General features: G+C 41.2%; 1 protein-coding gene and 1 long non-coding RNA gene across 7 annotated transcripts; both read left to right on the top strand.

Moving 5' to 3' along the window:
- The first annotated feature begins 11,609 nt into the window (after window positions 1–11,609).
- On the top strand, window positions 11,610–55,035 carry RIMKLB (ribosomal modification protein rimK like family member B). 6 transcript variants are annotated; one of them, XM_051779933.1, is made up of 7 exons: window positions 11,610–11,927; window positions 13,126–13,634; window positions 19,819–20,039; window positions 46,352–46,582; window positions 48,504–48,590; window positions 51,540–51,743; window positions 53,143–55,035. In XM_051779933.1, the coding sequence occupies exons 3-7, from the start codon at window positions 19,865–19,867 to the stop codon at window positions 53,604–53,606; spliced, it is 1,161 nt and encodes a 386-aa protein (XP_051635893.1). In that variant the 5' UTR covers window positions 11,610–11,927; window positions 13,126–13,634; window positions 19,819–19,864; the 3' UTR covers window positions 53,607–55,035. The 6 variants fall into 6 exon arrangements, with proteins under 6 accessions (XP_051635893.1, XP_051635896.1, XP_051635894.1 ...); XM_051779934.1 differs by lacking the exon at window positions 11,610–11,927 and adding an exon at window positions 11,998–12,135 and having other exon boundaries at window positions 19,822–20,039; XM_051779931.1 differs by lacking the exon at window positions 11,610–11,927 and adding an exon at window positions 11,998–12,135.
- A 3,194-nt stretch (window positions 55,036–58,229) lies between these two features.
- On the top strand, window positions 58,230–65,425 carry LOC127467707 (uncharacterized). The gene is made up of 3 exons (XR_007903259.1): window positions 58,230–60,073; window positions 64,904–64,969; window positions 65,222–65,425. It is a non-coding gene; the product is annotated as an uncharacterized LOC127467707 (long non-coding RNA).
- Window positions 65,426–66,459: the final 1,034 nt, after the last annotated feature.

The raw sequence follows: 66,459 nt of genomic DNA, 5'->3' as shown, positions 1-66,459 counted from the left end.
CAGTTCAATATTTTACAGGCCAGACAAGCCGCGGAGAAATAACTGGAGGTATCATGCTGCTCTTGCTCGCGGTGGACACCGGAGGGAGCCGCAGCACAATGGCATGAGAACGCCCCTTTTTCCTCTTGCAGTCCAGGCACACTCTTCAAGAGATGTGGCTCTGCGTCTGCAGGCCTCCATCTGGCATGAAGTATCTCCTCTTAGCTCTCCTAATTGTCTACTGGATTCACAACTGTTTAATCGGTTTGCTTTTGGAGACAGAACAGAATCTGATTTTTTTTCCCCCATCCTTGCCCCATGACATTGACAAAGGTAGTTGGACAGCCCTCACAGCTAGGAGATATGAAAAATTAACATCCTTCTGCACCTTCCCTTCTCATTCACCCCGTTGCTGTCTTGTGATTTGTGGGCTGCTGTCCTCCATCACAGGGTATCCTGGGGACATCTACAGCTGATGACTCAAGATGAAGCACTCTTCCTTCTAAAAATTCGGGTATCAAGGCCACAGTATGGTGTGACAAACTGTGCTGCAGTAAAAGGCATGGGTGACTCATAAAGGAAACACATACTCCCTAAGTGCTGACTCCAGTGCCTGTAGGTGTTTACCTAAGATCAGAAGCAGTGACAGTGATTCAGCAAAAACTTATTTTCCTTGCCAGTTGGTACTCATTCCATTATGTTACCAGGGATGCTATAGTGATAGTAGCATGGATAAGACACAAAGCTGGCCTTCCTAGAAATTAAAATCACCTGATGCATTTCACCCCAGAGACTTCTGTGTCTCAGCAGACGGGTGAGTGATCCTGAGGCATACTATTTGTATAGGTCTTAGACCAGCATTTAAACTCCTACTGATTTCTTTCCCTTTCCTTCTTTGTCTTCTTGGCCTTCACATATCCTCACGGTAACTGGGCATTAAGTTACATCTGACTGATAAGAAATTAATGAACTGATGTAAGATATGTGAATGTATCATGTCAATAATGCAGGACTACTAGTCATGTGAATTGGGGCTGAAATGAATTTTCTTGGGTCCCACACTGCTGATGGGCTCCACTAATACCTGAGGTCTGACATCATCCTGCAGTTGTTCTGCAGGTTTTGCTGAGGTCATCAGAGGGAAGGGACACGAGTTCAAGGCCTGATCCATCTATCCCCAATTTTTGGAGATTCACATCTGACTTTGTATCCAACCCACTGCAGAAGTGCAAACACTGCAAAGTGCAGCAGCCTGGACACAATTGGTCTCTTTTTGACTCATAGTCATGCTTTCTGTTGTCCCATCTACAGAAATAAGGAATTCTTCACCCCTCTATTTCCAAATCAACAAGGCAGTGCTTAGAGGGCATACAGTCTTGCAGTCACAAAATGCACTAAGATAGTCCATGAAACTCTGATTAATACCCACTCAGCTCCTTCAAATCAGTTCAGCACTGTGAAGAACTGACCACAAGAAGAGGAAATCAGTGAGCTCTTTGCTATTGGTTGGTGACAGCCACAAGCTTCAGGCCTTTCCTGGACAAGGTGGTTATGGTGAATTGCCAGAATTTTCCTTCTTCGTTTGCTGTGCTTTGGTGTTTCCTTTGCTGCTCTTTCTGTAGTTCTTACTATCATAAACATAGTTCCTTTCTGATCCTTTGTACTGTCTCAGGGCCAATTTCTCCTGGCTGTTTCACCTGTTCCTCCATATTCCCCTTTCTTCAAGCAGCTGAGCTCAAATATGGCTTCTCTCACAGAACATTTTCCAAGACTGCTCTCTCAGGGGGACAGGTAACACTTTAAGCTTAACAAATATATAAATCCCTCATGTAAGCCCAGTATATGTGTCCATACAGAGTCTGGAGTACATAGAACACCATATTTAATTTAACTGGCGCAACTTTTCCATACAGACAAGGCTGCAGCCACAAGTAAAATGCCAGTAAAGACATGATAGATTCCCCCTCCCCTTCTCCCATCTCTTCTGGACAGCACAAACCCTGGAGCGAAGCCAGCAGGATTAACCCTCTTGTTGCAGCACAGTGATCAAGCACTGGAGCAGTAACCAGAGCTGGCTACAGAAGTCACTGCTGGGAAGCAGAGCTGTGTCTTACTCCTACACAGAGAGGTTCACTAGAGCCGGTCCAGCAGAGATGAAATCACAGTTGAGCTTTCCAAACAGTACAGTATCTGTCTCATTTGAGGTCCAGTCTTTTGTACCATTTGTATTGTCTTTTAGTAGTCCTCTAAGGTGGAACAGATTTTAGTGGGTTTTTTTACCCTTACAATCTAAAACCAGGAGTGGTGCCCCTCTAGCCCTCCTCCCAAGAAAATCAGCTCCAAAAATCACACACTGAAAGGGCTACTCCAATATTGAGTGTTGCAGTGCTGACATGTACATCATTCTGAGATCCTCACACAGCTCCGTGAGTGCAGTAGTGGGGCTATGGGGAGTACTGGATTTTAAAATATGTGATGAAACTGGGGCAGCTCGCAGTGCCTGAATAGGACACACCCTTTCAATTAAAAGAGGCATCAGAGTGAGAGAGGTATACAGGTCCATGCTTACAGAGAGGTTTCATGTGCACACAGAGAGATTGGGAGAAGAAATAGCAATTAAAAAGAAAATAAAGCAAAAGTATAGATATCATATTATATTAATTATATTGAAAAATAGTAAATTTTTAAACACCATTGAGGAAGGGGCAAAATTGGCAATTTTAAAAGCCATTTGCTTTAAATTCTTTAACATTTAGAAAAGATCTGCTGTCAAAACCTTTTCTTAAATTGGCCACATCCAAAATACACAAACTGTTGAAGTCCTTCTCAGTGTCAGCATTCACAGCACTCACCTCGCTTCTAATAGGGCATAATAAAGAAGAACAACAGTTGCACTGAGTAGAAGAAATGCAAATGAAGCTACCTGTTAGCAGACAAACTGATAAAAGTTCATATTGTGGGGAAAATTAGGAGGCACCGTTTTCAGGTTTTTATGCCTCCATTTCCTATATCCCTCCATTTCACTGGGACTGTAAAGTCTGCCTTTTATCATCATTTATGTTTTGTTCTACAGTTGACATTAGAGAAATCTGAACAAAGATTTTGGGCATTACCGAAACTGCAGTGGTATAAATCACTGTCTCTCCTGTAGGTACTGCTGACTTCAACCAGATCACTTGAATTTTCTTCTGACCTTCCCCATGTATAGTGACTATTCTAACTCGACGGCAGACTGAAACTAAGGCAAGCAATGTTAACGAAAATCTGTCCTAATGTGATATGTATATGCATAAAGGGCCTGCACTGCTTTAGCTACCTCAGTTTGAAAGAGATGAAAACAGCAACCATTCTGTATCAACCTCAACAGCACCTTCACAAGACGCCTGTAAAAGAGCAACAATGTTGGTAGCTGAAAAACCTAATTGGATACTATTATAATAATTTCTTGCCTCTGTCCATCAATGCAGCTGCCCTGATATGTATCTTTTTATGAAAAAGGACTTCAACTGTTCAGCCATTATGCTCTCGATCTTAGAATAAAAAAAAAACACATTGGAATTTTATTTGCATGCAGCTGTAAAGAATATTTGCATTCAAAACAAAGCCCACTGGCTTTGCCTGTTAAACTATCTAAATGTTATTTCATATCAACCAAACCTCCTTAGCAAGGCTCCTCTGGCTATTTATTGTATCCTCCTTGAGTTTTCTTGCCATGCTTGCCTTCTCAGGTTTCTCACCAATTTAATTCTTGGGGTTTTTTTGCTACGTTTTCCTTTTCCTGCACCTAGTCTTTTTTCTTCCCCTATTTCTGCATTTATTCCTATATTTCTGTATATGCCTTTTTCTTTCTTGATTTTTTTTTCTATTCCTCCCCTTAGTGCTCTTTCTCCTGGTTTTTCTATCTGAACAAGCTTTTCTGACTCTGGCATTCTCTCTGTCTCCTTGGTTTCCTTTCAGTTGCCCAGTCGCCCTCACTGGAATGTTGGCAGAAACATATTTTTCTTTGAAAACAAAGAGACTAAATAAGTAAATGGATAAATAAAATAGCTGGGAGCAGATGGGAGGTTTCAATTCTGGAATGGTCTGTATTCTGTGAGCTTTTCTCACTTCTTAGCAAAGGAGGAGATAGTTGCACTCCCTGCCCACCCACCCCCGGCCTCACAGGGAGCCAGGCTTCCCCCTCCCCTGGCGTGAGGACCTTGCTGGGAGTGATGGATTGCACTGCAGTGAGGGCTTGAAGCACTGCAGGGAGAGAAGGGGGAGGGATGGGGAAGGACGGGAGGGAGGGAAGAAGGGAGGAGACACGCTGGCAGCGTCAGGCCAGGAAGGATGTAGCCGGGCTGATGAGAAGAGACGGGGGGGGGGCTGGAAAACGGGAATTGGGAGGGCATGGCGGGGGTGGGCGTACATTTCTGCAGGCAGCACGGCTCCGAGCAGATTGGTGAGCCCGGGAATGATGGAGACAAGGCAGTGTGGGCAAAGCTGTCACTGGGCAGCGGGGGAGACGGGCAGGGAAAAGGGAAAAGGGTTATGGAATGAGAAGAGGGATAAAAAGTCAGAGAAAGTAAGGCTTTGGCTGTACAGCAACGACAAAAGGACACAACTCTCGCAATCTAGATTTCCTTGGAGCTGTAACAGAGGAGGCAATGTTGATGTAGAACACTGAAAAGGTCAAACCAGACCATTCATTCAGCAAACGGTCATTCAGCAAATCGTACTGAAATGCGCTTTCATTGCATTCCAAAGGGTGGTAACAGCATGACCTTTGGGCAGTAGCGAGGTACATCTGTACCGCCGAAGCTACTGGCGATGGTGAGCTTGCAGCGTCTGGCTGCAGCAGCTTATTGCCCTGTGGATTTTGGCAAGGAGGACGCGCGTCCTTTAGCCTGGGCACTGTGAGGAATGCAGATGACCTCTCCACTGCACCAATTGCAAGTGCTGAAACATCACTTGTCATTGTTTGTTGACTTTCACGCTTCTCTTCTTCCTTATTTTAATATACATTTCTCCATCTGTTCCTTATTCATTGCCCAGATTTTTTTCTCCATTTCCATCCAGCCTCCTTTCTCCATTATTAACATCTTTTTTTTTTTTTTCCTCAATTCTCCTCCAGCATTACCTTCCTCCCTTCCTTCCTTTCTCTCTGCCCTTTCGCGGACGTCCCCCTGCCCACCCCGAGGCGCAGCGCTGGGAAGGGGCTCGGCGGGCGCCCGGCGGCGGATGCTGGGGGCTCGGGGCTGGGGGAGGATGGGGAGCGGGGCGGGTCTGCTAGCAGCCCTGCGACAGGCCTGCAGGAGGCTGCCCCGCCCCTGCAACTTCGCAGAAAGACCCCTCCGCCTTCCATCCACTCGCTCCCCTCTGGATATAACTGGCTCTCCGCCCCCCATCGCACTGCACCAGCTGCGCTTTCCAGCTACGCTGACCTAGTTCTGGCCTCCCTGAGAGGCACCTCTGTCCCCCTCCTCCCTTAGCACCTCCCTTAGCACCTGGCCTTAGCACAGGAGGAGAGGGGAGGAAAGGCTCCCTCACACCGCAGGGAGCCTCCTAAGCACAGTTCCCATCATGGCGTCGGACCTTGCGAGAGGAGACCAGAACTGGAGATGCAGGAGCCCGCCCCTCAGTCACCTCTATCGGCTCAAGGCGGGCAAGGGGCGATGGGTGTGTAGGCACACCGGCAAGGTGGCGAGAGGGGGTATCAGAGTTAGATGAAGAAAAGATGAAGAAACAACTCCCCACGAATGAGAGAAGTCTTGGAAAAAAACCCAGATTGCCTGCTCTCATCAGATCTGGGCACAGAACTGACGGACACAAGAGGATAACATCAACACGATGGGGATAAACTCCGAGACATTCAACCTGCTGCCTGAAGCTCTTTAGCTCGCGGGGCAGATGTTTATCAGACTTAATGCAGCAGAGTGCCTGCGAGGTATAGCCACCCTGTGGTTGCATCAGATCCTTCCCAACAGGCACTGAAATCTTAAGTCATCACTGCAACAGCATTCATCAAAAGACAATGGAGAAAGAGACAGAAAAGGGCAAAACAGGAGTCAAAAAGAGGTAAAGGAACAGGAAAGAAAACCAGACAGGCAGGAACTTTCTCAAGATGGTAAAGGAAAAGTGCAGACTGAGAAAAACAGCTGGAAAAGGGGCCAGGCAGATGACAAGGAGTGGCAGAAGGGAGATACAGAGAAAAGGAAGTATTTTCCTTTCAAATGACTGCTTCCATCGAAAGCACATTCATCCTTTTGTCCAGCTCCTCAGTACTGTTCCCTGTTTCCCTGCAGCAGAACAGCAACTTAGTTGGGGGAAATGCACTCCTGTCTTCTGGAACTGGGAGCTGCTGGTTATATACCAACCTTTGAAGCTTACCAGCTGCTATTCACCCATTCCTTTGTTTCTGCCTGTAACTCTGCCCGCCTGGGCTTCTTTGTGTCTCGCAGTTCTCAAACTGTTCCCAGAATAAGGATAACAGAAGCCTCTGACCTTCTCCAAAGTTACTTATTCAATTAGATGCATGCTCTCCTCCCTTATGTCCCCAAATGTTGTTGTCTGGCAGGAAAATTCTTGCAATGCTCCTCTGAGCCCCTTTCTTCTGTCAGGATTGTGCCGTGAGCCTGAGCCTCCTTTCAAATGCTGGGAACAAGGGGGTTCCCATTCCTTCTATTCCACCACCTGCACAGACCACTGTTATTTTGTCTCAGTATTTACAGCAAAATAATTATTTCCCCCGCAGCAGTCTGCTGGCTTCCTTCCCACCGCCTGGCATAGGAAACGGGCAGTCGCGCCCTCCCCCTCCCCGCGCGTTCGGCACTTGCCGCCTCTCCACTCCAGGACCAGCAGGGATGCCGGGCTCCCTGAACCGCCCTGCACGGGCAGCAGCACCCCCGCTTCCCCAGCCCTAGTGCCCCCCTCCCGGTCCCCCCGCCTCGGGGCACTCCAAAGCCCGTCCGGCGCTGCCGCCGGCGGGACGGCGGTGCTGTCAGCCGGCCTGGCGGCAGAGACCTCGCCGCCGGCGGTCGCAGCCGGGCTGCGGGCAGGGTTTATTCAGAGACAGCGGTGGGTCCGGTGGGATGAAGCACATGGAGCCAGGCACGTGTGACGGACTTACCTGCAAGCTGGGGTGTTGCATTCTGGAGGGCATGGTGCTGGGTCAAAATGTTTTTGGGACTCAGTCAGTGAAACCTGGAACCTTCTGCAGATACCCTTAGCAGGGTGTCCTTTGTATTAGCAGTACTGTCTCCATTTTCTGCTGTCTTACAGTAGTTTATTCAGAACAGCAATTAGTATAACAGGCAGAACCAATGAGAAACTGAGATTGTACGAAAATAAGGATTATTTTGCACCATTTGGCATAGTCCTCATTTTACATGGTATGAAACAAGAATGATACGGCCATTTCTTGTTGAAACACAGTCTAGAACTTGTTTCCCTCCATGGGACCATCTGTGTTCATATGTGAACCCAAGCATTCATGTGTGAACACAGGCATTTACCTTGCCTTATACATATTTTTTTATTATGCAGTCATCCAAGCAGGAAGCAAAAACATTGCTATGAGATTCAGCTGACCAAATGAGTAGCTACTGAAGACACAGGGAGCACACAGTCAGCACGCAGGGAAATGGGTATAAATAATTAGGCCTAGCAATATCTGCAGGTTGGATTTTCCACCATTTTTCCATCACAAGGTCACCAGAGACAGCATATGAAACTTTACAGTGTGAAAAACGGGATAATGTCCTGCGGACTTTGGCTTCAGGACTAAACAGCTGGTTTGCAGTTTTAGTGAACTCACTGACAAAAGATATTTCATGGAATCAACCGTGAAATCAGATTTTGCATACATTAAGGCTTTGGACCAGTCCTTACATTATGCAATATAGAGTGCATGGGAAAAATCTCAAAAGAAAGGTGCCAGGAATCTTTAGTGTTCAGAGGCGTCCATTCCTTGCTGCTACTACAATTATATTTCTTCCCTAAAGGGTGAAGCTTGGTATTCTGGATCACTGACACACTCCCCAGTATTGTCCTTGCACTATTAAATAGTAGGAATTCTGTCCTGAGAATGAGATTTATGGGTAACAGGAAAGGCCTCACCTTTACTGGATAGAAAATAATAGAAAAAAGAGGTCTTGCCTAATTCTAGGGAAGTATAACATCTACATCCAACTCAGCTGCAGTGACAACTCTTCAAAAAAAAGCAATTCAAAAGCTTCTGCAGCAGTGGGCACATCCTGAGTGGGCATGTCCTGAGTAGTAAATTGACCCTTTCTCCTGCTCTACCTTTCCAAGAAATAGTAAAGGATTTTCAGGACTCCTTCCAAACTCAGGTTTCTAGATGATGGGAAATTGTTCTAGAGATATAGGTTATCCAACCTGTGACAAAGTACGACACACTACAACTCCAGTAACTCAACGAACAGCAATAAAAAGGATACAAGGCGACATTTTGCATGTGAGAGAGCTATGAAGGTAAATGGCAGTTGGTGGAATAAATTGTTACTGATAATCATAAGACCCAGCTGAAACATCTCAAATGGTTTCAGATCAAATATCTTACTGTTACCATGACAAGTGTTTTTCCTGTACTTGTAGAATGACTTCCTCTCAGATGTCTTATAACCAAAAGTGCGTTTGTACGGCCAAAAATCTACATTCCTGAATTTTCCAGCTGTGCAATTCTCCTCTTTCCACAAACTGCTAACGATGTCTAGCAGGAGAGGCACCTGCCTTACAACTTGGCTGCTTATTGAAATATAAAAGAAAAAATTCTGCTCTTGTTATGTTACTGTAGTTTTAGTTATATAAATACTAATGCAGACATTTTTCTTTCCTCTTTGCTTTATGCTGTCTTAAAAACAGCATACATGAATCCAGAAGAAATCTTAGTCTGAAATACACATACATGCTAGGCAATGGGCAGTGATTGCACAATCTTCAGCAGAGCAGTGATACCAGTAGCTCTTTGTTAGCAAATTCCCTGTGTAAACAAGCCCCGTGCACCTCACAGCCTGAAAGTACAACTTTTGGAAGTGTGGACTTGGTGCACATTGGAACTCTATTCCAGAAGGCTTTAGCATGTAGTAATTCTGTTTAAAAAGATAATGTTTCATTATTGTCAAGATAACAGAAAAACTGTTTAGCATTTTGGTGTTATTTATTTATTTATTTACTTACTAGTTTACCCTGCTGGTACTTGCCTATGATTGCCTCCTGCTCTCAAGTTATACTTTGAGTTGGCATTTAGGCAAGTGGTAGTGTATTTTTCCTTTTACTGTTGTATAGTCAGACAGATGTCTTAGAGAGCAACCCAAGCAGACAGGCGAGCACTGAATGATGTCTCAGTAGCTGGGGATTTTGGCCTCTGACATCATCTGTGAGGTAGCTTTGCCTCTTAGGCATGAAGCAAATAGTTTTCAGAAGAGTACCTGAATCGCGCCTGAGGTTTGGGGAGTAGGACCCAGTTGTTTGCAGAACCAAATGAACAAACGTGTGTACCCTTAAGTGAGGTCAGTCCTAGAAATGCTCAATGATGTTTGTGTTATGAGTATTTTAACCGCCAGGTATAATTTTGCAGAAGATATACCAAAGGTGAAGCATATGACACTACAATACAGCATTGTGCAGTATGAATGAATAAACATCGCAGATGATTTTAGGGCATTCTCTCTTCCAATACATAGGTTACTCTTGCGGAAGTCAGTCCCATCGTGTCAGTTAAACATCATGGATACTGCATGAAAGGTTTGGATGGCTCAGCTTTATCCTGCAACTGCAGGTTGGAAAGCCTGTCTGGAATGGTCACACATAGATGAACTGTGCTGGGGAGGCAAAGACTATGTAAACTGTCTGTTGTTCAAGTGAGAGAATTAAGATGAGTAGGACAGAACCGCCACATGCTAAAGAGGCAGAAGAAAGCAGGTTGACAGGTAACCTTCATGGTATGACGGGTGTTCGGGGGTATCAGAATGACTAGGTGAGTATGTCCCATATTTGCAAAGCTGGGAGTGTAGCACAGGTTAGCAAGGAACACACATGTTGTTCCCCTGGTGTGCAGAGTGTATGTTTGCTGTTTCTAGAGGTTCTGAAGGTTGGTGAAGGAGAAACTCACACAGGACAATGTGGAATATACAGCTGATATGAGACAGTGAATGAAAAGGGTGTGGTACAAAGGAAACTGAGTAGGTGTGCCACAGAAACTGATAAACAAGGTGTGTTGGTTGATGCAGGGGATGTGTCATATTTGTCTGCTGCCAACAGTTATTATTTTAGAGAAATGACAGCAGCGAGGGATGATGCAGCCCTGGCTGCACACTGGGTACACATGATGGTGTATGGTGGGTGGTGTGTAGGACATGTCACACACGACACAGGACAACGGGACATAGTCTCAAGCTGCAACAGGGGAAGTTTATGCTGGACATTAAGAGAATTTTTTCACAGAAAGGGTGATTAGATATTGGAATGGGCTGCCCAGTGAGATGGTGGAGTCACCATCCCTGGAGATGTTTAAGGAAAGACTGGATGTGGCACTCCAGTGTAGTTGACATGGTGGTGTTTGGACACAGGTTGGACTCAGTGATCTCAGAGGTCTGATTATGTGATTCTGTCACACCTCTAACTGAACACGAAGGATGAGGGTTCTGGGTTTGCATGCCACATGCCAACAGCAGCAGTGACGAGCGTGACAGACATCGTACATTTTGCTGACAGTGTGGCTGCTTGTACTGTGCTGGGGCTGGTCACCCGTGGCAGTGGGATGGTGCCTGCACCCCTGAGTGGGCAGTTGGGGTGGAAGGTGGGGACTGCAGGAGAAGCTGGGTCGGCACAGCAGGGCCTGGGTTGGGGTCTGCCATGGCAGTGAGGGCTGGACTGAATCCCCAGCTAGGGCAGAGGGGGAACAGGCAGGAGGAAGAGCATTAGGAAAAGCATTGCCAGTATGTCCAGGGAGGTGATCCTGTCCCTCTACTCAGCCTTGGTGAGGCCGCATCTGTAGGGCTGTGTCCAGTCTGGGCTCCTCAGTAAGGAGACATGGAACTCCTGGAACAGGTCCAGCAGATGGCAACGAGGATGATTGGGGAACTGAAGCGTCTCTCTTACAAGGAAAGGCTGAGCGAGTTGGGCCTGTTCATCCTTGAGAAGAGATGACTCAGAGGGGACCTCATTAATGTGTGTAAGTGCCTGAAGGGAGGTGTGCCAAGAGGATGGATCCAGGCTCTTCTTGGTGGTGCCGAGCTATAGGACAAGAGGAAATGGGCAGAAACTGATGCACAGAAGTTCCACCTGAGTATGAGGAAGAACTTTACCATAAGGGTGACCAAGCACTGGAACAGGTTGCCTAGAGAGGCTGTGGAGTCTCCCTCACTGGAGATATTCCAGAACCGTCTGACACAGTCCCGTGCCATGTGCTCTAGGATGACCCTGCTTGAGCAGGGCGGTTGGACCAGATGACCCGCTGTGGTGCCTTCCAGCCCGGCCCGTTCCCGGACCCTGTGGGAGGCCTCGGCCGTTAGACAGGGGCGGCCTCACCGCGCGGGCGGTGCCGCCGCTCAGGGGCAGCGGTTCGGCCCGGCCCCGCGCGTGCCGAGCCCGGCCCGGCCGTTACGGCACCGCCGCCGCTCCGCTGTGAGGCGGCGAGAGCGGGCGCGGGCGGCGGCGGCGGCGGCGGCGGGCGGGGGGCTCGGTGCAGGGAACAGCCGCGGCCTCCTCGCCTCAGCCGCGGGGAGGAGGGACACCGAGAAGGGGGGAAGGCGGGGGGGTGAGGGAGGGGGGCGAGCGTCGCGTCGCGTCGCCCGCTTCCCTCTAGGACCGCGCCGCCGGCAGGGAGGAAGGGGCGCGTCTCCCCGGAGCCTTCTTCGCCCCGCGCCCTCTCTTCCCAGGCCCGGTGCCGGAGGGGGTGGGGGTGGGCGCCCCGCGGGTCCCCTCAGGCTCGGCGGTGCCCGGGGCGGGTGAGATGTCGGGCTGAGCGGGCGCGAGCCCGCGGGGGTGGGGTCCGCCGTGCCCGGGGAGGGGGCGGGCGGGCGGGGGGGTGGTTGGGACCGTCCCCTCACAGCCGTCCCGCCCCGCCGCCGCCGCGCTGCGCCCATGGTGATTGTGCTGCATCCCCCGCGCGCCGAGCGGGGCGAGCTGCCCGCGCCTCCCCGCCGGGGCGCCCAGGTGGGTGGCGGAGGTGGAGCGGCGGCGGCGGCCGCTCGTTGTGCGCGGGGAGAGGGGCGGGGGGTCTGTGCGGCGGGTCCGCGCCGCGGTCCGGGACCCGCCGTTCCGCGGGCGGGTCGCGCTGCCAGCGCGGGGTGGGGACCGCCGCCCCCCCGGGCTCGCACGGCGGCCGCGACCTCGCACGGGTCCGTGGGGATCGGCGGTGGCTGCGGGGGCAGATCTTCACGTGATGGAGGCAGGGGTGTGTGTGGCTGGCGTCGGGTCTGGCAGCGAGATCTTCCCAACTAGGTTTCTTCTCCCCTTTTGTTTTCTGATGTTTAAAGAGCACATCGGTGACTTTACTGCCTGGCATCTTGTCAGGGGCTCCGTTTCTCCAAGTGTGCCACTGTTAATCTTGAATTGATTCCATCATTTAAGCAAGCATTCTCTAGACATGTTATTTTTTTCTTATTTTTTTTTTTTTTTTTGTTACCGTTTGTAAACCACTGCTTATTTTCTGTGGCAGAATGGAATCCAATGCATAGGAATACATGCTCCTAATGCATAGGAATACGTGCTCCTGACCTGAAACGTACTTTTCTCGAGTCTCATCTGAATCCTAAAGGTTATTCTGGGGGAGGGGTTTAAAGACTCGCACAAATAAATGGAATAGTTTCTGTAGGTTTTAAAACTTAATTTCGTCATATGTTCTCGTGTAGGTACAAGTTTATCTTTCCATTGAATGCACAATCTTCAGTAAAAGAACAAGTTGCTTAGCCTTCTGGGGTCTCTTTCTTCTTAAATTTGGTATCTGTGGTAATATAATGGTGTAAATTCTTTAAAGTTACACATTTCCCCTAGCTGTGTTCGTCTCACAATTTTCATTTGACTTTGCTTATTGTCTTGAATGGCACCTTTTATTCCTTTGGGATTTAATTTATCTTTATTGCATACCTTTATATGTTTATTTATGTCTAATAGGGACGTTTCTTCTTTTTTTTTCCTCCCTAGGTGTTGGTGTCTTCAGAGTCATTTAGGCGTTTAGTTCTGAGGAAGTAGAGACACAAGGATTGAGTCTATTTTATGTAGAAAGCTACAGCTCTTCATCAGTACTCTTTTTACTCCTTCCTATCCCTCCTGTAGGGGAGGACAATTTGGGAATTATTTTAACAGTCATTTACTCCCCTTCCCCCCTCACAATTCTGCCCTAGTCCCCGAGGCATCAGCTAGACATTGCCTGTTATAGGACCAGGAGAACGTTCTCATCATCATCAACATCCCTTGCTTGCTTTGAGAGCTTCAGTAGTACCCTTCCCTCCTTTGGAGTGTAGTGCAGAGAGGCATCCAGAAGACTTCCTTGCCACCCTTTTTGGTTAGTAGAGGATCCAGGAAAAGGGGTACCTAGCAAGACACGTGACCTCCTTAAGGGAGCCAGAACTGAAGCAGCACTTAGCACGCTGAAGGAAACACCCATCTTTAGTGTCTTTTTCGTCTTCCACTCCTTCCTCACCAAATTTCTGGTAAGTCTCTTCAGTCCATTCATTCACGCAGTGCATGTTTCCCTTCCCCCACTCCAGGCGCTGGGAGAGGCATGCACAGAGACTGTGAGGTGGGGGAAGGGAGGAGGGGAAACTGGCTGTGTACATACGGATCAGAGAGGAGAGGGGGGTGTTTTACCACACTGCAGGGAAACCTGGCACAGGTGGAAGAGCCTCTCATCAGAAAAGCAGCTGATGTGGGAGGAAATGTGTGTTTTATTTGCACATGGACGTGCGTGCGCACACAGGGATGGTGGAGGGGGATGAGAAAGCTGTTGTAGGAAAAAATACCGAGAAGTAGAAGGATGGCTGATGCTGACCAGTATCGGGCTCATGTTGCAGAGAGGAAAGAGAATGGATTATTCGGTTGTGATCTGGAAGTGGGGTGTGTGAATGAGGAATCTTAACCATCTACTTGCAAGCGTGAACACAGAAGAGGAAAGACGGGTGTGTGTGTGTGTGTGCGCGTGTGTGTATGTCTGCCTTTTAGAGGCAGTTGTGCCTGGGAGGATTGCTGCTAGCATCCTGAACATCACTCAGTGCAAAGGTGGAGACAAGCAGATGAAAGCCATCACTGAGCGTGCAGTTGCCCGTCTGCAGGGTGGGGATATTGTACTAGGAATGAATGGGAACAATTAATATATTCCCGTATCCTTTGGCTTTTGGAGTCTACAAATCTCCAAGGGAAAAGGAGGTGAATACTGTGATATGCTTTCAAAGAGGTGTGCTTGGGTTCACCTGCCTGCAGAGACTTTAAATTCTACAATGCATGTGTAAAGGGTGGATGATAATGCAGCAGCCCTGGGCAGATTGCGCTGCAGCTACTCATTATATTATATAAAATGCATTTAAATAAATATTTTAATTTTTCAGATTCTTCAGGTTTTAAAAATGTGTTCTTTCCAAAGAGTCTCAAACAGTTATGTGACAGTCTTAGGAAAACTAGTTTTTGGTACGTAAAAGAGGAATTTTTCTTGATGTTGGCCTTAAGCATCACCATGAAGGGGCATCGTCAGGAATGAGTTGATTTACCTTGGATGTATTTTTTTAAAGATGTCAGTTCTTATCTCTATCACCATGGGATATATTCATCATCCATACATTTTCTTTAGATGATTGTCATTCTGATACCTTTGTGTGGAAAAAAATTACTTGTGCTTTATACTGGAAGCAGCTGTGAACTGTTTGCAGACCTGCTCTCCTTATGGCATAGAAAGTCCTGTTTCTGGGATGTTTCAAATACTGCTCTCCTTTCATTAAGATGAGACAGAGACTTACATGACAGCGTATGGAAGATTATGTGCTGGGTCATGTGCTGGATGACTGTTTGTTAGCTCTTTAACTGGTCTGCTATCTAAGGTTGACTTTATAATTCAGATCTGCCTTGAGGTATCTCCTAAAGGAGATAACTTGCAAGCATCTGTCAAATGTTCTTAGGTCTTCAGTGTCTTGAAATGTGGCCTTCTAGCATTCTAGAAACTACTGCAACGGTGGAGACGATTGGTTTATTGGAAATGTGTACTTAGTTTCAAGCCTTAGCTAATTTATGACGAAAAGAAAGTCAAAATAAATTTTCCAAGTTGAATAACACTGTTTTGGAAATGAGTATTAAGGGATAAGCATCAGTGATTTTATTAGTGTTAATTGTAGTGAGGTGAGTGCTTGGAACTGTGTTTTTCCTAGTTCTCTGTTTCCCGTGGCAGTCATGACTGTCAGTCTCCTTGCTCATTCCTTCTCGCTTCCATGAGATTTTTATTATCGTTATCTCAGCTGTAGGGATCCAGCATGCCTAGAGGTTTGCTAAAACTAAGGTTAGGTTTTTTTAGTTAATAGAGATTAACTGCTGGAATCCGTGGAGTTTGTGTTAGCTGCTCAGTACTGTAACTGAGCCTGAGAGTCTGAGCCAAGCTCTGAAAAAGGGGAGATTCTGGGAGGGGCTGATGGTAGTAATTGTTCCTCCAACTTGTTTCCCAGAACACAGTATAGTCAGTGGGAGTGTGCTACAACATCAGATCACAGGTCGAGCAGTTGAAATAGCTAGATAATATTGATTCTTAATGCTACAAAACATCTGGGATTCTATTCATCGTTCCCATAGGGAAGAAACAAGTTAGACTTTTTAATTTACAGGAGCATCGAGTGGTTGCATTCTGAGCAGAAAGAATATGGAACAGGTTTTTTTTTTGCATACTAGGTATCTTTTATCTTACACATTTACCAGTCAAACATAAATTAATTATTATCCCGTAATAATGGGTTTCTTCTTAGAGGTCATATATCATGATGAAAAAGAGACTAGTCCATTTTTCTCCTGCTTTTGGGTGTTGAAGACAGGATAAGGAGTAAATTAACAATGGAGACCAATCTCCCATTCCTGGAGACAGTTCTCTAATCTGTCTGTAAAGAGAAGACCTCTTCGAGGCAGAAGGAGTGGTCTTCAGAGAAGATTTCTAGATGTCTCTAGACAACTGATCTGATTGGCTGAATTCCCTGTTATTTCAAGAAAGCATATTCCTGTATGATGTAAAGTAGAAAAGGAGCACAGTGAGTGCTTTTGTTAGAACAGCTGCGAAAGGTGTACTGCAGATTGAAGGAATATAGGAGGAAATAGGATTACATGTGATGGGGAGGGGAGGAAGTTGCTGTGTGCTTGCCGGAATAAAGCCTAGCTTAAGCAATACAAGGGTGCTACAGCTCAAAGTTGAGGTAAGTGTTCCATTCCCTCTATAAATTGCTAAGAATCTGTTCCACACAGCTTCCTGAAGCTGATGCAGCAGTGTCTACTTGGCTGCTGTGACACAGAGTTTGATTTTTATGAGAGCTCTTACTTTGATACCACCCTTTTTACCTCTCCCAGTTCATTTTATGCAGTTAGGTTTATGGTTATTTTTTGCTTTTAATTTCATTAATCTGTTAAATAGTTTTTGCAGGATTGTACTTTGACTGTAGTAGATAGCTTTGGTTGAAAACTGCACTTCAACTGGTCATCTTGAACATATTTAAACATCTGCTCTTCCCCTTATATATACCATACTTATTTTGCAATAGATGCTCTCATGGATTAGGAAGTATTCCATGCACGCCCAGCATTGTCTGAGGCTGTGTCTTTTAGATTGAAATGGGTGGAGTTGGTTTTCAAGGAAAAATTCTGGCAATCATGTCCAACTTGAGAGCTTAATGCTCTTTTGCATCTGACTGCAAGGCTAGCTTTCCTCCTACAGATCGTTTTCTTGAGAATGTGGGAGGGATTGTTAAGATGTTTGGGTTAATAGGGTAAATTGCAGGTTTTGTGTTCTGTGAGACTTCTTACACCATCAAAATAGAGATTGTAAGGAGAGACTGAAACTGATGAGTAGATTCTGTTTTTAGGAACAGAATGTTAGTGTGAAAAAGATATTTTTCCAGGTGGAAAAAAAAGGAGGTGTGTAGGGTTGGGGTGAAGGAACCAAGAGTTAGGGTTACTAGTTTCTGCCTCTGCTGCTGGCTTGTAGCTTGATCTGAAGTGAATTTCTTAATCTTTGCTTCTAGATTTGAGGTTGTTTCCTGCTTCCATTAAGATAAGATGTTAGCTTTTATATATACATTTATAAAACTCCTAAGATTTTGAGGGAATGAGACATAATATTAGGAAGGAGATGAATACCCCTACCTAAGGCATTTTTGTATGCCTGCGCGTTTAATGAGGTACCTGGATGGCTCTTCTCAATGAAGCTGTAACTTCTTTCAAAAGTAGAAGAACCATGGCCCTTTGCTGATTTTTAAGAATTTGAGTGCTGAAATGGCATCAGGGAGAAATGATGGCAGACTTGAGGGGGTGGAGGTGGGGCGATGTAGAAAAGAGGCTTGAGAAAAATGAAAGTAGGCTGGTGAAGAAATCAAGGGTTAGTAGCAAGTTAAAATGGGGAAAAAATACTTGTTTTTTGCACCAGTGTTAGAACCAGTGCAGAGGGGGAAAAAGCCTCAAACCACAAACCCCCAAACTAAAACCTCAAGCAAGCTGAAAATATGCATTGTTTTCTGATTTATTTTGTTTCGTTTTTTTTTTTTTTTCCAATGAAGAAAAGGTGTGCCTGGTATGTTCGTTTGCGTGCTCGCCGTTCCTCGGCTGTCCCTTAACCCGGCCCGGCGCGGCGGGCAGCGCTGCGCTCCCGGGGCGGGGCGGCAGGGGGCGCTGCGCCGCCTCGCCAGCCCCTCATACAAATGGCAGCGGCGAGGGCCGGTGCCCAGGGGCCTCTGGGCTGTGCCACAGCACGGCGGGGACACTGCTGGAAAACACAGCCTGTCCCGGCTCCTAGCCGAGCATGTTGTTCCAGGAAGTTTTATGTAAACTGCCACGTAGAGAAATCCATTGTTGAGAGAGACAAAAGTGGGGCAGGATCTGATAGCCATTGCAAGCCCAAACCTCATCTTGCCCTTTCCACTTTCGGCTGCTTTGAAGAACAAAGAGGTTCTTTGAGATACCAAAAGATATTCCTTATAACCCCTCATACCATTTTCCTGCAGGGAGCAAACACTCCTTTTCCTCCTTTACCTTGAACATCTTCACTGCTGTCAAGGGCTGGTCTGGATCTATGATTGCCTTTCCCAAGCTTCTGCTTGCTTTCAGTCTGTTAGGATGAAGAACTGTAGTCCTTGACCTTATTGTTGGTCCTCAGTTACCAAAACAATGGAAAAAAAATCTCAGTCTTTGCTTGTTGTCATTATGGTTCTCAGTACCAGGAGTAAAAATGTCCACTTAACATTTGATGTTCGTGTTAAGAAAAAGCTGTACTAGTAGAAAAATCTTGCTTTTTAATTAAAAAAAAATCCGGTTCTTGTGGTTGTAGCTAAACAATCCTTTTGTCCCAAGATCTGCTGCAGAAACTAAAATTCTTTGTAATATCAAATGATAGCAGTTGTATACTTACTGTCTTTCTGTATTTACATTTCCTGCTGACAGCAGGTCCTGTCATTAGGATTACTAGGTGAAACTCCTGTTTCTATCCCAGAGTTCAGTTCTCTTTGGAACTTATGTAAGATATATTGATAAAAATCGTGATTTCTACCTCTTTATTTTAACAGGAAAGTGTAAAATCTGACACTGAAAGCAGCTCTGGTTTTCTCTAGAATTCTTTTTCCCTACACCATGCTGCTTCTTGTCTTTCTTGAGTGCAAATGAGTAGTCCATTAGCATACCTGTAATTCTTTCACAGTTTAAAAAATATTTCAGTAAAAATGTATTCAGTAAAGAATAGCTCAAGTCCTCTGTATTTAAAGTGAAAGGAGAAGTACCTTGCTGTTACCAGTTCTAACACCACTGAATTTCTTCAATTTGAACTGTTTTTTCTGTTCTTGGTGCTGAATTCATTAGTGCTGTGTATTCATAAAGGTGATTTAAAAAATGATTTGGAGCAAGAAAGGCCTAGTACTGAGATTCAGACTTTGATTTTGCTTTATTTTACATATATTATTAATGTTCTGTATTTCCGACATTTTGTTGATAATCCTTGTTCCATTGTTTTTTTCTGTTATTGTGTCTTCTGGATACTACTAAATATGTTTCTAAGTATATTGCGCAGTAGATGTGAAATAGGTGTAAGAACAAATCAGTCCTAAATAGTTATCTGGAAAATTCTGTTTTAATGAATTTCTTCTGTTCTTCTGGGCACCTTTTTTAACATAAAGAATTTGTCACACTCTACTTTCTTTCCTATGTGGTGGAAAGGGACAAATCAACTCTGTCACTGGGTGTTTTAGCAGTACCTAGGAGAGGGACTGAGTTATTTCAATTGTAAGGAATTATCCCAATAGTGAAGTTGAAATTCTGGCATTCAGACATGACCATTCAAAGTGTATTAAGTTCTTGGCATGCTTCTTAGTACTGTCAAGGAAGGGGGATGCTACTACCAGTACCAGTAGTTACATGATTTCTATACCTTTTGTGAAGAAAGCTAGGATGAGGACCAAGACCTGATTACTAGCCTTTCACATTTCATCAAATGTAAATAGATTTGTTTGTGTTGTTGGTACCTCGGTGACAGATTAGGTGTAGACATTATTTTGCTTCTTGGAGGTTGGAAGTTGCAGTCTATTGAAAAGGACTGACTTGTGAGAGGGAGAGGGACTGGGTACAGCAGGGATCAAGAATTATGTGCTCTAACAGAGTCTCGTCTTCTCCACTGTCTAGCAGTTCCATTGAAAGGAAACCTTGAAGGTTGCAAGACAAGTCCAAGATGTGCAGTTCTGTTGCTCCCAGGCTGTGGTTCTTAACAGACCGTCGCATCAGAGAAGATTACCCTCAGCAGGAGATCCTGAGAGCACTGAAGGCCAAATGCTGTGAAGAGGAGCTGGATTTCCGGGCCTTGGTGATGGATGAAGTGGTGCTGACCATTGAGGATGGAAATCTTGGTGAGAATGAGCTGAGGCTGGGAATGTGCTGAAAGGGTACTTCGAAAAAGATTGTAAAATGGAGCATCTGTACTCTTTAATAATGAATTCCGTGTGTGCCAGACTACTTGTCATTCATCATCTAAATCATGTAGATGTACGTCATACCATGGTTTGTAGCATTTATTATGTTAATTGAGTCTAATTGTTAAATTTGCTAATTTGCAGTAGAACCATTTTTGCCTTCCTTCTGCAGAAAAGAGAGGAGAGTTGTTTTGTTTTGTTGAGTTCAGGATAAGGACTATAGGACCTCTGAATTAATAAGAAATCATGGAGCTTAATTTTTGCTTAGATAATTGAAGTTTATGGGTCACATTTAAGAGTTTCAGCGGGAATTTTTTTTTCTGTTTGTGTTCTAACTCCAGAATAGAAAACACATTTGAAATAGTCTAAAAGGAATTTTCAATGAACAGTACAAATTGTTATAATGTGGTATAGATTATAATGTGATATAACTAAAGCATGCTGCTTGTATGCATGTGGAGTTACATATGTGCTAAAAATGAACGGTGGTGAAAAACAAAGTATGTGCAGCTGAATAATTTGAACTATTACTACAATTTACAGTATTTAAAACTAAATGGTAAGATTTCTGTTTTGTTCTCCTATTAGTTTTTTTTTCCTGTGGTGATTAAAAGGGAAAAGCAAGACATTGTGTCAGAAATGTTAAGGAAAATGATGCTGTAGATAGTAAGCTTATATGATAGGAAGAATTTTAATACCACCAATGTCAAGCTGTGTAACACTTATAGTTTATTTTTGTTTCAACTTTTTAGTTTGGATTTCCTAAAGTAAGGAGACTGCAGTGATGTTCTTTACCTTTAACTCTTCCATTTCTCTTCCCCCTATATCAGTCAAGAAAAAAAAAATACCACTGGGGATCCAGGGAAAAATTACATTTCTGAAAATTGTATTTGAGTAATCCTGTGTGGGAACAAAATATAAAAGTACCCTCAGCTCCGAAGAAGAACCTGCCATGTGATCATATTCCTTGTTCCTTATTGGGAAATCTTATGTAGGAGTGGAATCATAGAAGTGACTCTGGGGAAGAACTTTGGTCAGAATTTTTACGCTGTTGTGGCATGGATCAATCAAGCATAAAACTTATGCATGGGAAAACCAGTATCTTTTATTCTGGTATTACTAAAATTTTATTTACCTATTCTGTTTTTTAATCTGAGGAGTCTATGATTTTTAACACAGATTGAAATTCTGTAGGGTGTTTTCAAATCAAGATAACTTCTTGTCAGAATGTCTGAACATCTGACTGCTCTGAGCGTGCTGTCCTTTGGACAGCGTGTTATGCAAAGGCAGCCATCCTGGACTTTAGCTGCAGTCTCTGAGATGCATAATTAGTCCTCCATCATTTCAGTATTCTTTTTATTTTTTGGTGATGATTTCTTCTTTCCTGTCTTCTGTCTGTTTTTGGGCAGTTAAATACGGCAAGCGTAGATCGTGGACCTTTCTACTCTCTTCTGCCTAATGTCTCCTAATGCTGCATCTATTGCAAGAAAAAAGATAAAGTATGCAAGTCGGAAAATTATTGCTGAGAAATATGTAGTACAGGAATGAGAAAAATTAAGGAAATTACTGGAAAGAAAATCCAAAAAACATGAAGTTATTCTCATACAAGGTCTTCATTCAAAACAATGTAAATAACTAACGGTTTGAAAAGGAGTGAGAAAAAAATACTGAAAGATTGCAGATAGAAATTTTGTTATAAATAGTTTACAGTGTCTGACTGTGGTTTTTTTTCTGAGGGGTGAGAGTTGTCTTGTATGAAACAATTCTTTCTCATGGAGAGAGATGAAAAATCTTCCCTCTCAATTTTCCAGTTCTCTTTCCTAGACCTTTTGCACATGTTTTGATACAGATTCCTGGTGGAAGACACAAGCAAAAGCTTTGTGTATCATTTGCCTTGTTAAAGTCCTCAGTTGGCCTAGGAAAAGGTGTCCTGGAACAATATCCAGGAGGTAATGCATTCTGTACCCTTTTAGTTATCTACTGTTGTGTGAGGGATCCAGATGGAGTAAAATTTTGTACAGCATAGAGGAGTGGTTTAAGAGAATGTATGCTTACTGGATAATGACCTGCTTTTGTTTCCTTTTCTGTCCTTACTTGAGTTGAAAGCTTAAAAATTCAGAGCTCAGACTCTGAAGGTAATACAAGATATTGTAGGAAGTAATAGTGTTTCTTTGGTCACCTATTCACCCTTTGATTAGAGCTTTCTTTTTGTCCCTCAAGACCTAGGTAATTTCTTAAATAAATTGTGCGGAGAATGTTAACTTTGCACAGTCTAGTTGGAAATTGTGGGATGCTATTTAAAAATATGATATTTCTGTAGGTGATATAGTCAGTAATCTTGTGGATTTGCTGACTGTCAGTAACATGTCTGGAGGCTTCAGAAACCAAAAATCCAGCATACGATATCAAAAAGCTTGGAATTATTTACCTCACAGGGCTAGAGTGGAAAAGACACTTCTAAACTTAGGAAAACTGAACAGAACAGTGGGATACGTAGCAAAATTGCAAATTGTCCCTTCCACAAATCACGTGGTGTATACCTTGGCAGTAGAGCACACTGGTGTATCGCTGAAGCCTAGAGCCAAAGGCATAAGTGGGAAGCTCTTGCAATGCTGGGTTTACAGGATCTGTGTACGTCAGAAGTGATAAGATCTGGCGTGGCAGAAGGGAAAGGGGGGAGATTGGGTTGTTACAATCAGTGGACACAGCAGCAGCGACTCCTTGGGGCAGTGATTCCCAGGCAATCCAGCAGTGTAGGCCCAGCAGTCACTGCTGATTCCTTTTCTTCCACAGCTGAAACTCAGAATGACGCAGTATCCCAAGCACCCCGCACAGCCCCAGTACGACTGGCCATGTGATGAACCAGCATGCAGCTCAAGATCCATGTTAGATTCCTCAACACAGCATGAGTTCAAAAATCATTGTCAATGGAAGTGAGGAGGTGTAGAATTAATTTTTTTCCTTTTAAGTCTAGAAGGAAATTCTTAAACTGATTTATGCTTTAACGGTTTTGGAAATAATTTAAGTTCAACAAGTATTTTTTGAAAATAACTGTTGTTTATGCCTTACTTAAATAAGTGCCTGCTTACCCAAGCCATACATTCGTTTCCTTTGCGCACTGGCAGTAGTACTCTGTAGATTTCCAAGGCAAAAGCTGAGATAAAGTAAGAACTGTATAAAACAATGAATTTTTTCTGCTGCCTTGGTGGGCTGCACCTGCTGAGTTGGTTACTGAATCAGATATACACAACACTGTTGCACAGGAATCAAAGTATCACATAATCAATTAGGTTGGAAAAGACCTCTGAGATAGGGGAGTCTAATGGACAGGAAGGCGTATATGGAAAAAAGTGGAGGGTGATAGTGCAACTGGTCTGATTTAAACTGGCTCAGTGTAGCTGTAGCCTAAGTTTAAGAGCTAAATTCCTGAAGCTAAACCAGTTTAGTATGATCTACTGTGGAATGGAGCAGCTGTGTTCTCTTGTCCCCTTCCAGCACTGCTCTTCCTGTTTGCCCTGTATGAGGACTTCATGTCTCTCTTGGCATGCTTTCATGTTGTATCCAAGCTAATCTAAGTGGTTCATTGTCTAATCTAGTCTGATAATTCCTATGTTAATTTGAAATATGTAGCGAGTAATATAACAAAACTGCAGGACATTTTCAGACGTGCAGTGAGCCCCATCAAAATGTATACTTTTAAACTATTTGTCTAAGTTTGCTAATGCAGTAATGTAACAGGCTTGAGGAATTTGAAGATAGACAAATTAAAACTTGTGAGCAGGAATGTATGGGGTAGGATGGGGTGGAGGTGGAGCAAGCCTGTAGGAAAGTCCCACCCTATAGGGGAGACTTAGTGGACAAGAGACAAAATACACACGTGAGTTGTCTCTTCATTCTGAATATTCTTTCTTACTTGTGTCTAGGACTGAGCAGTACCTTTCCCCACAGACTGCACACCTTACCTGTAGGGCAGCACAGTTCAAGAACTGTTTTTTGGGGAAGACTGTGTTATGGAAATTTGGATCTTTCCCTCATTAAAATGATACACAATAATGTCTTCATTAAAATTCTTTGCTACCAGAACAGCAGAAACTGTAATTCACTGGGTCATCAACTTACCAATACCTTTATTGTAGGTTTCTGAAATCTCCATATTTTCTGATACTCTCCTGTGAAGGAAAATAGTTTTAAGGAAAGTTGCTTTCATGAACTTTAAACTATTAAAGATGCTGGAGTGACTAAAGTATAAAACAAAGTATGAACTTTTCCTAAGACTTTTTTGGCTTTCCCTTTGGAAGTCAAAACCAAATGATCAGCCTAGGTGAGGAATAAAAAGGGCATAGTAATAATATATTCTAAACCGGTAATACTTTGTGCATGGTCAGCTGGCTTTTCTTAAGTCAGATAAGTGACATCTGGAAACAGATCTCTTACCTTCATTTTTTCTGCAGAGGAAGTATTTAGAAGATAGATTCTTCTAATTTGGTAAAAGTTGGTGCGTTGCTTTAGGCATCTGGGTTTCCAGGGTGGGCCTCAAATTTGTGATACAAGTCAGTATTTTGTTTAGGTTTTTCATCTGCAGAATGTGATTTTGTTTTGTATAATCTGTTCATTTCTTATTTAGTTTAAACTGGTAACAAATAGTTGTGATCTTTGATTTTTTTTCTCACACTGGATTAGATAGCAGTGGAAGTAAACATGGAGGAATCAGGATAATTGAAAGATTTCACAGAACATGTCACAGAATATTCTGAGTTGGAAGGGACCCACAAGGATCATCAAGTCCTACTCTGAAGTGAATAGCCCATACAGGGATTAAACCCACAACCTTGGCGTTATTAGCACCATGTTCTAACCAACTGAGCTCATCTCATTTCTGTAAAGTATAGAAAGCTGAGGGAAAAAAGATAAGGTTGGATAACAAATTCCTGTGTTTTCATGAAATGGTGAGAAAAGCACTTATGAATCAGCTGGATCTATGGTGAGAGAGGGCTTTTACAGATACAAAACAGTTGTTATATCAAAATATCAAAACTTATAATATTTTTGAGTCATTTAGTCACATAAATGCTGTCTTCTATCACACAAGAGGGGGAATAATCACCTTGTCTTCCTTCTGGCCGTTTCAGTAGTCTCCTGGCACTTGTCAGTCCATCAGTGCACCTTACTGTAAGAGCTCTTCTGGCAGCGTGCAGCAGTGGCTTTGGGAGTGATGGAGCAGAGGCAAAGCGTCCTTGGCAAGGTGCCTTGTCGAGCACTGCGGAGTTGGCCTGTTTCCTGCTACTAACTACAGCCAGAGCAGCCATTGCTTCCTCTGCAGAGTTGTGAAATTGGTCTGTAACTTAAGTGAGAACTGGAGAAGAAGCTGCATTGTGTGCAAAGGACTGGAAGGTGGTTTGACATTAAGTGAATTTTGTGCTGTTGAAAGTGCTGGGCTCAGAATCGCTTGAAGCCATTTCTGGTGTTCTTTCACTGTGGAATCGATCACTTGCCAGTCTGATTGGTGTTAAATCTGATGGAGCCATAAGCAGTACTAGTAGGCAGTTATGGACTGTATAGGGGGGATTTCGGAATGGTAGCTGTATTTAGAGGTGGGTGTGATCCACTGTGTGACCACCCCAATATTAGATGCATGAGACAAACACAACTCTAGTAGAAAAAACATCAATTCAAACGTTTGCTCTGTTATCATATTTTAATAACTGCATTTCAACAGCTGCCACATATTTTAAGAAGAATTGGGTTTTGGTTTTTTTTCAGAACTGTGACACCAAAGACAGCTCTCTTATGGTGCTTATAGGAAGAAAGGATTTGTACTCTCTAACCATCCCGGGTGTTCTTGCAGTTTTCCTCCTTCCTATCAGAGATTTCTGTTCTTTTGTGAATGATCTGCTGCTATCTCAAACTGGTGCTAAATAACAAGGCTAACAATGAATTTGATCTTCTCAAAAGTGTTTTGTTTCTTCAGTATGTCATCAGTGGTAGATATGGGCTCAGTCCAAAGCCACCCTTGCAAGGTGGAGAGGTAGGAATGTTTCTGCATGGAAATATTTTATTATGTTAATTTCAGAGGGCTGTGTTAAGGTCTGAAGATTTTAATTTGCATATATTCTAGAACAGCCAGCCAGGAAAATCAGACTCATAGGGCATGTCATCTTGAGCATATGTGCATGTCATCATACCTGAAAATGCCAGAAAGCATTGCCAGATTTTTAATTGTAGTAAGAATTCTCAGGAATGACCATCTGGATGATAAACAATATAAAAAGGACAAAATCAAAATGAAAGATGTGTTTCCATTCATCCTAGTCAAGAAATGAAAATTAGCCTTACGTTTCACGAGACAGTCTAACTGGCTGGGGGTTTCTGTGTCACTTTTCCAACAATTCCTGTTCCAGTGCTGTGTCACCTAGGCAAGTTTTGCTGGCACATTTGTTTGAGCAGTTGTTTTGTGAACCAGGTCTGCATACTGGTGTAGTTTTAAATCAGACTCTTCTTGGTGGCAGGTGTTTTTTTTTATACTGCATCACTCCTCCGAGTCAGGGAACAGCGTGACTGTGCAAACAGTAGTGTTCTGCAGCACTTAAATCAAAAGGGTAGACTGTGTGTTGGAGTGTGAGAGGTTAGGAGATACCACAAGTACTGATGTGAAAAACTTAATCTTATGAAACTGACAACTGTGCTTGCTTTACTAGATTTGTGAACAGAGTTCTCTGTTACCTGTTCTTTAAGCAATGACAGTAGCTTTGGCTTTTTCCACCTTTTCTCCAAGTCTAGTTGTTTTCCGTTTGTGAATGATGGGCAGTTGACTGATTCTCAGCAGCTGTGAATGTGAGGGAGACTGGTACTGCTGAACTTTGACCAGTATTGAGATGGGTCTTCTATTGAGCAGATGGTGTTTAAATTGATGTGGACTTCAAGGAATACCAGTGTTCATGGACAAGTCCCTTTATTTACTTATTTTTATAAATTCTTGTCTGTAAAATGTGGTGAATTACCAGTTTCAAGAATTACTATTTCCTTTTGTATCTGCCCTTTGCTCCATGGAAAGAGTGGAATGAAAAGGAGAACAACAATAACAAAAAGAATGCCACTACTGAAACTATTAATTATTTTTTATTTCCTTGTATTGTAAATAATTAACATTGACAATGTCACAAAAATTTGTAGTGGTGTCCTTAAAATGATTGGTCCTTGAATGGAAGAGCTCACATGATTTCTATATCTGTTTAAAGGCCTAGTCCATTTCAGGATTAAAAGTGTGATAAAATGCCTTTGTAATTGTCAAAAGTTGAAGCGAGTTGAAGCAGAATGTGTTACATGTGCTTTGACAAATGGAACAGAATACCTGAGAGCAAAGGTATTCTTCCAATGTTGTCAGAAAAATGCTGCTAGAATTACACTAATTAATTGTTTACCTGCATTAACGAGTAGAAAACCTTTCCTGTCATACAGCAAGTGTTTTTTCCATATAGGGCAGGTATTGAACTGGGGACTGTCTTGCTGTGCTTGTTACTCATCTTGACACATCTGTGAGTAAAACAAGGAAGAACAGCTATTGAAAGAGACACACTAGTGATTTGATCCGTTTTGTCAAGGTGTGAAGTAAAAAGACTAAATATGCCAGTGTTCTTTCTTTGATTTTTTATCTAAGAAGGAGGTTGGACTGCAGTGACACAGTTATTAGGGTAGATGATTTTATTCACAGTAATAGTTGTAGTGTAACATCCATGAAATAATATGCTCAAAATCCATGCTATCAAAATCTGTTTCTTGGCAGTTTCCATCTAAAGAATAATTAGATCTGGTAGGGAAACACAGCAGTCAAAAGATCAATAAATATTTCCCTTGAGTTCTAAGAATGTGATTTGAAAGTATCCTCTAGGTATCATGTTGGTTGTCTTTTGTTGGTACAACGCTGTGGAACTTTGAGGAGGATTATTTCCTTTTAATTTAAGTTTTTGCAAGGACAGAAGAGAAAGTTGTTTGTAAAAAGCTGTGGAAGTGTTCTCTTTAGCTGTTCAAAATATACAGCTATTATTTGTTTGACAAACAGTTTAGGAATAGAAATAAGTGCACAGACAGAGCTGCTGGAGCACAGTGCAAATGTGATTCTTATTACAGGTCCCTCTGTTATGCTTACCATGTCTAAGATCAGGGCGTGAACCTGGGAAGAAATACACTTCCGTTACTACCTCCACCAAAGACAGAAAATGTTAGACAAGCCTTTTACACCCAGGCAAACGCCCCAAACTCCAGATTCTATACACTGGCAGCTCTTCTCTCCGTGTGATTCCATTCTTAAGTGACATACTTATCCGATAAAGCATTGTATGATGTGTTCTGTGACATTGTAGATGGGTCTCATCTCACCCATCTAAACATTGCAGTGGGCCAAACCTTTCAGAGCTTTAGTGCTTGGAATTTGTCCTTCCTTATTAATATACATCTGCCCCCTCAGTCTTTTTGAGAGAGTTTTGGAAATTTTTTGCCAAGTCATTTAGTGGAAGGAGGGCACTTCAAGGAGAAAAGAATATGTTTTTCTGTTTTTCCTTAAATCCATAAGGATGTTTTTGGAAGGACTAGCTTAGAACAGGAACTCAATTTGGCTGAAGTAGCTTTTGCTGGTGAAAGTAGGCATAAATTTGTCCCAAATTATTACCAATTCAAAAAATAATATGTTAAGCATCTTAGAGGTTTGTTTAGGCTTCACAACTGAAATGTTTGAAACATAGCCCTGTGCTATGCAAAAAAAGGACTTCTGGTGTTGTGGCCTTGTTTCTGCTCTGGGATGGGAGATACAGTTTGGTCTGAGCACACAATTTAAAATGGAGATCTTTCATGTTGGTTATACCTCCTCACTGACAGAGACTTGAATGGAGTCACTCATTCCATTCAAATATAGGGGAGACAAGATGATTGAAATTGGTTTGGGACTGGGAACTGAGGTGCCAGTGGAGAAAAATCTGGTGGGGAGGCAGTGTACTTGGCAAACATGTTGGAACAAGAAACGGTAACAGGAAGTGATGGCAGCGAAACTCCTGCTAGATAAGAAATTGCTTCCTGCAAGAAGGAAATTGTATCTGAAAACCAGTGCAGCATGGGTTGTGTGTTGAAACTCACAGACTGATCAAGGAGCCTGAAATGGAAAATGAGTTTCAAGGCAAAGGCAGACAATCGAGTAGTTAGAGTGGTATTCAAAATTGGTGGCAAAGAAATTATATGACAGTAGAGAAATCTGTAGTTGGATGGTAACTGGAAAAATAGGGAGTAGAATGAAGGTGGGACAGAAAGGCAGTGGAAGCACAGGGATAATGAATGCTGAGGGAGGTGAGTGGGGAGTGAGAATTTGGGGCAAAGCAAGCTGCATTCAGTAGTTGCTGACTTCCAATGCCTGGAGTGGGATCAGACGTGCAGATTTTCCTCTGCTGGTTGGTTACACAGATACTTGCTGTTGGTGGAGCCCATCCACCTTAAGGTGCTGGTCCACAGAGTGGCTGCAGCTCCAGTGCTGCTGACACGTAGCTGTCAGCTCAAGTGTCAGAGGCCTGTGTGGGAGACGAAACTGGTGTAACCCTCATGGCACTATTCCACCAGTGTCATGCATGTGTTACTTAGGTGCCAGGGAAGTTTGCTTTTGATTGTCTGCAAATGTATAGATAAAATACTATTATGAGTAGCAATAGCAAATGCCCAAAAATTAGAAATTTGCAAAATCAGATTTGCATTTTTGACTCCTTTGTTGTGCATTTGTTTTCAGATACTACACTTTAAATTACTTAATCACTTGCTGCTTTTTCTTTAGTCTCCTGAAAGTACAGGGTGTTCTGTTCTGGAAATATAACTTGAAGTGTGGTGAAGGAGAGGACAATTTGTAGGATGCCTTCTTTGTGGTTACATGAATTTGTGACAATTAAAGCAGAACATTGCTGGAAGAAAAGTGTTAGTCTGGTGAGATAAATTGAACTGCTCAGAAATTGCCTTTAATTGCATGTTTTTGCATTTTCTGAGTGCCCAGACTTTAGATACTAGGATCAGCTGTGTGAAAGAACTGAATACTTGTGTCCACAAATAAAATCAATCAGAGCAGCATGAGCAACTGCGGAATCAGAGTCTTCCAAATGTGGCATCTAGAATCCCTTCTTTAACACTTACTTCTGGGTTTCCCTTCCCCATATGGGAAACCAGTAGACTACTCACTGATTTCCTGTGGTATTGACAAAATAAATTAAGATCGTGAAGGACTTAGGTATTACTGTGATAAGCACATTAAATAAAACTCCAGGAGAAATTAATAATGGTGTGTTTCAAGCAAGGATTTCAGTATACCAGTCCATGGACTACACACTGAACAACAGAAAATACAGTGCTGAGCAGCTGCTTGATAAGAGAGTGCTGTACCTCCTCTGCACATTAGGTATCTGCTGTGGGGAAAAATAATGTTTGTTTGTCTGACTGAAGACAGCATGTGGGTGGGCTAGTAGATCAATGCTACAGATATATCCTTAGTTGTGGCTGTGTCTAACCTTTATGCTCTTGACTTTCCGGCTGCAATAGTTTTCTCTTAATGTAGCTTTTTAATGTAATATTGAATGCATACATTGTTTGTAAATAAAGTATGTGCAGTCACATAGGGACTGTGCTAGGTGCATCAACACTTTTTACTATCCAGGCTTTGAAAAATGTAGATGTAGGGAAAACCAGGAGTGATGGAATGATAACTAATTATTTGGGTAACCCAATAGTCTGTCTTTGAATAGTAGTCCATGGATAAATTTACATTCAAGATAATATGTGTCCTGTCAGTGAGAATGAGGAATTATTTTGCCTGTCTAAATACCTGGAGGGGTTGCTGTTGTACATTGTTCTCCCTCTTACTTGTTTCATGAATATGTAAATTGGTGTGTCCCCATTGTTATTGTACTTCTCAGCTACTTTGGAAATTGGCTTATTCCATTCTTGGAATTCAGTTTGGGTTCTTTTGACAGCCCTGCTTTCAGTGTTTATATTTCATATTTTATGAGGTGCCTTGGAGGCTGTTTTTCATGTTTAAGGACATCTTCATATATATAAAAAAGTAATATATTACTTTTGAATATCAACATGAAGTATTGGGCCTTCTGTTCCTGGATGTGGGATAGACTCATGGCATGAACTACGTTCTTAGTTCTGTGGCCAGGCAAGATGCAATGCTTTGAGTTGAGATTTTTCTTAATATGAAGCAGGAAGGGAGTGCTAGTGAGCCTGGCTAAGCCTCCCATGGTAGAGGCAGTTGGTTGTTATGATAGTGAAATTATTTTTTAGGAGTTTCAGTATTTCCTGCACTATCCACACTGTTGTTAGCTCACTGTTCTAGAAAGCAGAGCTTTCCAAATCTTATCTCTCAAATGCTGTGGGGCAGCTTTCATTCCTGTATTATGCCTTTTTCTTCTCAATGAAAGTTTTTGTTCATAACAAAAGAGGCCATATCAAGTGCTCCTACTAATTACTATGTGTCTCTGTTTCCCTAACTCAGACAACGTTCATGAATATCCTGTAGACTAAGATTAAAGGTTTAACTCTGTTTTGTCTGGATTGCAGTCCATCTCTCCTTATTCCCACTGAGGCAGTTTTGACTTTTAAAGGCTTGAAGTAGCTTTTGTTCCACAAAAATAGTTTCAAACTTAACTTGGGACCTAAAGGACCCTTTGTGTCCTTGACAGCTTTCTACATCTTTCTGTGAAGGACTATCTTGTTGGATGCCTGCTTCCACCAGGAAAATAAAATGATGATGAGTGAGGCTTGTTTTCAGTTGTTTATTTATAGCTTAACAGTAAAAGCTTCACAAATTCTTTCCCTCCTTTGTTAGTCTTCTTTCCAGACAGGATTGGCCTTTACCATATATTGAATTTCTTCAGTCTCTTTCCAAGTTTCATTATGGCCACGGAATCAGGCTGTGGGTCCTGTTCCCTGCCCCCCCTCTGTCAAACCTATAGAAGCACTTTCCACTTTCAGCATGAGGAATTTAATTTTTAGTTTTTTAATGACTCTAAGAACTTGTCAGATGATCTTGATTATGCAAAAGAAAGAAAGAAAGAATGTTTCCCAGTGAACCCACAAATCTAGTTTTAGCTGTGAAATACTGCCTTTTGGAGCATGCATCCAACCATTGCAACCAGGGCATAGCAGTAAGTAACATAAGAGGCCCGGCATACTGCAGGAGAAGGCCCCAGAGAATCAAAGGATAATTTGACTTCAAAGGGACCTTTAAAAGTCATCTGGACCAACCTTCTACTCAAAGTGGCCAACTTGAAAGCTAGAGCCTACTCTGAAGTTAGATCAGGTTGCTTGAGGCATATCCAGTCAGGTTTTGAATATCTCCAAGGATGAAGCCTCTGCAGCCTCTCAGGGCAATCTGTCACAAAGTCAAACCACCCTTATAGAGGTGGAAAAAATGCAAATATATGGTCACAACTGTGTTAGCACGCTGTATCAGTTGCTGATCTCTTGACAAGCTCTTGACAAGCTCTGTGTATTCCAAAGCAAAGCTACGTGTTTGTGATCCGCTCATTTGTGTAGAGCACAACCCTTCTCATTTTCACAACCTGTCTTTCTGAAAGAGTCTTTATCCATTCACTGCATTCCTCAGGCATGGGAACTATCCAGCTGCCAATGAGGGGAGATTATGGGTTGAAGTAATGATGTAAGTGCAGGTAGAAAGGTAGAGAGAAGTAACTTAGTAATGACTGGAAATTTTTGAGATGTGCATGCTCATATCGTGCTTCCTTTTGTTTTTCTGTTGATCTTCCCAGGATCATTCTGGCCTAAGACTGAAATGGTTCTTTGTGCACTCCTCCTTACATGCTTGGGACTAAAGGTGAGGCAGGATTCTGAAAGTGCATGCCCTTTGTGGATGCTTTGAGGTGAATAAGGTCTGTGGTTGCAGCCAAAACAGGTACCATAGGTGCAAACTGCATGTCTTAATGCTCGTAATTATTTGTCGTGCTCGAACAAGTCTGGCAACCGGGCCTTTATAGCAGTTTTGCTGCAAATGTTCCTTAACCTGTCTGAGTGGAAGCCATTGGAGAATGTATTGTGTACATAGGTTGGAAGAGCAGGAGTTGGAAAACCAGGAGTCAATCTGAAAGGCTCATTTTTACAAAGCTAGAAGCTGAGCTAGCATGGTGACCATAGAGTTGTAATTGTAGGAAGAAAAAACCCACCTCACAGGAGAAAATTCTGCGGTCTCAAAACAGCACTATCTTGACAATTTAAACTGTTCAGATCCTTGCTGTCATTCCTATGATCCAGGCTTCTCTGTTGCAGCTGACACCTGGATTGATCAGATCCTACAGTGAGCTAGTTTGGCTTGCAGTACCTGTAGAAATTGAATTCTACACGACAACAGAAGAGTTTTCTGCTGGTGTAGGAAGTTTACCTGCTCACCACTGGGTCTGGGAGCACTAGTATGGGTGATAGGGAGTGGGTGGTACTACATGCCACTGTAGGATTACATGGAGCTGGAGAGTAAAACTGTTGGCAGCCACAGTGACTTAAATTGTCTTAGAACCACAAGGTTGTGTGAGTGTTTTGTTCAACACTGGAATTTCTAAAGAGTTGCTTATTTCTTCCTCTTTCTTGCTTGGGCCTTCCAAGGTTCGTAGCATGCTGTTAAACCTTTTCCTTTCAGAATTTTTAATCTTCTTGGATTGTTAGAGGTGGAGTCTGGGAGTGAATGTAAATTTCAATTTTGTTACGAAGAACAGATCAAGAGTGGCATTTGGTAATGACATTTCCATGATTGTGTTGCTGTAAAATGGAAGAACTTGAAGAAAAATGTAATCTGCAAATATTTAAAGGAGGTTTTTCGAGGAATCTATGGAAAAGGTAAACGAACTAAGGAGACTTGTCATACCTGAAGCTGGTAAAAAAGCTTTTTTTTCTATTCTCTGCCAATGACTTGTCTGTGATGAGAACAGTAGCCTCTTTGTGATTTATGTTTCTTTGTAAATTGGGCAGGTGATCATTTCAGAAAAGACATGAGAGCTTTAGAGCTTGTAGTGTAGAGTGAATGTTTATAAAGATACTTAGGAACTTGTAGGGATCTAAACTCAGAATTACCCTTACAATCTAGAGATTAGTGGTAAAATCTCTTAAATGGGATGTCTTCAAAGGTCAAAACAAGCTGACGTTGATGGATTCCCTTCTGCTTCCTTTAGTCTGCTGTCTGTGAATACAGAACTACTGCTGCATGATTTTTTTTATCTGACTGGACTGGTTGGAAGGACTGTGTACCTGTGTAATTCTGAGGAGCATTTTCTTTTAAGAGGAAAGTTACAGATTGTACAGAGTGTATTAATTAGGGAGCGTAGTAAGTAAGTATCTTAATTAGTTAACGTGTTTTTGGCATTAGGTGGAAGCTTCTGCATCCAGATCAGGTGAGAAATAATACTGTGGTGTTTTCATTACAGTTTGGGCATGGAGCATGTGTACAGCTGCTGTGGTGTAATTTAACTCTTTAAAGCTGGGAAGAGGAAGCAAGCTCAGTGAGTGTGCTTACAGAGGTGTAGGAAAAATGTAATTCTTCCTTCTCTCCTTTGTTTTGTGAATGTTAGTCTGTCAAAACGAAGAAATTTTTGGTTATAGCTTTGGGTTTAGAACAATTTTTTGGGGGGTGCAGCTGTTGGTGTAGAAAAATACTGTACTCATGGTGACACCTGGAACTGTTGTATATCTGAGCAAATAAAGTTTTTCTCTGACACATTAAAAAAACCCAAAGAAACAGAGAATCTCCCCGTTGACAGGAGTTGATATTATCTCTACAAGCTTTGGAGTCAGTTTTAACTCAATTTTTTTCCAAAATATCACAGTTAAATTCCTTCCTTTTAGAAGGACACATTTGATTCCAAAATAAGTGTTTCGAATTCATAAATTTAATGCAATTTGATTAGAAAGGCCTTAGACTGCAATGGCAGGTCAAAAAAATAAGTTGAGACGATCTTTCCATTCACCAGAATTCAGGCTCAGTTAAACATATTTAGGAAAAATTGGAAAGGACAGGGATTTGAATATAATCTATTAAAAGTTTTTGACAGTGTAGAAGTGCTTCTAGATGTGTTTTCTGTTATGGGAGACAGATAGGAAGGATATATGTCTTCATTACAGATTGAAAACTCACATGGGATGTTTCTCCACAGCAGTTTGCTTAAGTAAAAACAGGGCAGATTACTGAGATAAAAGAAGTTATTGTTTGGTAGCGGAGAGAGGTGAGGTGCATTAACTTGCACATTTTAAAGATATTTAGTAGATTTTTGGCATTGCAGGAAAAAATTCAATTAATCTCAGATGGGAGGAGAAACTCTGCCATTCTGGGTTGCTCGAAATCTTCCTTGGGCTTTCTTCCTACTTTTTGAAAGACCTTTCCAATTACATATTTTTTTTCAGGTGTATCCTTAACTTTTGCACATTTAAAACATGGAAAAGACTGACTGTGAGTAGAGTGAGTTTACAGTAAGGTATGTTTACATGTATTTAGCAGTGTTAGGTTAGTGGTTGGACCTGATCGTAGAGGTCTTTTCCAACCTTGTTCTGTAACATTGAAGACTTGCATTTTAGGATGGGATTGTTTAATGTTTATGGATTTCTGCATTTGAGGGGGGAGTGGATTCCAGAACTTGTTATTTCTAAGGCTGTTAGTGTCTGTGGGCTCTAGATACATGATACAGGACAGACACTTTGCACAAGTGGGTATTCTATCAGTTAAAGATGCTTTTATATTAAAACACTGTAAAGCATACGTATTTGACCCAGGAATGTTCTGAGATCCTCCTGGGGGGAGGTACAGAAAGCCTAGTGAGGTGCAAGAAGTCTCACCTACAGACACATAAAAACCAGGAGATCATGTCTACGTTATAAACAGATGTCTGCTTTTGAAGTGTGGTCTGTGCTGAGCAGTGGGTTTAAGTGAAGGTTTAATAGAATCATAGAATCATAGAATCATAGAATCAGCTGGGTTGGAAGGGACCTCCGAGATCATCAAGTCCAACCCTTGATCCAACACCACCATGGTTACTAGACCTGGGCACTTAGTGCCACATCCAGTCTCATCTTAAAAACCTCCAGGGACGGAGAATCCACCACTTCCCTGGGCAGCCCATTCCAATGTCTAATTACCCTCTCTGTAAAGAAATTCTTCCTAATATCCAACCTGAACCTCCCCTGGCAGAGCTTAAGACCATGCCCTCTTGTCTTACTGATAGCTGCCTGGGAGAAGAGACCAACCCCCACCTGGCTACAACCTCCTTTCAGGGAGTTGTAGAGAGTGAGGAGGTCTCCCCTGGGCCTCCTCTTCTCCAGGCTGAACAGCCCCAGCTCCCTCAGCCTCTTCTCATAGGACTTGTGCTTGAGTCCCTTCACCATCCTTATTACTCTTCTCTGGACCTGCTCCAGCACCTCAATATCCTTCCTGAACTGAAGGGCCTAGAACTGGACACAGTACTCCAGGTGTGGCCTCACCAGCACTGACTACAGGGGAAGAATCACTTCCCTGGTCCTGCTGGCCACACTGTTCCTGATCCAGGCCAGGATGCCATTGGCCTTCTTGGCCACCTGGACACACTGCTGGCTCATATTCAGCTTCCTGTCAATCCAAACCCCCAGGTCCCTCTCTGCCTGGCTGCTCTCCAGCCACTCTCTTCCCAGCCTGTAGCACTGCATGGGGTTGTTGTGGCCAAAGTACAGGACTCAGCACTTGGCCTTGTTCAACTTAATCCCATTGGAATCAGCCCAACTCTCCAGCCTGTCCAGGTCCCTCTGCAGAACCCTCCTGCCTTCCAGCAGGTCGACACTCCCCCCCAACTTACTGTCATCTGCAAATTTGCTGATGGTACTCTCAATCTCCTCATCTAAATCATCAGTAAAGATATTAAATAGAACTGGGCCCAACACTAATCCCTGGGGGACACCACTGGTGACCGACCGCCAACTGGTTACACCACCACTCTCTGGGCCCGGCCCTCCAGCCAGTTCCTAACCCAACACAGAGTGCCCCTGTCCAAGCCGTGAGCTGCCAGTTTTTTCAGGAGTATGATGTGGGAGACAGTGTCAAAGGCTTTGCTGAAGTCCAGATAGACCACATCCACAGCTTTCCCTTCATCCACCAGGTGAGTCACCTGATCAGGTTGGTCAGACAGGACCTGCCCCTCCTAAACCTGTGCTGGTTGGGTCCGATCCCTTGTCCATCCTGTAGGTGCTATGTGATTGCACTTAGGATGATCTGCTCCATCATCATAAGGCTTTGCTAAATATACAGCTCCTGGTTTCCAAAATGGGGACCCTTGTTTCCCTCTGTCACCCCTGTTCCCAGTTACGCCATCATTTCTTCCTTGTGCAGGCACTTTGACTCATGTTCTAATCACAAGCTAATTAATGAAGTTCACAAAAAAACCCCCACCTATTTCCACCTGTTAGTTTTCTGGCATTCAGATTTGTTGAGGTGGCCTGTGGTGCAAACATGTGGGCACCATGGCTAGCTCTGAAGTGCAAGCAGTAGGGAGATAGGTATAGAATATCTTTTTTTTTTTTGATAACCAGGCATGTTCCTGTTCTTTTGTTTTCTGCGTCTTCACTTTTATCTTAGCTCTGGTGACTGCTGAGTGTAACTCATGGGTATTTGACTTGGTTAGGACCCTGCTGCTTTTGTCAACTCGAGTGGGTCAGCTGTCAGGAGTGGTAAATAGGGGGGAAGAGGACAGCTTTTAATTCAGATTTCAAGTAACTGTTTTCTAAGTTTCAGTTCTTCACTACTTACGAAGCTTTGTATGGTCTATTCCAGTCTCATCTCTGTTTTCTAGGTAGATAACTCTCCCCTTCTTTCTTGTCCCTACTTTATTCTTAGACCTGGTTCATGCTGCCTTTGACATATAAATATGATACTGTTTTTTCATCTGGGAGTGCTAATCTATGTTCTCAGATATTCATAGGTTGTTAAAACATTGAGTTTCTAAGACCATTGCAATTGTGTATGAAATTTTTATCACAAATATTAACTTTGAAATAATTTTGATACCATTTTGAAATGATCCAGTTTTCAGTGTTTAGGGTTTTTCCTACTAGACATGAAAGACATAGCAACACAACTGTGGTTCAAACAATGTTCAGTTGTTAAGATTTGACATTGATTGCATCTGAATATCTTTCTAAATTGATTACTTATTTAAAAACAATATTCGCGTTTGTGATATCCCTTTTACCTATGTCTTTATATTTGGGCCCATTCACTACGCAGTTATGCATGACTCTGAAGAAGTGTGTATGGATGGGATTATAAGCAAGCAATGTATGGTGACTAGAAATACAGCTCAGAAACAAGATTTAGCCATAGTCAGTCTGCTTAGTGTTGATTTAGTGAGGTATGCATGTAAGCATTTGGTCTGTTTTCCCCTTTTGCCCAGAAAGAACCCCTAAGCCAGAATGGCCATAATCACTTTGAGCATCATCATCCTTACCAAATTTTTCACCATTTTTAATAGCCTGTGCATTTCTAAGAATACTTCTGTATTCTTCCTGGGAAAGGGAAGAGGTCCTCTGAGTCCAGGAAGGGATGTGAAGTACAGGGGTACGTGACTTGGGTACCTGTTTGCTCTGTTTGGAGCTGCAGCAGTGACCTTTTGTGAAGGTTTTCACAATGCTTATGTTAGGAATTTATGAATTGGAGCTGGATGTGCTTCTCTTAATTTCTCTGTCCCTTGTTTCAGAATAGTATGGCATAGTACTGTTTTAGAGAGATTGGTTTTGTCTTTGCTCTGTGTGATTTCATTTGAACTGCTGAGCTATGGAAGTATATCTTGGCTAGAAACTGTTTTTGGTTAAATTTTTGTGGAGAAGGAAATTGAGGTCATATTAAACACATGGAGTTGAATGTCAGCACTTGTTAATTTGGTTTGAAAATAGTGAGTAGGATAGGAAGGGAGAGAATATGCACTTAAAACACCTAGCACCGAAGTATTGTAGAAATCTGTTTCTTTGGACACTAGAATAAAAAATAGCTTGGTAATACTAGATGTCAAAGAGGCTTTTACAAGGCAGTGAAATTTTGGAGAAATTGTGACTACTTAGTGTTCAGGCTAATAAACTGTGGTTGTCAGGTGGTAAGTGATACAGAGAAAATTCCTGTGCAGCTTCAAAGGAGAAGTTTAGTGTTAATAAATTGGTGGTTCTCTAAAATTGCAGTGCTTAGCTGCTTTTCAAAGGTTAAGTTCTGGTTTAAATAAAATTGCATTTAAAGTGTGATACTTTATCTAGTATACAGCTGCCACAGGCAGCCACTTCTCAGAAGAAGACTTTAACTTCAGTGACTACCTCTGTCTTTGGCAAAACCCCCAGGAAATGTCAGCTGCTCCAAAATACTTACACATCTCCATGAACTTATATTTTTCAAATGAATTTGAAAAAATAATGTATCACCCAACTTCTGGAAGTTCTATTTTGCTTAGATATAAGAGATACATAAAGTTAAATAGCAGCGAGCTTTTGAGGTATAGAATAGTACTTTGTTAATGATAATTCCACTTTTGTTAATTATTACTAAATTCTGCCACAGTCTTGATAGAATGTATATTTGAAGTATGCTGAGTTTTAAGAATTTTAGAGATCTAGTTGTGTTTAGTTTAGTGAGGGAATGTATATCTTATTATTGCAATAATTTACTATTAAAGTTTGGGATATCTCCCTTTTGGAGCTTGAAGCTTGCTTTTACATGACAATTAGGGTGAAACACATTTAATTCCCTGCAAGTAAACTGTTAGTAATTATTAAACACTTTAGAAATGTAATGCAAATATTATGCAGTGTCTTGTGGCTGACTGATACTGGGAGGAGAGATGAACCAGAAATAGTAATGCCCTGTTCTGAGACCAGGAGTGAGTCCAGGTTTGTAGAAAAATTCAGTGATTTATGTGAGAACAACTGATTAATTGGGAAAAGTAAATAGCAGGATGTAATATCCTCAAAATACGAGGAAATGTTTGTGTGATAGAAGGCTTGCCTGTTTTTCCCAGCTGAGTGAGATGACTTCATTATAATCGGCTTGCTGAGTGACTGTTCATCTGGGAAACGTTAGCAACTCCATGGATGGGTGGATGAATAAATTCATATGACAAAGTTGTGAGAACTGGAGACTTTCAGGGTAGCGTACAGATCTCTGAGGAAAAATCTGGGTAATATTTCTGGAAGTTCTCAGACCCTGCTAGCTCCTGTAGGGAATGTGGTGGGAGCTAATGTATGTTTTGTGCTTTTGAAACTTCATTCAGGTTTTATTTTTTGTAATGCTGCGTGCGCGATGACCAGTTGTTGTTCCACTTGTACGCTTGTATGTCTGTTAGAAAAATACTCCACATACTGGATTTGTCTGAATACTGAAACACTTTTTTCCTGCTTCATTTTACTTATGTATTTCAGAGAGCTGGCATTTATTAGGGATTTTGCTATAGGCAGAGGTAGTTACTGAAGTTAAAGTGGCTGCTTGGGGCAGATGAGGCCACAGAGTGAGGATTCCTTGCATAGTTATCCATGCTCTACATGAAATAATTTAATAGTCACACAATTTTCAGACAAATTCTGTGAAATGTATACATTTGGAAGTCAGTTTGAAAGAAGATGACTTAATGACTAGAATGTTTTATGTTGCTGAATTCATGGCAACACTGCATAGGGAGTGCTGGCAAACCCACCTTCTGTGCATCATTCCTGCTCTTCTGGTCTGTTTGGTCAGAAATGTGATGGGTAGCAAGGCAGTTACAGTTGTCTTCAGGCACAGAGTGAAAAGCTTGGTCTTTTTCATCATGGAAACCTGTTCCCTGATTTAGGTTTTTCTAATGTACATATAGAAGTAAAGGTAAATTTCTCCCTGGGGAAGTTTCTTATTTGTTATTCTTATGTCAGTGTCCTTTGGGTTTCTTCCCCAGGCCATATCTTCTGGCATTTCCAGCTACTTTAATCTTTTCATCTGGCTTAGTCTGTCACTTAATACTGATCATTGTATAAAAATAGAAACTTGGTATCAGTAATTTTATTTACATGCAAGCCCACCCAGATCTCCTTCCGCTTCTGTATTAAATACTTTAGGCATTTAGCTTTGTATCTTATTTTATTGAAGAAGTTGACTGTGATTCTTTTGGTCACATGCTGTACTTGTAGACTTGTTTTGGAGTCCTAAGTATTTCATGGCCTTGATGACTCAGTTTGCTTATTTTGACTGTTTTCCAAAATTATAATTTGGGCTGAAAATACTTTTATAAATTTATTTAATATTACCAAGTTTTTCTGTTGTTAAAAATGCCTGATGTTTGCTATATCGAGAGCTATAAAAAATCTGAAATGATTTTTGATGTCCTTGTAAATCTTTGAGATTTTAGACCTGTCTCCTGAAATTATGTTCCTTCTATGAAAACATTTGCATTCAGATAAAGTACAGTTGTTTGTAACATGGAAACTGGACATGAGATACTGCTTTGCAGTAGTTACTAATCTGCTGATGAATGATTTTTGTAGAGATTGGAAGGGAATAGTGTAGGCTGCAAACTGAATATAATGAGTTTCAAAAATGTAAGCAATTTAAAATACTGCTTGGATGTGAATTAAGATGTTCAGAAGCCACACAGTTTCTCAATATTGATCCTTTTTAACCATCCATAATGCTGTCATCGCAGAAGTGTTTCCTAGAGTTTCTGGACTGCAAAAAAACTAGGATAACTGTGTAGATGAAACACCAATGCTTATAAATTGCAAACGGTGTACTGTGACTGTGGTTTTGATTGGCTTGCAGAGGAGTGTTTGGTTTGCAGGCTCAAATACAGTGCCTGTATTTGAGCAGCAAGCTTGTCCCAGCTGTATTGTGAGATTCATGAGTAGTGTAGCATCCGTTCACTGAGACTTAAGGTCGTGCATTTTGCCTTGTATTTCGCTGTAAGATGGGAACAAGCACATAGCTTAGGAGTCTTAGCTGATGGGCATCAACTTATTAAGTCAAGTTTTGTTTGTATGTCTGTATTTTGAGGCATTTCATTGGGAATGTGTGCCACCTAAATGATAACTCTAAAGAGTGAGACTTTTCAGTTGAGAAATTGTGATTGTGAGATAAAGTTGTCATAGAAAAGAGATCAGAAGGTACTGAAAAAAACCTGCATATGTTAACAAAATTTTGGAAGTCCCAGAATTTTGTGAGTTTTTTTCCAAAATAAGTGCATCCACCCTAAAATTGTACTAAATCAGGTTTTAGAGTGGCAGCTGTCACCCAGCATATCTTGCTATACAAATGGGCTCTAGAGGTTAGCGTCTCAAGAACTTTTATTAGGGTATAGATACATGCCTTCTTATCTCACTGGTAACAGAAGTAGTAGTGTCTGCCTCTTTCTTCAGTTTAGCAATCTGTCCATTTTCTGTGGTCTTCACAGGTTCACGAGGTGGCTTCTATCTGTTTGGGTCAAAATAGCCCTTTTTAGCAGAGACCAGCAACTTGGCATTTTAAGCTCACTTGCCATTCTTTGCGAGTGTAAAGCAGGATGACTGCTTGGGGCAAATGATGGATAATCATGCATTTACCCACTCAGTTCTATCATGTGCTTCTTCGAGCTGTTTTTGAGAGAAACTTGAGGCTTTTTGAGTTTGACGGATGTGGTGTAAGGGGTCAAGTTCATTCCCAGTTGATTAGAATTCACATTGCGAAAATTCCTTTTATGTTTTGTCTGAGTGCTGTGATGTTTGATGTATAATGTTATAGGTGTACCGTGTTCCATTTTGAAGAGTTTTGTTTTGCAGAGGAAAAACAAAGGAAGCTGGAACTGAGTGAAAGAACAGGACTTGTTCAAGTTACATCTGTTTTTATTGTGTGATATGCCAACTCAGGAGTCTTTATGTAATAGAACCAAAGAATACCCAAATGTTATATGATGACCTAAAAAATTGTTCCCCAAGCACTGATAAAATGGTTGTTTTATGATGAGAAGGTTCATAGTATTAGATAAGCATGAAATCTCCCTTTCCTGGCTTTTAGTATTAGTACTTCAAAGGACTATATAGCTATCTGCCATTTCTGCACTGTCATAGGCATCCACTGAGAAAGACAACAAATGGACCAACTTGTTATTTGTCAAGGTATTTCTGTCTGATCCAAGCATCTGCCTTCTGTGTGTATGTGAGATTGGTTCACTGTCCACAGGCAACTGTGAGTGTAACCTGCTAATACTATTTTGGGACCAGGATGGTACTATTACTGCAAAGAGAAGAGAGTTCATCTCAACTGTGTGCAGATTTGGGCATCACTTGGTCTGTTCAGCCTGGAGACGAGGAGACTGAGGGGTCATCGCAGTTACAACTTCCTCATGAGAAGAAGCGGAGGGGCGGACACCAACCTCTTTTCTCTGGTGACCAGTGACAGGACCCAAGGGAATGAAGCTGTGTTGGGGGAGGTTTAGGCTGGATATTAGGAAAAGGTTCTTCACCCAGAGGGTGGTTGGGCACTGGAACAGACTCCCCAGGAAAGTGGCCACAGCACCAAGCCTGACAAGAGTTCAAGAAGCGTTTGGACAACACTCTCAGGCATACGGTGTGATACTTGGGGCTGGCCTGTGCAGTGCTAGGAGTTGAACATGATGATCCTTGGGGGTCCCTTTCAACTAAGGACACTATGATTTTAAAAAAAACTTTACTTCTTAATCAGTCTCCAAGTAACATCTCTGTAACATGTCTTTTTTTTCCTTTATTCCTCTTTCGGTTAATGAATTATTTCTTTGGAAAATAAATTAATTGTGTGCATTAATGTCTTTTGTGTTACTGTTTTCAGCACATCATAGTGAATAAATATTATATCCTCAGCCCAGTAGGCAATAATGACCATTAACCTGATTGTTAACTAATGGGTCTCACATGGAATGCTGAATGCATGCTCACTCCAAAATGGCAGTCTGGCTCTCCTTTTTACTGTAATAAAGCTGCTTCTGTTTGCAACACTGTGTTGCTGGGAAACTGCAGCTAATTTTTATGGCGCATGTCAGTAGTACTGATTCAAATTATACATTTCATTGAGCAGCTCTTCTTTTTGTTTGTAAACTGCCTTCTATAAGGGGAGAGAATTTTTTTGTTGTTGTTCTGTGGACAGTGGTATCTATACCAGAGAATATGACTGAATCTGGAACAAAAGCTCAGATCGTTCTGTTGATAACATCATTGTACTTCCAAAGTTACTCTAGGGGGGATGGTGGCCTGGTTAAATTTACACCAGTTTGATAGTCAAGTCTAATGCCGGTATTCAGGAGAATTCCAGGTGAGGTATACACATCTCCTCAAACTGCTGTTTTTCTGTTTCAGATTCCATGGTGCAAAACTTCAGCATGTGGCGTGACTTTAAAGCGAAACAACAAAATAGACTGAGAGATTATGAATTGGAAAATTATGTCGTTTTGGTTCACAACACAGAGACGGTGGCAATTTTGGGATTGTGTAGAATATGCACTCCTTTTAAAAATGATTGTTGCACAGCTTGCATGTGGATCAGGACATGCATGCAATTACATGGGCAAAAAGTGGGTGTAATTGGGCATGCACCTAAACAGGAAAATATATGTGTAAGGTGGAATCTGACTAATAAGTAAAAAATCTTTTGCTTGCTGAATCTATTCCTTTTCTGGCTAAAGGAGATGGTAGTCCATTTTGTGATGTTTACAGTCTGCTTAGGTTTGTAGCAGTGTCTTGTTTTTACTCTTGCTTGAGATGCCTCTATGAAATGGGAGGAGTGTGTGTCTGAAGCCTGCTTGCTTAAACACGCGAGTCATGTCAGCTGCAATGCGGCAGTGCTTGGTGCTAATGAGGTGAGCAGCCAGAGCACCCGTCTGCTTATGTTTGCTCATCTCTGTGCAATTATGGCTGTGGGGATTGGAAAAAGGAATTTGAATTGGATGTGCCTCTGTTTTGGCCTTTCCAGGGTGTGGTTCTGTGTCCTCCTAAGGGCTGGGCAGCATATATCTACTTCCTTTTTGGGAGTTAGGTGATTGCTTCATTTTGTTTAAGGCAAGCTCTAAATACATCCTGGTTGGGAAAAGAAAAGAAAAAGAGGAAGTAGAGAGAGGGGAACACCCTCCCTTCTTTCACCCCCCATCTCTCACTATTCAAATGCACTTTCAAATGAAATAAATTCCTTGGCAATCTGTGTCTTCAGGTTGAATACGTACAAGTCTGTATTTGTAAAGTAACATCTTTGGAATAGAGTAATCAGTTTAATCAATTAATTTTGGCTAGATCTCAGTAGTTACAGCTGACCTTTGGTAGGCACAGAAATGCAGATGCACTGTGATTTCTCAGCCCACCTGCTTTCTCTTTTTTAGCTGTTAAAGTGCTGACTACGCTGTGAGCTCTGTATTTGATGCTGAAGCCATAAAGTTCTACTTTGAACATAAAGCGAGTAATGTGAATATCAAATCTGTTGGTCTTTTCTCATCCTCATATGCCAGACTGTCTTCATTGAGCTTGATGCCTCCCGTCCAATCCTGTCGTATTCCTATTCCTGCAGCCTGTCTTTCAGTGTTTCTTTTTCAGAGAATTAGTCTATAAAACTGTAGGTCATGATTAATACATTGGTCTTGGTGGCAAAGCTGGCTTTCCTTCTAGTTCCTGCCTTTATGTGACAGGGTGCTTCCCTCTTAGCTGATAAAGTTATTTTGAATACTTATAAATCACATTGTTGGAATTACCTATGTTAAAAATACTGCTGTTTTTTTGTGTTTTTTTAAGGATCGTATCTAATCTCTGTTACTTTGGCAATATGTTTGTAATGTTATACCACAAACAGAGGGATCAATACAGCTGGGACTGGGAAAGCTATGAACTGCATCATGTAGGCAAGAACCAGTGGTGGGAGGCAGGAACCTCCTGAACTGTTAATACGGCTGATGTGAATGTAGTGTAGAGCTAACACCCATAGAAAGGATGGCGTGTCAACCTAGAAAAAGTGTCCTTCACCCTGGAAAGAAGCCCAAGATTGTGTGCCCTAAATAAAGTCTTGTTTTTGCTTAGTCCTACCTTTAAGTGGGTTAAGAGTGACATGTATGAAACAGCACAACTGACAAGATGCATGGTAGGGAGAGTTGCTCTGTTTCAACACTCACTGTTGAAGTCTAGTATCTCTGTTGTGATCACAGATAGTGCAGTATTTCTTTGCCTGTTTACCTTTTGCTGATGGGATGGTAAAAAACTGGGATGTTTTTCTCTTCTGTCTTTAGGTCTCCGGGTGAAAGGGGAGCTTGTTACTTCTTACCCACAAGTGGTGGTTGTGCGTGTGCCAACACCTTGGGTCCAGAGTGACAGCGATATCACAGTCCTTCGCCACCTTGAGAAGATGGGCTGTCGACTGATGAATCGTCCCCAAGCCATCCTCAACTGTGTCAACAAGTTCTGGACATTTCAAGAACTTGCTGGTCATGGTGTGCCTCTTCCAGACACTTTTTCGTATGGTAAGGCTTTTGGATCAAAAGGATAGCATAGTTGCCTACCACTATTTACGCTTTTGCAGTGCAAAGAATGTGAGTCAAGTTTTGGAAATCCATAGAAGTTTGGTAGCATGAGGCTAGTTCCACAGCTAAGTGCTCAGTAACCAGGAGAGGAAATTAAAGTTGCGACACTCAGGTTCTGGTTTTGGCTTTGTTTATTAGCTGGTAATGCTTTGAGAAGAGTACTTTAACTGTACCTCAGCCTTCCAAGCAACTAACTTTGGCTGTTACTGCTAAAACATTTTTAACTCTTTTCCAATTGCCAGAAACAACAGATAAGAACTTGGGGAACTAAATGTCCTAAGATACTACAGAGATCTAGCCTTTGTTAAAATCCGAAAGTAGATTAAACTTCTGTATGAATAAAAGTATCTGCAAATATATTTTGTGGAAGGACAAAAAGAGTACAAGCCCTTGTGTTCAGCTTTTAACAGCTGTTTGGGGTTTGTTTCCCATCAAAACAGCTAATTATTGTTTCTTGTGCCTGCCTCTCGAGTCTGTGGTTCCTGACAGAGTGCTAGATTAGAGGAACCATTTGTCTGAGCTACCCTGAAGCTCTTAATTACAATCTGTTAAAGAACTGAAGATACCTCTCAACCTTCCTTTCTTTCTTGAGAAATGCCAGCACTTTCCTCCCCTTCGTGTTGTTGCACCAATAGGCTTTCGTAATGGGAACTTGGCAAAAACAGAAACATATTTGACAAACAAAACCCATGGTTTTCTATTAATTACTATAAATTACTATTTCCATCACTTACTGTGAAAACACATCAGAGAAGAAACGCACCCTTTCTTTATACATGTAGTTGCTCTAACTCATTGAGAAAGGAGTGAGTTTTTAATTTTTTTAGGGGAAGGGAAGACCATGAATGATGTGATAATTGCAGAACACATCTGTTTGTTCATAACTCTCTGCCACTGCTTTTAATGCCTGCCTCTGGAATTTGACAGAAGCATGACCTTTTTTTTTCTTTTTTTCTATTATGTTTTCTAAACTGCAAGTATCAAGTTATCAGTAAGAGCTGGCTTTGCCAAGTAAAGCAGGATGTGCTGATTACATGTTATTCCATGACATGCATTAAAATCCATGGTAGGGTAGTGATGGCTGCTGCTGGCTTTGTGACCAGCTGCTGGCTGCTGTGGCTTTTGACTTCTGCGCTTTACTGCACATGCTGTTAGAGGGGCTCATCCCTTTGTCTGCTGACTTTCTCATCTTTATTTCTTGTACTTGGTCAGTCTTCTGTGAATTGAACTCAAAGAACCTTGGGAGTATCAACCATAATTGTGTGAATGGCCATTAAAAACTACTCTCTAAGGTCCTTACAGATGCAGTGAGATTAAAAGGTTTAAGTACTATATTAGGATATAGGGAGAATGAGAAACAGGACACTTGAGCCTTGGAAAGGGGGGAGGTGGAGTGACAAAGTATTGATTGTTGCTGCTCTCTGGATTATGCCTTGTCACTGTATTCCATGTTGCTTTCCTGGTTAGTAGTTTGGATGGAACTGTTACTAGTGTTATGTCTCTGCTATTTTCCTTTTAGACACTTGAAAAGGTGGGAGTTAGAGTAAAAAGGGTAAACTTGAACAAGATGATAAGAGTCAGGTCATTCAGATTTGGAAAATTAGATTGAGCCTTTTGCAATTGTGATCAAGAGGCCTTTGTCAACTTGTGTCTTCAATTTCAAAGGAAGTAGGAGTTAGTATCCCACAGATCACAAGCACCTTCAAAGTCTGACCATGCTCCATGACCAAGTTTCTCTTAACTGGTAGTTTTTAATGCATTGTCTAAGCTGTAAGGGTGGGAGGAAGGTATGCGAGTTACATCCCCAATTAGGCCACACCAGACTGGTGGCACATAATGTTGTTGGTTTTCTTTTTGCCAGGTGGTCATGAGAATTTTTCCAAAATGATTGATGAGGCGGAAGTGCTGGAGTTCCCTATGGTGGTGAAGAACACGCGGGGTCATCGAGGTGGGTGTGAGGTCAGGGGTGAGGCCAAGGAATATTCTGAGCAGCACTCTAAGATTTGGTCTCATCAAGGAATGATAGTTAAGAAGGTCTTCTGTTAGGTGCTGGGCTTCTTTCCAGTACATATAAATTTTATCCTGCTTTGACTTCTGAATGTTGAATAGACTGCAACACTGGGAAACAGTTTTAGTAGGGCCTAGTCTTGCAGTAGTGTGGGGGGAAAGGGGTTCAAAATTATGGTGCATTGGTGACTTCTGTGGGGAAAGCTTCGAACTGGAATAATGGAAGGTCGGGCCTTAGGAAAATAGAGAGAAGTCTACATGGATTTTAGGGATACTTTTAAATAGGCTTAAGAAATGAAATCTCAGTTCATTCAGTGACTTTTTTTCTGCTTGACTTTGTTTGTAATTAGGATTCTAATTTAAATAAAATCTTACGTATTGTTTGTCAAACTGGATCTCTGTTTTTCCGAAAAATACCTCTGACAGTGCCAGTGGTATTACAGCAGATTCACATTAAATTTTTCCTGTTATTAGTCTTTTGTTTTAACTATTGGATATGAAACAACACATTAACTTAATTTAGTGTTAGATAGCGATCTACTAAAGGAAACTGAGTATAAATCAATTTCAGAGGTTATTTGCACAGGTTGTTGCTCTGTTCTTAATATACTTTAAAACCAATTTAAAAAATACTAGAAATATAAACAGACTAAAAATGAAGTTTGAGCACATAAACCAGCAATTGCTTTAAGCAAAATCATAACTAAAAGACAACACTTCTTCCTTCTTATTGTGTGTCAGTTTGCTGCCACTCTATGCTGCTCTGGTGCATCTCTTCTGCTGGCTTGAGTGCTTCTGTAGTAAATGGAATCAGGAACTGATGCTGGATGAATCTAGATGGGTTATTTTTACTTAGATTAATTCCTTACATGACTTAGCACTTACTCGTACAAATGCTTGTGTTGATGTAATGGAAGAGTGAGAACAAAATGGTGGGGCTGGGGAAGATGAGACCTGCTTATCTTGGTGGTAACACCACTTTGGTTTTAAAAGTGTGTGTGGAGCTTTAAAGCCAAGTTGGAGTTTGATTTTGCAGCAAGCTGAATTTCACAACTGTAGAATATCTGAGACAGTAGATTTGACTTGACACTGCCTCTAGTTAAGATCTGTTAAATAATGATAGTTACAGCTATTGACTTCCTTCTCCTTTTTTTAGCTAGGATACATGTAAATCTGTTTACAAGTTTTGCTTTTAGAGCACTTTAAATTCCAGGCATTCTAATGCAAATTTATGCACAGTACATATCCTTTCACATTAAGAGAGTTGGGGAAACTTTTTCACATTAATTGAAGAACAGCCATTTAGAAATGGCATTTAAAATAAACAGGCAAACATGGTCATAGGTACTGGCGGATGAATAAAAGTAATTTTAGCTGTGTTTTCTGTGTAATTTGCTGCTGCAGCAAATGTGCCAATCTTATTTTTGCCAAGATGTTGTGAAGCTGCATAATTCCCAAGAACTACAGAGTTTCCCTCCATGGCATGATTCTTCCTATTTAATTTTAAGAATGCAGTAGGATTATTAAGTGCCTGTAAGAGACATAAAGCCTGGAATAGGAGAAAGGAGGAAGAGAAAGCACATGGAGGTTTTTGCTGTCTTGTCATGATTTTTAAGCTTATATTCTCATTTCTCTGTAATGAGAAATTCGGTGTTCCTCAAACAATGTTCTGTGTTATGGAGACCTTAAATCCTGACTAAAGAGGCTGCCCCAGTTGGGCTTTGGAGCACTTGGTGGAATTCTTTACATATTATTTCTCCTCCTTGTGCTACTGCTACATTTCTGTCGCCTTATTTAAGATAGGCAGTTTATCAATTTATTTTTGTACTCTGTTAACATTGTAACATAATTTGAATGACAGTTCTGCGACAAGAACTGTGCAACCCTATTGCAAAACATAAGTCTAATGACATAGAAAGAGCCCTTAGGAAAGGGGGGAAAAGGAGTTGGGAAATGTAGCTAAAGGTGGGAAGGAATGCAGTCTTTTAAGACCAGAAATGAGGTGGAAATTGGTCTGTTTCAGAAGTGACTTTTATCAGTATTGGTAAGATTGGGAAAGAACAAAGAAGTCTTTGGTGTGCTCTAGAAGGGAAGGGGAATGAAATGACATATTTTAGGTTAGAAATTCCAAGTCCTAGAGGTGTTGCTTGCAGAAAAGCTAATGATTTCTGAAGAGTTTTTCGTGTTTTTTTTTTTGTAAATTGTAGTATATTCCATTCATTTCATGTCTTGTGGAATCTACTAAATTATCTTGGATACTGTAGAGTCTAGTATTTTCCTCTGAATGTAGTTGTTCCACTGCAAAACCTCATTCTAGAATTGTAAGCCTTTGTAGGTAATGGGAAGAGCAACATTCAGCAACTTCCCAACAGGGAAGTGGTTGATTATGCAGTGGCACACTTGTGGCTTCAGAGTTTTTAGTTGCCCAGTGTTTAACAGTTTCATGTTGTTGGTTCCTGTGTGTCAAAGCTGTAGGTTGTGGGTCCAGTCCTCTTGGATGAATAAAATTGTTATTAATTAAATGTCTGCTGCTCTTTAAGTATTTCTTCCCTTTTTTCCTGTCATTAAGGACTTGTACCAAAAGGAGTAGAAATTGCAAGACCACCTCCTTTATCTACAAGTTTTTCTTTTTTCTTTCTTTTTTTTTCTTTTTTTTTTTTTTTAAACTCCTCACGTGTCTCCTCAGCTCTGTCAGCAGCACTTGAACACTTAAAAGCACTGCATCGGTGGAACATGGCAGAATTTGTAAATGGGTATATGGGTATATGGATGGGGCCTCTGAGAACAGGCAGCATGCTGGTCAGAGGTTTTACTTTCATGTGCTGAATCACTGATGCAGCTCAAATGAGTAGCTGTTTACAGTCTTCTGATGTTCTTTTTCTCCATACAGGTAAAGCTGTGTTCCTGGCACGAGACAAGCACCATTTGGCCGACCTAAGCCATTTGATCCGTCATGATGCCCCTTACTTATTTCAAAAATACGTTAAAGAGTCCCATGGCAAGGACGTACGTGTCATCGTAGTAGGAGGCCGTGTGGTGGGCACCATGCTCCGCTGCTCAACAGATGGGAGGATGCAGAGTAACTGCTCACTTGGTAGGAAAAGCACTGTTCGTAGTTTTGGTCAGAATTTTTCAATCCAGCTGAAAAATCACAAAGCCAACTGAAATAAGCTGCAGGTTTTATTTTGTATTAATTGTGTTTACTGCTGGGGGCTTACAGAGGGAACGTAAGAGTAGGGATTAAATAAGATGCATGTGGAGCAGACACAGAGGGAGAGACATTCTCTGCCCACAGTATTAGATGGATAGGATGAATGAAAAACAGGGGAAAGTTCTGGAACACAAATGGAGCAACTGATGTGGTAGTGGCAGTTTCATGCTAATACCTTGTTATCATTTGTTCCATCCTGTTGAGAGGAACAGAAAAAGAAGGAAGACAGAAAGCGACACTTAAGGGAGGTGGAGGAGAGAGTTGGCAAGAGGGTACAAGAGAATGTTAAGAGAGGAAACTGTTGAAGGCAATAAACAGTTGGATTGCATTGTGCATCTTCTGTGCTACCTTAAGTCTGTCAAGTTCCTCTCTGCAACCTCTTCCCTCAAAGACCGTATGTGGAAGGAAGAGGAGGTTACTGCATTGATTGTAGCATACTCAGAACTGAGACTGCATAGCTTTGGACACAGGGTTTATGAAGGTAAAAGGAGGAAGGAGTGTTGAAGTTGCCTGACTAAAACTGTGCTGAACCTGAGCAGAGATAGGATAAAATATGTTCATGTGTAGTACAGTTTTGGTTAGTCAAAATGCCTGAGAGGTTTTAGTTACTACCTCATGCTGAGGAAATGTAGCCTGAAAGATTTTTCTGCTAAATATTTTTTTTTGTTATTGTTGGGGTATTTTTTGAACTTAAGTATTGTGATAGATGAAGTCTGAGTCAGTTAATACTTAGATGATGGACTGTTAACTGGTCTGGCTGAGATTCAGACACAAATGATCCCTAGTTCTTGCTTTAAAGGCAGTAACCTGTGATAACAAGTTGAGAGGGGACATAATAAGTAGACGACGTCTTAACCCCCACTCCCCCCAATTATATTTGTTAGAACTGTAGTCTTATCAAGAGCTTGTGACAACTTACAAATATGTAGGGAAAGCCTCTACCTTAGAAGGAACAAGTGTGGTTTTCTAGTTCATTTTTTTTAATATCCTGGGATCATAAAAATGTGTGATACTTTTTCTGGACTAAAGTCATCACTTAACTGCTTTTTAAACAAGTCATAGTCTTGACCTGCCAAAGGCAGGTCAGAATATTTTGAAATCCTCCTGTGGCTTCAATTTCATTAGTAGTCACAGAGGAAAAGGAGGTTGATTTCTGAGTCATCAGCAGTCTGCTTGCAGGCTCACTTTGGAGCTTCCCAACAGAAAAGTGCTAACCAGTTGAGAAGGATGTCAGTCACCCATGACCAGAGTACAGACAGCAAGTTTTTTTCACTTTTTCCAGGTGGTGTAGGAATGATGTGCTCACTGAGTGAACAAGGCAAGCAGTTGGCAGTCCAAGTGTCAAACATCCTGGGGATGGATGTGTGCGGCATTGACCTGCTGATGAAGGACGACGGTTCATTCTACGTCTGCGAGGCCAATGCAAATGTAGGTTTCATTGCCTTTGACAAGGCTTGTAATTTAGATGTAGCTGGTATCATAGCGGACTATGCCGCTTCTCTGCTCACCCCCGGCCGCTTGACGCGGCGCATGTCCTTGCTCTCTGTGGTGTCCACGGCAAGCGAGACTAGCGAGCCAGAGCTGGGCCCTCCAGCTAGTGCCGCTGTCGACAATATGAGTGCTAGCTCCAGCTCTGTCGACAGCGACCCTGAGACCACGGAGAGAGAGTTGCTCACCAAGCTCCCGGGGGCTCTATTCAACATGAACCAGCTATTAGCCAATGAGATTAAACTCCTGGTGGAGTGATGCCACGTGTAAATAGATGACCAACAGAACTCTCTCTTGTAAATTTTTTTTTTAAGCCAACTTGCAATGCTGTTTATCAGAGACGCTCAGAGGAAATGAGGAAAGGGGGTGGGTGTGTCAGTCAAGAGAGCAAGAGTAAAAGGCACACGTGCTGTGATTGCTGTCCCTACCTTTTTGCAGAACATTAAATTGTCTTCATTCGTCAGCATCAGCTTTACAAGAAAGATGTTCAGTTCATACCCAGGCAGCAGATTTATTTGAATGCTGCTTTGGTCCCCAGATATATTGCAGTTCATGTGTCTTCACAGGCAAGCATTGAAGCATGATTCACACTCGAAGATTTTCAGAAAGTTGTCTGGCAGCTCTCTAGAAACTTCTGTGAATTACTGCACCAATAAAGTCTCTTCTACCTCTGTAAGGCTTGATCCTGTAAATTGCTGAGTGCCTCAAATTCTTTATGTGAGTCGAAGGTGTTAAATACCAAGTATTTCAAAATTCCTGGACACCTACTGTTCCTACTCTTGTAAGTGGGAACTGTAAGTTCAGGATCCTTTTAAAGTCATCACTTTCTGACCTTGCAGGATATGGCCTTTCAAATGATGAGGCTGAGAGAAGCGTCAGTTGACTTAACAAGAACTTTCTGTAAAAGTCTGTAAATTGTACCATCTTGGTATTAAGTGGCAGCTTTGTGTCTAAATTTCTTTATAAAGCTTTTGAAGGAGGATATTAGTACTTGTGTTTTTCTCATTTCAAATCCTGATTTTGGAAGGTATCTAGGAGAATTAGTCATATTCTATTTGTGGGCAGAAATGGCACGTTTTAACTATTTTTTGCATGGTTGGAGGAGATAAACAGCACTGTAATGTTTGGTATACAAAATGATGTTTAATCCAATGTGAAAATGAATTACACTAGTTTAAAGCAAACGTGCATCGACTTGTATTTGTTAGTGTTTTAGTCTTTCTGAGAGAGATCTGCAATGTTAATGTTCCTTTTTCTTTTAATACATGCTAGTCCAACACTCCCTTCTCTATGCCTGCATCTTTAACAGTGGCCAAAGTGAAAACACCGCAGACTGTTTGTTAAGAAAGCACTGAGATATAGCCTGTACATTGTTGGGGTTTTGTTAATTTGTTTTTATTTTTCACTTTTTTTCGGAGGGAGGAATGTGGTAAGGCGTGGAGGAGGGAAGAGCTGGTTAAAAGTGATTAGTCGTTCAGAGGAACTTTAGAATAAAGCAGTTCACACAATATGTACCAGGCTTACTTTTTCCCCACTGAACATAAAAGCTGATGTTGGCAGAAATCCAAAGAGTATAACTGGGGAGAAATACTCAGTTTGTAGCTTTGGGAAAAAAACGTGTTAGATTTAAAAAAAAAAAAAAAAGGAAAAAAAAGAAAAGAAAAAGAAGAGAGCTCAGCCAGAATTTAAATAAAAGAAAAAAAAATAAAAGAAAAAATATATAACCTAGGTCCACAATCAATCAACAGATTGATCCTGGACCCTTACATGTGTGTGGGGTGAGTGCACACACTTGTGTGTGTTTGTGTGCGCGCGCATTTGTTTTGCTTGATTTCTTTTGGGGTTTTGGCTGTTTAGCTCCTAATTTTTTTCCAGGCTTCCTGATTTTCCCTAATCCTTCTGGCTGTGCATTTTCTCATTAGTCTTGAGCTGGTTTGGAAAACAAATAACCAAAACAGATACTGAGCTCATTTTTCAGTCCTTGTCTTCCTCCTCCTTTTCCTCCTCCTTCTCCCTTTTCATTCCCCTCTTATTCTCTGGGTTCATAAAACCCTGGAACTATAGATATATATATAGAGATAAGCCTCTTTTTTAAAAACATAAAGTAAAACGTTTACAATTGAAAAATAATCTTGTGAAAATAGGTTTTGTTTGGAGGGGGGTTGTGTGTGTGCAATGCTGCTGTTTTCTGGATACTTTAATGGAGCATGTCCCATGTACCCTCTGAGGTTCTGCACTGCCCACCTCTGTGGCCCTTCCTCACCTCTCTGCTGCTCTGCTGTTTTATCTTCACTTGGACCTTAAACACAACTCACGGACACTATGCAGAGAGTCTTCAAGAGGCAATAAACAGAACAGTATTAACCTGCTTTATGGAGGTTTGATCATGCTTCTTTGTACAGTTTGGTTTTTTTATTTTAAAAGGAATGTAATAAAATGGCTTTTTTTTTTTTGTAGAATTAAATATTATTATTAAAATCAAGTGAAAGGTTGACTGTTGATGTTAAGCAGGAGAGTGGACCGGCTGGTCCAGCAAAAAAAGGATCTTCGGCAGTAAAGGTATTTTCAAATCCTTACTGAGCCTTCAAGTGTGCAGGTTATACATGAAGAATATAAAGGTCTTCAACTTCCATGAAGAGTTGCAGAACCACAGAACATGAAAGAAACCTAATTCACTAGTAACTGAGCTCTAGTCACTGAGCAGTAAACTGTCTCTTCCAGAGACTCTTTTTCCTTTGCTTGTTTATCTAAGGGGAATTTCGGATGGGGGTGGGGGTGTTTGTTCTTTTTTTTGTCTGTTTACTGGTAGGTGCCTCTACTCCTCTAGGGGCTGATAGGGTCAATCCTTCCCTTTCCAGCTGTGTCATACGCTGAGCACATGTGGAATAACAGCAGGGAGTAAACACGTGCTAGTTGGTGTAATGGGACCTCTGTGTTTCTATCACAGGAAACATCTTTTAGAGAAAGGAGCTGGTAACTGAAGGTTCTGGACTGGGTTTTTTGAGTCTCCATAGTATTTCGTGGCTCACAGGAACCTTACATTTCTATCACCTTTTTAGAAAGTCCAGGTTACACCTCACAGTTGTAAAATTTGTGAAGTAAAAATAAGATTTTTTGAAAGACCTCTGGTTGGTACTTTCGTTGCTAGTTTGGAGATAAGTCTATGCATAGTGGTCACAGAGGGAGACAGGATTTGAAACATCATGTACGTTTGTTTGGACACCGGGTATTGATGCTGCATGAATACCTTGCTTGAGGGTTCATTGATACAAATGGGCACACTTGTCTCATGTATTTACTCCCTACTTACCTCCTGAAATAGTGAAATAGTGAAATGCATAGAACTGCCTGGGGATGCAAGAGAAGTGTCTTGTTTTTACTTGAAGGAAAAAAAACACCAACAAATCTAGCCCATGGCAACCAGGCAGTGTTTCCCACTGAAGGTGAACTTCACAGATGTCAGCTTTATATCTTCTTCAGTTCCCTGTGCTGAAAATCACATGCTAAACTTTCATACAGTTGCACTAACACTACCTCCATATGTGGGTTTGAAAGCATGTGCTGAAAAAATGGTCAACACAGTGGTGGTTACAATAGTGCCAGTACAGCTGATGGCGATACAGCTATTTCTGTGTATTTTAATCTTTGAAAGAGCCAACTAGAAACTCTTGTTTGCACGAATAAGTTTCTTAATCTACATGGGATCAAATTTTGTTCTTTGTAACACTGGAGATTTTCTTCTGTTGAACTTACTGTATTTATAATTAATGTGTTACTATGTCAATGTATAGATTGTATCTTAAACCTTGTATTCAATGCTTTAATGTGTTTTATAAAATCTTTTCTTGTAATGTTAAAACACCTCATCTGTAAAAGAATGTCAATGCTTGATGCTTATATTGACTGTTAATGTTTTCATTCTGAGCTGAGGTCACTCTTGAAGCAATTTCTCCTCTTCATGTGCTATCTTTGTGTGATACTTACTCAGGAAATAATCTCTGGAACATCTGTGTATGTCAGGCGGAAAGGAGATACTTCTTCAGGTGCTGTACAGGACTACAAAATTCAACAAATGAAAACAGTGACTTTTGCTAAATATTTTCTCCCCTTATTGCAAAAATCTGTCAGTTAAATACATAAGGGACCATAAGGGCTTAGAGAGACTTTGAAAGCAGATCACATGTACAGTATCTTTCTCATGGCTCACTCTTTTTGAGAAGGTTTATGGGCTTTATGGCTGGTGTGAGACACACGACCCACTCCTGTTCTCTCTATGGAATAGTAGGTGCTCGGACAGGTAACTTCTGTTGCTACTGTCTTTTTTAATTTTTAATTTTTTCACTGCTCTAGGAATTGTTTTAAGCTGTACACTGCAGGATTTATAACCAGGTGTTTGCTGCCTTTTTCTTTGTTTTATTTCGTTAAACCTTTCTTAACCTTTGAGAGTGACTTTTGGAGCATTCTGATGGTGGATCTTGGCCTGCTGTTAGAAGTCTTCAAACCTCTCATGTTTATAATTTGAGTTGAAAAGTTTTTGTTTTGTTTATTTGTTTAAAACAATGACACAAATTGGATGTGAGGATTTCGGGTGGGATTTGTTGTTGCTCTGTTTTGTGTGACTTATTCTACCTTTTTTTACAGAAATGTGTTCTAACAGTTCACACTTTGTTACTGTTCTTTGCAAAACTTTTCAGGAGCCAAAAAAGTCAAACAATCCAGAGAAAACCCCTTCTCCCCTTTCCGATGGCAAGAGTGAGAACTTATGAAAAATCCTTGAGAATGTTCCTTCCTAAACTTTTCCCCCCAGTAATGCAAGCGGGTAAAATGGTAAACGCAGCAGTTTGGTGACATCCAAAACCGACCTGTTGTCAGGTAAATTGAGACTTTTCTGCTCTTACTGTAACCTTCATAAATTTGCTAACTTGTCTGCCTTCCTTTCTTCCCATCAGTTCATTTTGGTGAAACTTGTTGAATGATTTCTTTAACTGTGATGTTTAGAGAAAATCCTACTTTTCTTCCTCGATTTCCCTCCTTATGCTTGTTGACCTTTAAAAAAACTGTCATTGTCCTTTGCTTTACTCAGGTAAGACAGAAGTGAGTCCCCTCATGTGACTGTGTGAGGAATAGTTTTGTAATACATTCATTCCACTTCTTTGTCAGTTCAAGGTAGTTTGCCTTCAAGTGTACTATTTTAGCTTAGATTTTTGAAAGGTATGTTGCTTTCCATTTGCCAAATGAACATAAAATATAACTGCATCAATTAGGAGTTGATAGATATGAAAAACTAGTGCTAAGAATGTTAAATCTATTAAAATTCAATAGAGCAGGATCCGGTAAAGAGGACAGATGGAAGAATATGTGTGCTGAAGAAAAAGACTGTTGGGTTGATTATTTCTGTTTGTGGAGGATGGGGGATATATTTTATGTTGTCCTTACTGCTATATCGAAGCACTTGTACATTTTATCCTTCTCTGGTAACTCAACTCCTTGAATCTCAAACCATGTAAAACTGCTGGGTACTTAATATTCTTTTACTTCTTTTAAGGAGGATAATCTTGTATTTTACTCAGATGTAAATATCAGACAATTGGAATACCATTCCAAGTTGAAGAATATGAGCCTACAGACAGGCTTCCAAGTTTCCAAATGCAGTTTTCTATTTCCCATGACATCTGTAAGGAATTAGCACTTGTTTCAGATTATTTTTCTGTGTATGCTAATAACTCCTCTATACCGTAATAAAATAGTCTACTTTTCGTAGTCTCAATTTATATTTTCCTGATACACAGTAAATTTTTCAGCAATACCATAAACTGCAGCTTCAAATTAAGGTGGGAGGGAATAATTTTATAGCCAAATTTTGCTCTCAATTACACTGAGATAAACCTGGAATCACTCTCTGAAAGTCAGTGGAGTGATATCCAATTTCACTGGTATAATTGAGTGTATAATTTGTGTCTTTAATTTTACTTGCAAGATAATTTTACAAACCTGTTATACTTATGTTTCCAATACTTTTTCCTTTCAGACACACCCACTTCTTGCGTCTCAGCACTGGGCAGGCCTATTCCTTTATTTGTGTATATTTTTGTGCATCAACTGCTATAGGACACGGGTGTAACACTTTCAGGCATGTGGTTGGGTGTCTTTTTGGGGTTTGTAATAATGTCTAAAAATAAGAATTTCTTTTCCTCAAATTTATTAATGAATTCATGTTGGATCACAGTTTTGCATCTCTAACCTGATTTTAGATACATATTAAGTAGAGATTGTCTTGAAAGAAATGCAGATCTTTGGTGGGGAGAGTTGATAAAAATGTACTGCATTCTGCAGAAATTAATGTTTTGGTATTTAATGTTTCTTGAAAGGTGGTTTTACAGATCATGCTCCTTCCTCTTCATGGAATGGCTTTCAAAGCCTTGTATTGATCTTGGTTTTGCCCAGTGCTTTGCCTAGTGTATGGGGAAATGTTGTAGAACTTGAATAGGCCATGACATCTTAGACAAAGGATGATGATTATGTGCATGCTGAACACGAACTTCTTCTATATGCCCTTCTGCTGCAACAGAATAATAAAACTGGTAGGTGGCAGCAGCAGCAGCAGAAGAAACTCATGACTGTGACCTGAGAAACCTCCAGTACTGGGAGAAATGGATTGCAAAATACTAACTGGAGTAAGGGGAATGGAGGAGAAAGGCAGAGTCCCTGAACTGTCCCTTTGAATGGTGAGTCTAATTTACAGAATTCTAACCATCAAAAGACTGCCTGTAGCACAGTAGGCACACTGACCTATCTGATTTGGTGTTTGGTTACCTGATGTCCTAATTCTCATCTTTAATTCAACATTCCAGTTTCCCGTCTGCCTCTATAAGGCATAGTATATATCTTAAAAAATTAAACTTCACCAAAATTGCCACATCTTCCGAGTACTGGAAAATAAGGCTGGAAGGAATTTATCTAGCCCATCCATTCTCTGCCTCACAGGACGATTAATTATAGTTGTGCCATTGGTGAAATTCTAGTTTTAACCTAGTTTAAAAACCAAAGAATAATTGGGCCTATTTGCCCCAAAACCTGTAACCTATTGCTTCTTAGCATATTAAGCGATAGAGGTATATAATCTAAGGATTCTGCAATCTTTACCTGTAGAATTTTATTTTATGAAGGTAAAAGTATCCTTACTGTCAGCCAGCGATCAGCCTCATAGGCTCAGAGCTCATATGCTTTTTTGGCTACTTAGAGAGCACCATATAGATGACATGATAGAAGCCTGAGAAGTGCCATGATAGTAAAGAACAATGTTCTTTATGGAGACTTCCTATATCTCAAGGCAGGAAAAAAAGGTTCAGATCAACATTTAAAATTCCTTTTGAAAGTGGGAAATACAAAATATATAATGTTTCTGACTTAGTGGATAACAGCTGATAGTTTCAACCACCTCTTTAGTTACCTAGACCCATGACTCTGAAACCTGTTTGATTGCACATCCCTATCAGAAAAAAAAACGTTTTGAGCATATATATATATACTCAAATATATATTTTTTTAGAAGTTATATTCATGGATTGCTACATACATTATAAAACTTACATAAAAACAAGAAATTAAAATAGGATGAGATAAAGATGAAGACTATTTAAAACATTTACTTAACTATATTTATTAATGGTGAAAAAATATTTTCGCCCTGCAGCCTTATGGATTGTCTTGAATCCCTCCCTGGGGAAGGTGCACTCCCCTTTATGGACCACTGACCCAGACATCATAAAATACTTACTGTTGCAGCTGTCATTAGTATGTTCCACCATAACAATACCTCCATTTCGAGTAAGTCTCCTACCAGAGACTAAAATGCTGACCTTTATTAGGATGACTTCCCTTTCTGAAAAGAAAGTAAAAGAGGAGAGAACAGCAAGATATGGAAGCACTGATGAACTATCTGGCATAGGAGAAATTTGAATCTGGATCAGCTGAAAATGCAGAGAAGCATGTCCAAGTGGATTGGGAAAAAAAATTGCGTCCAAAATATATACCAATATGCAGAATACAGCGATCGCTTTTGTACTTTCATAAATGTTTCTTAGTTCACTGACAGCTGAGTATTAGTTGATAAATTCAAAGTTCTGTTTCCTGTTGTTACATGGGGTTACACTAAAATCAGGAACAGTGCTTATATGCAAGAACTAAACTGGATCTGAATTTTGATAGCCAGGCAACTAAATACTCTCCAGTGCACATCAGGCACCACTTAGGACTGTGGACAACTAGTATGCTTTTCTCATTAGCTTCTAAGTTATCATACAGCCTTTGAAAGTATTATGTGGACTACAGGCTGGAAATCCCAGAACTGAATTACTGCAGAGTGAAAGGAGATTGCATATGCTAAGTGGAAAATATTTTGTATGGAGAATTGATTAGACCCTTGTTATATATGATGAGCAAAGTCTGTATGTGAGAAGAAGCTCATAGGGAAAGGGCTTTAGATCCGGTCAGGCTTGAGAAGTGAAGAAGAGAAAGTAATTTCTGGTAGTAGAAGTAAAGGAGTCTGAAGCCTGTGTCAGTCTGTCATCAGAATAGAGATGAGGCAGGGAAACAGTTTTTGCTGATATTGAGCATTCTCAGCTGCTTTTGTAAGGAGGAATCTCACCAGAATTTCTGTATATAATATATGCTAAGGATACTAACCTTTGCGAGCTGAATCTCAAGAAGGAGAGCTGAAAGTTCTGTTGATATGGAAACTAACTGTAGTGCTTGCCTACTTGAATGGATGGTCATGTGGATTAAAGGTGTTACTGCACTGAGTTTAGATGACAGTAATATTTGGGAAGAGGGGCCCTGAACGTGGCCCTATTTGCCCCAATACACCTGTAACCTATTGCTTCTTAGCATATTAAGCGATAGAGGTATATAAATGTATCTAAGTTTTTTTAATGAGCAAGGTGACTTAGAGTCAACTGGTCAGGAAAGGCTTATTTTTTTTTGTATAAACAAAAAGGCATTTAGAATACTGTCTCAGATCCGCCACATTTCTGCATGTGGCTGTCAGTACAAAGGGTTTTGGTTTTTTTTCTTTTAGATGTGACATAGCAAAGCATCCTGTTTTCTGTATCTTTGATATGGTAGAGATTTGAAGCAGAATATTTTCTATTCTTGTCATAGACTTGCACGGGCAGGCAAGGGGGGTGATACCTATGTGAAAGAAGGGACTGGATAGGATCCTCACACTGACTGAAAGCAAGATGATGGATTAGGCTGACAGAAAAGTTAACATTTACATTGCACTCATGCAAGGCATTTTCAAGGTATTTCTGCATCCTTCTTTTGTTCCCTTTAGGAACAGTACAAGTGTTACTAGAATATACAGAGTCTGCACAGTAATATGTCAGCATATTAAGCTCTGCCAAGTCTCTGTGCGAGAAGGGCTTATAAAAGATTTATGTGAATTTCTGTGTGTCTGCTTTTTTATTTGGAGGCAGTTTGCTGTATGCAGCTACATCCAGTACTCTTTCTTAGGGTAATAGATATTTTTGGTTTGTTTGGAAGGAGAGGAGTGTGCTTGGGGAGTTGAATATGCCATTCTATTATCCATTTCTATAGGAAGCAGAATGGTTAAGGGAGAGCAGTTACTGTGCTTCGGAACTACACAACTAGTTATATCCCAAGTCTGGTGTCAGTCGAGTAGTCACTGATGTTGCTGGGGAGAAAGCTTTTTGGTTTATCTTTTAATAAGAGCAGACAAAGAAGCATCTGAGAAAGAACTTTGAAAGTGTTGCATACATTGAATTGCATCTTTATCTTCTGTTGCCATTTCTTTTTGCTTTCAGAACTCCTTGATGTGCTTTGTACACATCTTTTACCAAAAAAATATTGGCTTCTGAAATGTCAGTGGTGCGTAGGGCTGAGATCGGTTGAACAGGGTGTGGAATATAGGTGTGGAGTGCTCTCTAAGAACAGTCAGCTGTGCTAATCTTGGCCTTGTCTGAATGGGAACAGAGAGTAGAAGTCTAACATAGATTTTGCTGAGCTGTATGGTTTTATTGCAATATACACAGTAGTAGCGGAAGTGTTTGTCAGTAGTATCCTCTGTGTCTGTAGACAGTGCAGTTGCTTTTGCTCAACAATGAATTTTTAAATTTCCCTCTTCATGTAGTGCTTTTCATTTTCCCAAGTACAGGTACTGTGTTATGTTAATCTGAGGTTTAATGTAATATGATATATATACAGTTTTCCAACTCAGGACTGAATTTTTGTGTTAGACAAGTTGCAATATAATTGAGATTTTTCATACATGAATGGAAAAGAAATTAAGTTTTATTAGAGGTCATTGGATTTTTTTTCAATGAAGTGTTCTAATTGGAAAAAAACTCATTTCACAGAATCACAGAATCAGTTGGTGTAGGGAAGACCTCTAAGACTGAGTCACAACCTTTGAATGAACACTACCATGTCAACTAGACCAGGAACTAAGTGCCATGTACAGTCTTTTCTGGCATAATGACTCCGCCACCTTCCTGGGCAGCCCATTCCAATGCTTGACAGCCCTTCCTGTGAAGAAATTCCTCCTGATGTCCAACCTGAACGTAATTCATTGTTGTAAAAAAAAAAAAAAAATTTATCACAGTCATGAATTTTCAGTCATATACTAATTTCCAGAATTTATTGGGACAATCCCTCTTGTACAGATTAGCATTTGTTGTTAGAGAAGGAGGAAAAGTCCATATTATATTAGCCAGTAACCCAAAGCTACCTCTTTGGCCAGTCATGCATTTTTTCGATGCAGATTTCCTGGAAGCAGTGGTACTGCTGAGCTTCCTTGATGCTTAGTTTGTCTGTGTTGTAAAATACATACATTTCGGAGAGAGAAGAACTGGAGAGGTGAAAATTGTATGCAGTGTTATGTGGACTGAACATGAAGGTGCTATGAAGCAGAGATAGAAGACTAAGCAGTAGCTGCATACACAGGTGTTCTTTTCATTCTATCATATCAATGTAGTGGGAGGCCAGGAGTCAAGAGAAATGTTTCAGTTATGCCTTGATGAGGAATGGGAATGTCACATTGACTGTTTGTGCAACTGTATATATTTCACATCTGTAAATATTTCATTTACAAGAAGTCCGATTTGCCCAAGGATGTGTGTGCAGGTTCCCTTTCTTGCTGCTACTGTGCAAAGCACTGCCTGGTAGTCTTTATTCTCTGGATTTTTTCTGTTCAATGGTATCATGCATTAAGTCTGAAACTTTTTTTTGAGAGTTTCAAGAGGAAACTTGGTCTGCTTTTGTGTATATTTTCCCATGCATCTAACAAACACAAGGCCAGCAGAAACAACACAAATGTTATGGTTGCTCTCCACACCCATCTTTACAACAGTGTATGGGAGGAGTAGTGCAATTGTAATGTGATGTAGGAATACTTGTCCATGCCTGAATGGAAATGTTTGTTTACTGGATGGCAAATACTGAAGCTTTATCAGTGGGAGAACTAGGCAGGAAGAGTCTGCAGTTTGACTTTGCTAAACTTTTATACAATTTTTCCTCCACATGAAATATTTCCGCAGGAGTCTAATGCGTGTGAAAGATGCTGGATCACCAGTTGCAGAGATTGAACTCTACCTACTGGAAAGGTAACAGGAACTAGATTTTATCATTAGAACACAACCTTCACTGCATCTCACTCCCTGACCTGGAAAGACCTTTTCCAAGGTCAGAAGAGGAGTTTGGTACCCATGGCTCAGTCCTTGGTGTGTCTGTAATGCAGCTATCAAGGAAGCCAGATAGGTGCTGGGTACAGAGATTTTTTTTATGATGTTTGCTTGAATTTCTGGTGTTCATGTTTTGGGGCAAAGACTAACTTTTTCAATGGTTTATTTGTCTAGGTTTTTCTGCAGCAACAGGAGGTCGTCTTTTGCCTCTTATGGGGACATTTAGCCTTTTGATAATGCCTCCATCACAATGAAGGGAAGAAAGGATGGACCAGCAATGATGTGGAATGGAGTGATGTCCACATATGGCATTAACAGTCATTATGATCCCTGTCCTAATAACATGGAGAACTGAATAAAGAGATGAATTGTAATTCATGAGAGTGTGAGGTTCTTTTTGGTATCTTCTGCACCATCTCCCCTTTCTGAAGTGCTGGCTAACTTCAGAAATCTATTCATCTTGTATCAAAGCTGCAGCTAAGCAAGAAAAGTAAAACCTGTTTGATATTTTTCATTATAGTAATCTTTTTTTCCTCCAGGAATTTAGTTTGTAAGAGTTCTAAAGTACTTTATATTGACATGAATAATCTTCCCAAATACCTTGGTAACTTTAGCATCAGGCCTTTGATGTTGCGTTATGACTTCACCTGAGTCACTGAGAATACAAGTCTTATGAGTTTTACAAGTAAAATCATACCATACTGATCATACTATACTGATAGCTTTGATGACTACTAGAGAAAAACAGAACTGCAGCTCAGTTAATCTACCAGAGATAATATGCCTTTGGATTTTGAAGCCACAGTGGCAGGGCTTGTTGTAGACATGGTCACGTAAATTCTTACTATCTGCTGTTTCTGAAGAGAGCTAATCTTTCAAACCATAGGTTATAGATCTTGCACATGGCTCAATTGGTTTGTTGTTACTAAAGCACTGTAAAGAATTAGATATATACTGATAGCCTTTCTACAATGTGCCTACTTGAAATTGTGAAGTAAAAAAGGGAATCGAGATACTGAGTTGGTACGTTATCAGTAAAAAACCTCTTGTTCTTCACATTCTTCCTCTTCATTTCATGGATATTCATTTCATGTAAATTTTAGTTCCTGTTTTCTGTGTGCTTGTTCTAGTTATTCACATATGGATGGAAACTAGGAATGTGACTGGTACTTTGTCTGCAGCTATACCTTTCTTCCAATAGCTGTGGTTGCTTCTTTTTGCAGATCTGTATGTCAAACTGTGCCTCTCGTAGCACTCTGTTACCTCTGTAAGCAGGTGAAATGGCTGCCACTGCAGACTAGTGGCCATTTTATCTCTTGTGGTTCAGTGCTTGGGAGTGTGCTGATGCATATGCTAATGCTTCCATAAATGCTTTTGTGTCATTTTCCTTAATATTTAATGTTACAAAAGTA

The sequence above is a fragment of the Manacus candei genome, unplaced genomic scaffold (genome assembly GCF_025592945.1).
Source record: "Manacus candei isolate 608988 ecotype Guabito, Panama unplaced genomic scaffold, ASM2559294v1 h1tg000014l, whole genome shotgun sequence".
Taxonomy (NCBI): Eukaryota; Metazoa; Chordata; class Aves; order Passeriformes; family Pipridae; genus Manacus; species Manacus candei.
This window is presented reverse-complemented; position numbering and strand designations above follow the sequence as displayed.

What these genes read in the sequence shown, in the direction of transcription:
- RIMKLB (XM_051779933.1), top strand. Translation starts at nt 19,865, where the DNA reads ATGTGCAGTTCTGTTGCTCCCAGGCTGTGGTTCTTAACAGACCGTCGC. An exon ending in TCCAGACACTTTTTCGTATG is followed by an intron (nt 46,583 to 48,503) that starts GTAAGGCTTTTG and finishes TCTTTTTGCCAG; the next exon opens with GTGGTCATGAGAATTTTTCC. An exon ending in GCAGAGTAACTGCTCACTTG is followed by an intron (nt 51,744 to 53,142) that starts GTAGGAAAAGCA and finishes CACTTTTTCCAG; the next exon opens with GTGGTGTAGGAATGATGTGC.